Source organism: Tachyglossus aculeatus, chromosome 18, assembly GCF_015852505.1.
Source record: "Tachyglossus aculeatus isolate mTacAcu1 chromosome 18, mTacAcu1.pri, whole genome shotgun sequence".
In the NCBI taxonomy this organism is placed as follows: Eukaryota; Metazoa; Chordata; class Mammalia; order Monotremata; family Tachyglossidae; genus Tachyglossus; species Tachyglossus aculeatus.
In genome coordinates this window covers 20,278,379-20,350,467 of record NC_052083.1, presented here as the reverse complement: position 1 = coordinate 20,350,467, position 72,089 = coordinate 20,278,379, and the positions used below count along the sequence as shown (strand labels likewise).

At 47.5% G+C, this 72,089-nt stretch overlaps 2 pseudogenes; both read right to left on the bottom strand.

The window, feature by feature from the left end:
* Positions 1-35,280: 35,280 nt before the first annotated feature.
* LOC119940023 lies at positions 35,281-45,194 on the bottom strand (annotated as a pseudogene).
* Positions 45,195-47,822: 2,628 nt separating this feature from the next.
* Positions 47,823-69,569, bottom strand: LOC119940022 (annotated as a pseudogene).
* Between the last annotated feature and the right edge of the window lie 2,520 nt (positions 69,570-72,089).

The window sequence follows — 72,089 nt, the reverse complement described above, 5'->3', positions numbered from 1 at the left end:
GGAGACTGAGAATGAACGGCCGGAGAGCTAAGGAGAGAACCAGGAGAGGACGGAGTCTGGATAGCGTGTTTAGGAGAAGGGGGTGGTCCACAGTGTCGAAGGCAGTTGAGAGGTCGAGGAGGATTAGGATAGAGTAGGAGTTGTTGTATTTGACAAGCAGGAGGTCATTGGTGACCTTTGAGAGGGCAGTTTCGGTGGAGTGTAGGGAACGGAAGCCAAATTGGAGGGGGTCAAGGAGAGAGTTTACATTGAGGAATTCAAGGCAGCGGGTGTAGACGACTCGTTGTAGGAGTTTGGAAATGAAGGGTAGGAGGGAGATAGGGCGACAACTAGAAGGGGAGGAGGGGTCAAGAGAGGGTTCTCTTGTCCTCCATCAGGTTCGTCGTGGCCGTCCTCCACCACCCGGGCCTGACCCTTTTCCTCCACCTGGTCCTAAACCTACTCCTCCGCCTGGTCCTAGACCTACTCCTCCACCCGGCCAGGGCCTCCTCCTCCTCTCAGTCCTGATCCTCCTCCTCCTATCAGTCCTGGCCTTCCTCCTCCACCTGGACTTGGCCCTCCTCCTCTGCCTGATCCAGAAACTCCTCCTCCCCCTGGTCCTTTCCCTACTGCTCCGCCCAGCACTGACACTCCTCCTCTATCAGGTTCATGGCCATCCTCCTCCACCCAGACCTGAACCCTTTCCTCTGCCCGGTCCTGTCCCTACTCCTTTGCCCGTGCCTGGCCCTACTCCTCTTCTGGGGCTAGAACCTCTACCTCCGCCCTGTCCTGGCCCTAATCCTAGCCTTCCCCCTCTGGCAGAACCTGGTCCTACTCCTCTGCTCAGTCCTGGTACTCCTCCACTCGGTTCTGGCCCTCCTCCTCTGCCTGGACCTTGCCCTCCTCTTCCACCCTTTCCAGGCCATACTCCTCTGCTTGGACACGGCTTTAATCCTCTGCCGGATCCTGGCCCTTCACTTCTGGCTGGTCTGGGCCTTTCTCCTCCACCAGGCTCTGGAACTCCTTTTCTGCCCAGACCTCAGCCTCCTCCTTCATTAGGTTCCTGGCCGTTCTCCTCCCCCTGGTCCTGGCCCTACTTCTCTGCCTGCTCCTGGCCTTTCCCCTGTGACCGGTCCTAGCCCTCACCTTCTGCCCTGTCCTGGCCAATCTCTTCCACCCGGTCCTGGGCATCTTCCTCCTTCTGGTCCTGGCTGTACTCCTCCACCCGGTCCAGGCCCTCTTCCTCGACTCGGTTCTGGCCCTATTCTTCTGCCCAGTCCTGGGCCTCCTCCTCCTCCTTGTCCTGGCCGTCCTCCTCTCCCGGATCATGGCTCTCCTTCTCAGCCCAGTCCTGGCCCTCCTCTTCCGCCCATTCCTCGGCCTACACCTCCGCCCTGTCTTGGCCCTCCTCCTCCACCGGATTCTTTCCCTACTCTTCTGCTCAGTACTGACCTTAGTACTCCGCCTCGGCCTGGCCTCATTCCTCCCAGTGGGCCGGATTCCACTTCTCTGACCGATCCTGGCCCTTCTCCACTGCCAGGTCTTGGCCCTCCTCCTCCGTCTGGTCCTGGCCCTAATCTTCCTCCCAGTCCTGGCCTTCCTCCTCCACCTAGTCCTGGCCCCCTTCCACCGCCCAATCCTGGCCCTCCTTCTCTGCCGGTCCTGGCCCTGCTTCTCCTCCTTGTCCTGGCCACACGTCTCTAACTGTCCCTGCCCTTATCCTCTGCCCAGTCTTGCCTCCCCTCCTCTGCCTGGTCCTGGCCCTATTCTTCCGCCTGGTCCTGGCTTTCTTCCTCTGCCCGGTCCTGACGCTAACCCTCGGCCCTGTCCTGGCCCACCTCATTTGCCCGAACCTTGCCCTCCTCCTCCGTCTGCTCATGGCCTTTGTCCTCCTGAGTCCTGGCCATCCTACTTCTCCTAGTCCAGGCCCTTCTCCTCCTCCGGGTCATGACCCTACTCCTCCACCCAAGCCTGGTCCTATTACTCCGCCTGATGCCGGTACTTCTCCTCAATTATATATATGAATGATACATTTATATTGATGCTAATAATGGTATTTGTTAAGTACGTGTTACAACACTCCATGAAGTGTCGCAAAGAGAACACAGAGACCCCAAACTCCCTCTGAATAAGGCTCTTTTAAACGCATTCCCTCCTGGGAGGGTTTACCACACAACCAAGGGTCAAGGGACTGAGTGGCTCCACATACTGTGTTCTGTCATTTTAACCAAACTGTGTTATAACACATTCTTGCACTTGAATGAGACTGCTCCGAGCTGTTAAATACAGATGGCCTTGTCTCTCCCGAAGGTGCTCCCACAAGGGCGAAGCCCCATTAGTACCCTCCCTATAGGAAGAGTTCCTATGTAGGCGAGTCCAGACACCAACAAAAGCCAATCAGGCCTTGTAGGGAGGTGAGGTTAAGTGGCTTGGTGGCTGATGGAACAAAGATTTCTGGAAGTTGTAGAGCAATACTTGTTCGAGACAGCATTCACCTCTCCCTACCGAACTACCGCTGCCATAATAATAATAATGATAACATTTATTAAGCACTTATTATATGCAAAACACTGTTCTAAGCACTGGGGAGGTTACAAGGAGATCAGGGTGTCCCACGGGGACTCACAGTCTTCATCCCCATTTTACAGATGAGGTAACTGAGGCACAGAGAAGTTAAGTGACTTGTCCAAAGTCACACAGCTGACAGGGGGAAGAGCCTGGATTTGAACCCATGAACTCTGACTCCAAAGCCCGTGCTCTTTGCACTGAGAGCCCCCCCCCCCCCGAATTTAGGACAGTGCTTTGCACATAGTAAGCACTTAATAAATGCCATCATTAATATTATTACAAATATACACAAGTGGTGTGGGGCGGGGAATAGGGCAGAACAGAAGGAGGGAGTGGGGGCGATGGGGAGAGGAGGAGGAGCAGAGGAAAAGGGGGCTCAGTCTTGGTAGGCCTCCTGGAGGAGGTGAGCTAAGAGTAGGGCTTTGAAGTGAGGAAGAGAGCTAGGTTGGCGGATATAAGGAGGGAGGGTATTCCAGGCCAGAGGTAGGACGTGGGCCGCGGGTCGACGGAGGGACAGGTGAGAACGAGGCACAGTGGGGAGGTTAGCAGCAGAAGAGTGGAGTGTGTAGACTGAGCTGTAGAAGGAGAGAAGGGAAGTGAGGTAGGAGGGGGTAAGGTGATGGAGAGCTTTGAAGCCAATAGTGAGGAGCTTTTGCTTCATGCGAAGGTTGATAGGCAATCACTGGGGATTTTGAGGAGGGTAGTGACATGCCGGGAGCGTTTCTGCAGAAAGATAATCCGGGCAGCAGAGTGAAGTATAGACTAAAGCGGGGAGAGACAGGAGGATGGGAGATCAGAAAGGACGTTTATGCAGTAATACAGTAGGGATAGGATGAGAGATTGTACCAACAAGGTAGCGGTTTGGATGGAGAGGGAAGGGCGGATCTTGGCGATGTTGTGATGCAGGTTTTGCTGTTGGATTGGATGTGTGGGGTGAATGAGAGAGCGGAATTAAGTATGACACCAAGGTTGCGGGCTTGTGAGACAGGAAGAATGATAGTGCCATCCACAGTGATGGGAAAGTCAGGGAGAGGATAGGGTTTACAAGGGAAGATAAAGAGCTCAGTCCTAGATATGTTGAGTTTTAGGTGGTGGGCAGACAGTCTAGGTGGAGATGTTCTGAAGGCAGAAGGAGATACGAGCGTGGAGGGAGGGAGAGAGAACAGGGGAGGAAATGTAGATTGGGTGTCATCTGCGTAGATTTGATAGTAGAAGCCGTGGGTGTGAATGAGTTCACCAAGGGAGTGTGTGCAGATGGATAGGTGAAGGGGACCAGGAACTGACCCTTGAGGAACACTTACAGTGTGATGCTCATTCTAGACAGCATTCATTCATTCATTCATTCAATCGTATTTATTGAGCGCTTACTGTGTGCAGAGCACTGTACTAAGCACTTGGGAAGTACAAGTTGGTAACATGTAAAGACGGTCCCTACCAAGTAATGGGCTCACAGTCTAGAAGGGGGATACAGACAACAAAACGAAACATATTAACAAAATAAAATAAATAGAATAGTAAATATGTACAAGTAAAATAAAAAGAGTATTAAATCTGTACAAACATATATACAGGTACTGTGAGGAGGGAAAGGAGGTAGGGCGGGGGAGATGGGGAGAGGGAGGAGGGGGAGAGGAAGGCCTCCTGGAGGAGGGGGGCTCTCAGTAGGACTTTGAAGGGAGGAAGAGAGCTAGTTTAGCGGATGTGCGAAGGGAGGGTATTCCAGGCCAGGGGAAGGGCGTGGGCCGGGGTTCAACGGCGGGACAGGCGAGTACGAGGCACACTGAGGAGATTACCGGAAGAGGAGCGGAAGATACGGGCTGGGCTGTAGCAGGAAAGAAGGGAGGTGAGGTAGGAGGGGGCAAGGTGATGGAGAGCCTTGAAGCCGATTGTGAGGAGATTTTGCCTGATGCGTAGGTTGACTGGTAGCCACTGGAGATTTTTGAGGAGGGGAGTAACATGTCCAGAGCATTTCTGCACAAAGATGATCCGGGCAGCAGAGTGAAGTATAGATTGAAGTGGGGAGAGACAGGAGGATGGGAGATCAGAGAGGAGGCTGCTGCAGTACTCCAGTAGGGATAGGATGAGAGACTGAACTAGCAGGGTAGCGGTTTGGATGGAGAGGAAAGGGAGGATCTTGGCGATGTTACGGAGGTGAGACCGGCAGGTTTTGGTGACGGATTGGATGTGAGGGGTGAACGAGAGAGCAGAGTCGAGGATGACACCAAGGTTGCGGGCTTGTGAGACGGGAAGGAGGATGGTGGTGATGTCAACACTGATGGGAAAGTCAGGGAAAGGGCAGGGTTTGGGAGGGAAGATAAGGAGTTATGTCTTGGAAATATGGAGATTTACATGGCGGGCAGACATCCAGATGGATATGTCTTGAAGGCAGGAGGAGACACTAGCCTGAAGGGAGAGAGAGAGAGCAAGGGCAGAGATGTAGATTTGGTTGGCATCAGCGTAGAGATGATAGTTGAAGCCGTTGGAGCGAATGAGTTCACCAAGGGAGTGAGTGTAGATCGAGAACAGAAGGGGACCACGAACTGACCCTTGAGGAACCCCTACAGTAAGGGAATGGGAGGGGCAGTAGGAGCCCGCAAAAGAGACTGAGAATGAACAGCCGGAGAGATAAGAGGAGAACGAGGAGAGGACAGAGTCTGTGAAGCCAAGGTTGGATAGCGTGTTGATCATCATCATCATCATCAATCGTATTTATTGAGCGCTTACTATGAGCAGAGCACTGTACTAAGCGCTTGGGAAGTACAAATTGGCAACATATAGAGACAGTCCCTACCCAACAGTGAGCTCACAGTCTAAAAGGGGGAGACAGAGAACAAAACCAAACATACTAACAAAATAAAATAAATAGAATAGATATGTACAAATAAATTAAATAAATAAATAAATAGAGTTAAAAAAATGTACAAACATATATACATATATACAGGTGCTGTGGGGAAGGGAGGGAGGTAAGATGGGGGGATGGAGAGGGGGACGAGGGGGAGAGGAAGGAAGGGGCTCAGTCTGGGAAGTCCTCCTGGAGGAGGTGAGCTCTCAGCAGGGCCTTGAAGGGAGGAAGAGAGCTAGCTTGTTGATGAGAAGAGGGTGGTCCACAGTGTCGAAGGCAGCTGAGAGGTCGAGGAGGATTAGGATAGAGTAGGAGTCGTTGGATTTGGCATGCAGGAGGTCATTGGCGACCTTTGAAAGGGCGGTTTCCGAGGAATGTAGGGGACTGAAGCCAGATTTGCGGGGGGAGGTCGAGGAGAGTTGTCGTTGAGGAATTCGAGGCAGTGCGTGTAGACAACTCGTCCAAGGAGTTTGGAAAGGAATGGTAGGAGGGAGTTCGGGCGATAACTAGAAGGGGAGGTGGAGTCAAGAGAGGGTATTTTAGGATTGGGGAGACGTCGGCATGTTTGAAGGCAAAGGGGAAGGAACCAGTGGAGAATGAGAGTCGACCTCCATCCATTGAATTACCACTTCCGTCATGCCCTGCCGGGCAGCTTCGGCCATGTCAGTCCCTGTCACAAGGAGAGAGTGGCATGGAGGCTGGGGGCACAAATAATTCTGGACGTTGTAGTGTGATGTTCGTTCCAGACAGCATTGACTACGACCTACTGAACTACCATAGCCGCTTTCCCCCGCGGGGGAGCCGTGGACATTTTGCAGAAGGGGTGAAAGCAGATGTTCAGGGAGTTTTCCCCTTTAAATTGATAGTAATTATGATATTAGTTAAGTACCTCTTACCACTCCCCATGTGGTTTCGCCTATAGAACACGGAGACCCAAACATAGACTGAGCCCGCTTTTTCCTCTCTTCCTCCCCATCCCCCCGCCCTACCTCCTTCCCGTCCCCACAGCACTTGTTTATATATTTGTACAGAATTATTACTCTATTTTTCTTGTACATATTTACTATTCCATTTATTTTGTTAATGATGTGCATTTAGCTTTAATTCTACTTGTTCTGACGAGTTGACACCTGTCCACATGTTCTGTTTTGTTATCTGTCTACCCCTTCTAGGCTGTGAGCCCATTGTTGGGTAGGGACCATCTCTATATGTTGCCAACAGTTACTCCCCAAGCGCTTAGTACAGTGCTCTGCACACAGTAAGCCCTCCATAAATATGAATGAATGAATGAATAAATCACTCAGAAACAGACTCATTTAATCATATTCCCTCCCAGGACAGTTTACCACTCAACTAAGGGTCAAGGCACTTAGAGGCTCCACATACTGAGTTCCGAAATCTGAACTGAGCTGTGTTATAACACAACCTTGCATTTAAATGAGCCCGCTCTGAGCTGTCAAATGCAGATGTCCTTGTCTCTCCCCAAGGTGCTCCTACAAGAGCAAACCCTCATTAGTCCCCGCCCTATCCGTAGGGTTCCCATGTAGTCGAGTACCTTCACCGACACAAGCTAAGCAGGCCCTGTTGCGAGGTGAGATTTAGTGGCTTGGCTGCTAGTGGGACCAAGACTTCTTGGAATTGTGTGATGCTCGTTCTAGACAGCATTCACTTCCGCCTGCCGAAATACCACTCCCGTTTTTTTCCTGTGGAAGGGCCCATCGACATCTCAGTTCCAGTCTCTAGGAGAGGGAGAGTGGCGTGGAAGCTCGGGGCACAAAGATTTCTGAGGTTGAATGTCAAGCTCAATAGGGACGAGAGAAAGAATGACATGGCGGCTTGGGGCAGAAGCACTTCTGAGAATTGTAGTGTGATGCTCATTCGACAGGAAACATAAGAAGACATGCTCATTCGACATGAGAAGCAGCGTGGCTCAGTGTAAAGAGCACGAGCTTTGGAGTCAGAGGTCAGGGGTTCAAATCCCGGCTCCACCAATTGTCAGCTGTGTGACTTTGGGCAAGTCACTTAACTTCTCTGAGCCTCGGTTCCCTCGTCTGTAAAATGGGGATGAATCAATCAATCAATCAATCGTATTTATTGAGCGCTTACTGTGTACAGAGTACTGTACTAAGCGCTTGGGAAGTACAAGTTGACAACATATAGACAGTCCCTACCCAACAGTGGGCTCACAGTCTGTAAGGGGGAGACAGAGAACAAAACCAGACATACTAACAAAATAAAATAAATAGAACAGATATGTACAAGTAAAATAAATAAATAAATAGAGTAATAAATATGTACAAACATATATACATATATACAGGTGCTGTGGGAAAGGGAAGGAGGTATGATGAGGGGGATGGAGAGGGGGATGAAGGAGAAGGATGAAGAGAGAGGATGAAGACTGTGAGCCCCCCGTGGGACGACCTGGTCACCTTGTAACCTCCCCAGCGCTTAGAACAGTGTTTTGCACATACTAAGTGCTTAATAAATTCCATTATTATTATTCGAGAAAGCATTCATCTCCATCTACTGAATTACTTCTCCCATCATACCCTTGGCCGTGGAGACCAGCCATGGAGGGCGGGGGTGTCACGAGGAGAGGGAGTGGTGTGGCGCCTCTGGCCACAAAAACTTCTGGGAGTTGTAGCGTGATGCTCGTTCTAGACAGCGTCCACCTCAGTCTACTGAACTACAACTCCTGGTATGCCCCGAGAGGCAGCCTCGGCCATGTCAGACCCTTTCGCGGGGAGAGGGAAAGTGGCGTGGCAGTTCGGGTAGTTCGGATTACTAGTAGTTAATAGGAATAATACGAATAAGAATAATTATGGTACTTGTTAAGCGCTTACTATGTGCCAAGCACTGTTCTAAGCGTTGGGGTAGATAAAAGGTAATCAGGTTGTCCCACGTGGAGCTCACACTCTTAATCCCTATTTTACATATGAGACAACTGAGGCACAGAGAAGTGAAGTGGCTCGCCCAAGGTCACACAGCAGACAGGTTGCAGAGCTGGGATAATAATAATAGTAATAATAGTAATAATAATAATAATAATAATAATAATAATAATGATAATGATATTTGTTAAGCGCTTTCTATGTGTAAAGCACTGTTCTAAGCGCTGGGGGGGTTACAGATTGTCCCACCTTGGGCTCAGGTTGTCCCACCGGGGGCTCACATTCATTCATTCATTCAGTCGTATTTATTGAGCGCTTAGGATGTGAACCCACATCCTTTGACTCCCAAGCCCATGCTCTGTCCACTAAGCCACGCTGCTCATTCACAGCGTTCACTTCTGTCTAGTGAACTACCACTCTTGTCATGCCCCGTGGGGCAACTCGGCTATGTCAAGCCCAGTCGGGAAGAGAGGAAGAGGGCATGGTCACTCGGGGCACAAAGACTTCTGGGAGTTGTAGTGTGATGCTCGTTCTAGACAGCGTTCACCTCCATCTACCGAACTACACTCTCGTTTTCCCTCTCGGGGGAGTCGCAGCATTTTCTGTGGAGCACTGAAAGTGCGGGAAGCAGATGTTGAAGGTGTATTCCCATTTCCATTGATAATAACTGTGGTATTTGTTAAGTACGTGTTACCACACCCTTTGAGGTTTCGCATAGAGAACACGAAGACCTCAAACTCGCTCAGAGGGGAGGTTAAGTGGATGCGCGGGTGATGGGACAAAGACTTCTGGTAGTTGTAGTGTGCTGCTCGTTCTAGACAACCCCAACCTCTGTCTACTTAACTACCACTCCCTTCATGCCCCGCGGGAGATCCTCGGCCATGTCAGACCCTGTCACGAGGAGAGGAAGAGTGATATGGTGTCTCGGGGCACAAAGACTTCTGGGAGTTATAGTATTATGCTCCTTCTAGACAGCGTCCACCTCCGTCTACTGAACTACCACTCAGCTCATGCCCGGCGGGGCAGTCTCGGCCATATCTGACTGAAACTGACTGAGGGCCCACTTTTCCACTCCTCCTCCTCACCTCCCCATCACCCCCTCCCTCCTTCTGCTCTACCCCTTCCCCTCCCAATAGCACTTGTGTATATTAGTGCAGATTTATTACTCTATTCATTTTATTAATGATGTGTATATAGCTATATCTCTATTTATTCTTATGGTATTGACACCTGTCTACTTGTTTTGTTTTGTTTGTTTTGTTTTCTGTCTCCCCCTTCTATACTGCCAGCCCGTTGTTGGGTAGGGACCGTCTCTATGAGTTGCCGATTTGTACTTCCCAAGCGCTTAGTACGGTGTTCTGCACACAGTAAGCGTTCAATTAATATGAATGACTGACTGAATGAATGAATGAAAGAATGAACGAATGAATGAATATAAGGCGGATGAGCGGTTGAAGATGAAAGTTATGGAGGGGAAGAGGGAAGGATGAGAGTTTTTAAAGATAAGAGGGAAAGAGTTCTGAAGCATACATGGATGGGGTGACACTTGAGAGGAGGGAGGAGATCTCATCTGAAGTTACTGCTGGGAAGGATGGGAAAGGAGAGGAGAGAGCTGAGAGCGGGGAGGTGCTGGAGAAGCGGGAGGGGTGACTATGGGGAGCTCAGATATGACGGTATTAATTTTCCTAATGATGTAGGTGGCCAGATCGTTGGGGGTGAGAGATGGAGAAAGGGGAGAAGGGGCCTGAGGCCTTAACTGAAACCCCAAAACAAGTAGACAGGTGTCAATACCATCAGAAGAAATAAAATTATAGCTATATACATATCACTAGTAAGAATATAATAATAAATGTGTACAAATATACAAAAGTGCTGTGGGGGAGGGGAAGGGGGTAGGGCAGAGGGGAGGGACAATGGAAAGGGGAGGAAGAGGAGGAGAGGAAAAATGGGGGATTCAGTCTGGGCAAGCCTGCTGGAGGAGGTGAGCTCTCAGTAGGGCTTTGAAGGGGGGAAGAGAGCTAGTTTGGCAGATGTGTGGAGGGAGGGTATTACAGGCCACACGTAGGACGTGGGTCAGGGACCGTTGGTGGGGCAATCGAGAACGAGGCATAGTGAGGAGGTTAGCGGCAGAGGAGCGGAGTGTGAGGGATGGGCTGTAGAAGGAGAGGAGGGCGGTTAGGTAGGAGGGGCGAGGTGATGGAGAACTTTGAAGCTGAAAGTGAGGAGGGTTTACTCGATTCGAAGGTTGATAGGCAACCACTGGGGATTTTTGAGGAGGAGAGTGACATACCCAAAGAGTTCTGCAAAAGATAACCCGGGCAGCAGAGTGAAGTGTAGACTGAAGCGGGGAGAGACAGGAGGATGGGAGATCAGAAAGGAGTAATCCTTTCTGCAGAAATCCAGTCGGGATAGGATGAGAGATTGAAGCAGCAAGTAAGTGGTTTGGATGGCGAGGATAGAGCGGATCTTGGCGATGTTGTGGAGGTTATACCGGCAGGTTTTGGTGATGGGTTGGATGTGTGGGGTGAATGAGAGCGCAGAGTCAAGGATGACACCAAGGTTGTGGGCTGGTGAGACGGGAAGGATGATAGTGCCATCCACAGTGACTGGAATGTCAATCAATCAATCAGTCAATCAATCATATTTATTGAGCGCTTACTATGTGCAGAGCACTGTACTAAGCTCTTGGGAAGTACAAATTGGCAACATATAGAGACAGTCCCTACCCAACATTGGGCTCACAGTCTAAAAGGGGGAGACAGAGAAAAAAAAAACCAAACATACTAACAAAATAAAATAAATAGAATAGATATGTACAAGTAAAATAAATAAATAAATAAATAGAGTAATAAATATGTACAAACATATGTACATATATACAGGTGCTGTGGGGAAGGGAAGGAGGCAAGTTGGGGGGACGGAGAGGGGGACGAGGGGGAGGGGAAGGAGGGCCTCAGTTTGGGAAGGCCTCCTCTCGGAGGTGAGCTCTCAGTAGGGCCTTGAAGGGAGCAAGAGAGCTAGCTTGGCGGATGGGCAGAGGAAGGGCATTCCAGGCCTGGGGGATGACGTGGGCCGGGAGTCGATGGCGGGACAGGCGAGAACGAGGCACGGTGAGGAGATTAGAGGCAGAGGAGTGGAGGGTGCGGGGTGGGCTGTAGAAGGAGAGAAGGGAGGTGAGGTAGGAGGGGGCGAGGTGATGGACAGCCTTGAAGCCCAGGGTGAGGAGTTTCTGCCTGATGCGCAGATTGATTGGTAGCCACTGGAGATTATTGAGGAGGGGAGTAATATGCCCAGAGCGTTTCTGGACAAAGATAATCCGGGCAGCAGCATGAAGTATGGATTGAAGTGGAGAGAGACATGAGGATGGGAGATCAGAGAGAAGGCTGATGCAGGAGTCCAGACGGGATAGGATGAGAGCTTAAACGAGCAGGGTAGCGGTATGGATGGAGAGGAAAGGGCGGATCTTGGCAATGTTGTGGAGCTGAGACCGGCAGGTTTTGGTGATGGCTTGGATGTGAGGGCTGAATGAGAGAGCGGAGTCGAGGATGACATCAAGGTTGCGGGCTTGTGAGACGGGAAGGATGGTAGTTCCATCAACAGAGATGGGAAAGTCAGGGAGAGGGCAAGGTTTGGGAGGGAAGACAAGGAGTTCAGTCTTGAACATGTTGAGCTTTAGGTGGCGGGCAGACATCCAGATGGAGATGTCCTGAAGGCAGGAGGAGATGCGAGCCTGGAGGGAGGGGGAGAGAGCAGGGGCAGAGATGTAGATCTGGGTGTCATCAGCGTAGAGATGATAATGGAAGCCGTGGGAGTGAATGAGTTCACCAAGGGAGTGAGTGTAGATCGAGAACAGAAGGGGACCAAGTACTGAACCTTGGGGAACCCCCACAGTAAGAGGATGGGAGGGGGAGGAGGAGCCTGCAAAAGAGACTGAGAAAGAGCGATCGGAGAGATAAGAGGAGAACCAGGAGAGGACAGAGTCTGTGAAGCCAAGTTCAGATAGCGTGTTGAGGAGAAGGGGGTGGTCCACAGTGTCGAAGGCAGTTGAGAGGTCGAGGAGGATTAGGACAGAGTATGAGCCGTTGGATTTGGCAAGCAGGAGGTCATTGGTGACCTTTGAGAGGGCAGTTTCCGTGGAATGTAGGGGACGGAAGCCAGACTGGAGGGGGTCAGAGACAGGACAGGGTTTGTAAGGGAAGGTAAGGAGCTCAGTCTTGGAAAGATCCTTTCAGAAGCAGGGGGACCAGCGGTCTGATGGCGGGCCTTTCAGGATTGGAGAACCCGGACCCTCGTGGCGGCATCTGGAGGAGAAAGATCCTTCCGGGAGTGGAGGGATTCGCGGTCAGATGGCGAGCCTCTAAGTATAGCGGACCTCTCAGCAAGAGGGCAGGGATGCCTTCCAGGAGCTGGGGGACGGAGAGGCGTGACAGTTTCTATTTGATTTGTTAATATACCTCTTTTACCAATTTAGCCAAATTTATTGCAGTAGAATTTAAGAAACATTGATTGAATCACCACCCCTACAGTCATTCCTAGGCTGGGGGAACGATGGCAAATTATCTCCCAAATTACCTCCTTTGTAGTTTCTAGAGGGAGGTGCTTTAGACTGAGGAGGGCAACCATTCACTTGAGGCAAGCAACCCTTTGCTAGAGGGCTGTGCCTTCTCTTAAGGAATTCCCTTTTGATTTTCCATACGGATAGCTCAGACTCTGAAGGCAAATTAGTTATGTTTCCTACCCTCATGACCTAACTGCAAATTTCTTTCAGGTTACTGGGTGATTTCATGAGTAACTGAGAGAAGGAAGAAGAATAAAAACCCCAGGCCAATAAGATGACTCTCAAACTGCGGAGCTACCCAAACTCAGCTAGGAATTCTCTGCAATGAGCAGTACACGTGTTCCCAACACTGGTTAACTCATTCAAACATAACTCATGCGAAACACACTTTCACACCGACACAGGAATTTAGACAATTCCACCTATCCAACAAGATGTTAATTTCCTCCCACCTTCAGAACAAATGCCTAAATCTTTCTTCGTTCCTGTTCCAGTGAGGTGAGGTAGGAAGGGGGCGAGGTGATAGAGAGCTCTGAAGCCTAGAGTGAGGAGTTTCTGCTTCACGCGAAGGTTGATAGGCAACCACTGGAGACTCTTGAGGAGCGGCGTGACATGCTCAGAGCGTTTCTGTAGAAGGATAATACGGGCAGCAGAGTGAAGAATAGACTGAAGAGGAAAGAGACAGGAGGATACGAGATCAGAAAGGAGGCTGATGCAGTAATCCAGTCGGTATAGGGTGAAAGATTGAACCAACAAAATAGCGGATTGGATGGAGATGAAAGGGTGGATTTTGGCGATGTTGCGAAGGTGAGACCGGCAGGTTTTGTTAACGGATTGCATGTGAGCGGTGCATGAGAGAGTGGTGTCAAGGATGACACCAAGGTTGCGGGCTTGTGAGACGGGAAGGATAGTAGTGCCGTCCACTGTGACGGGAAAGTCAGGGAGAAGATAGGGTTTGGAAGGGAAGATAAGGAGCTCAGTCTTGGACATGTTGAGCTTTAGGTGGCGGGTGGATATCCGGGTGGAAATGTCCCTAGGGCAGGAGGAGATACGAGCCTGGAGGGAGGGAGACAGAACAGGGGAGGAGATGTAGATTAGGGTGTCGTCTGCGTAGATATGATAGTTGAAGCCATTGGAGGGGGTGGCACTTGAGAGGAGGGAAGAGATATCATCTGAAGATACTGCTAGGAAGGATGGGAAATTAGAGGAGAGGGTTGAGAGGTGAGGGAGAGGTGACTATGGGGAGCTCAGATCTGATAGTGTTAATTTTCCTAATGAAGTAGGTGACCAGATCTTTGGGGTCGAGGGATGGAGGAGGGGGAGGAATAGGCTCCCTGAGGAGGGAGTTAAATGTCCGGAACAGCTGACAGGGGTGATGGGCATGGGCGTAATTAAGAGAAGAAAAATAGCTTTGCCTGGCAGGAGAGGGCAGAGGTAAGACAGGAAAGGATAAATTTAAGGTGAACAAAGTTGGCTTGGTGTTTAGACTTTAGCCAGAAGCGTTCAGCAGCTCGAGCATAGGAGCGAAGGAGGCGGACAGTGGCAGTGATCCAAGGCTGTGGGTTAGTGGTACGAGAGCGGCAAACGGAAAGGGGAGTGAGTTAAATTGGGTATAGAGGGTGCAGCTGAGAGTAGTAATCTGGTCATCAAGAGTGGGTAGAAACGATAGGGAGGCGAGGTGGGGTGTGATGCTCTGAGAGAGTTGGATGGGATTGAGGTAGTACGGGTAGTAATATAGATTTACAGGGGAAAGAGTGTGAGAGAGGAGGCAGGCGAGAAGGTTATGGTCAGAGAGAGGGATTTCAGAGTTGGTGAGGATGGAGATAGTGCAGCGGTAAGAGATGATGAGGTTGAAGGTGTGACCAAGTTGGTGAATGGCTGATGTGTGATGGAGCAGGAGGTTGAAGTAGTCAAGGAGATATCAGTGGGGAAGAAGTCTTTGGAGAGTAAATACTTGAAGATGGCTGTTGCGGAGGGAAGTAGGCAGGCGCAAGTGTTTTATTATTATTATTATTATTATTATTATTATCATATGTATTTAGCACTTACTATGTGCCAGACACTTTTGATGAGGTGCGAAGGAATGGGGTCACATGTGCAGGTGAAGGGGGTGAATTTTGAGAGAAGCCAGGGGATCTCTTCTAAAGATACTGCTGGAAAAGATGGACGAGATGAAGAAGGGGCAGAATATCGGAGGGACTGAGGAGCAGGGGAGATTTTACGTAGATCCCGCCTGATAGTGTCAATTTTCTTAATAAAGTAGGTGCCAGGTTCTTTGAAGGCAAGGGATAAGGGAGACGGGGGGACGGGGGTTTGAGGAAGGAGTTAAATGTTTGGAACAAATGGTGAGGGTGATGGGCACGGGTGTCAATAAATCCAAATTGACATTCCACTGCAGCCAGCCTTGACCACTCTATTCCAGCCCATTCGTCCCAGTCCAGGAACCTGAGCCTAGCCCAGTCCAGCCAAACCAGGGCAGCCCAGTCTTGTCATAACAGTACATTCCACCAGCCGAGTCCATTTCAGCCAGACAAGCCCACTCCCACCTGCCCAGCCAGGTTCAGCCAGCCCAGCCCACTCAAGGTAGCCCTGCGTAGTCCAGCCAGCCCAGTCCAGAAAGAGTGGGTGTAGACAGAATTCTGAAGCAATTTAGAGAGGAATGGTAGGAGGGAGGTGGGGTGATAACTGGAGGGAATCCAGGGTTCCAAGGAGAGTTTTTGTTAGGAAAGGGGATGTTTGAAAGGGCATGTTTGAAAGCCATGGGGTAGAATAATTATAATTGTGATATTTGTTAAGCACTTAATATTTGCTACTAACGTGCATTGGGTTGGACAGGGTCCCTGTTCCACAAGAGGTTTACAGTCTTAATCCCCATTTTAAAGATGAGATAACTGAATCCCAGAGAAGTGAGGTGACTTGCCCAAGGTCACACAGCAGACAAATGGCAGAGCCTGTATTAGAACCTAGGTCCTTCGGACACCCAGACCCGTGCTGGAATCTATTATGTCTTGGAAAGTGAGTGGTTGAAGATGGTGGTCATGGAAGGAAGGAGGGTGAGGGCAAGTGTTTTATTAACATATGAAGAGATGGGATAGAGACAGGTGCAGGGGTTAGAGTTTGAGAGGAGGTGAGCGATCTCTTCCTGAAGTGCTGCTGGAAATATTTGAGACTCATGGAGGAAAATGGGAAAATTGTAGGGACATCATGCTAGTTGGTTTCACTTTCTGTCAATATAATATGTGTCTAAATTGTTAGTGGAAAGAGGTGTTGGCGTGGGGGGGACAGGGGGATTGAAGAGGGAGTTAAACTTCTGGAGCTACCAATGGGGTCAGTGGGTATGGGAGTCAATTAAGAAGGAGAATTATTACTGGCAGGCAGAAGAGAGGGCTGAATTAAAGCAAGCTAGGATGAAGTTTAGGTCGGTGAGGTCAACCTCGTATCTGGATTTCTGAAACGCTCTTCAACTCGAGCCCAGGGGCAGAGGAATAAAACTATGGAGGTAAATCTAGGGTTGTGGGATAGAGGTACGAGATTGGTAGAGGGACGGAGGAATGAGAGAGTTGAATGGAGAAAATATCGATTTTTGTGTCAAGAGAAGGGGCATGGAGACCAAAAGGGGGCATGATAGGAGATGATGGCTTTAGAATATTGAAAGTTGTCAAAAGATCTGGAAGAAGTATAGCCTAGGTCTGGGAGCCAGAGGACCTGAGTTCTAATCTTGGCTCCACCTTCTGCCTGCTCTGTAATCTTGGGCAACTTCTCTGTGCCTCATTTTCATCAATTGCAAAATGGGAATGCAATACCTGTTCTGCTTCCAACTTATACTATGAGCCTCATATCTAGCTAATCTGATCAACTTCTATCGAACCCAGGACTTGGAATAGTTCTTGACACAGAGAAAGCGCTTAGAAAATACAATGAAAAAGATCAGATGTCTCTGTAGGGGAACAAGACAGATTTATTGTGGGTGGGTTTATGGGAGAGGAGGAAAGGAAGTTGTCATCCGATAGAGGAATGTCAGAGTTAATTAGAGAAAAGACTGTAGAGTAACTAGAGATAATGAGATCAAATGTGTGCCTAAAATGATGAGGTGAGATGGAGGAGGAGGCCACTGGGTTTGAGCAGTGCAAAAAAGTTAGAAAAGCAGAGGGGCTTCAGGACTTCAGTTACCTCAACTGTAAAGTGGTGATTAATTCTGTGAGTCCCACATAGGACATACGTAGTGCCCTACCTGATTATCTTGAATTTATTCATTTTCTTCAAATGCCATCGAATTGATTCTGACCGATAGCGACTCCATCCACACACCCGCTTCAGAACATCCCATCTGCAGTCATAAAGTCGTTCCTGTATATGAATCCATAGAGTTTTCTTCGTATAGATATGGAAGTGGAAGTGGCCTTCTTCCACGCACTAAAACCTCGAGCCCCTGCTGTTGTCTTTGATCAAAGCTTTGACCACTTGATCATAATAATAATAATATTTGTTAATCACTTACTGTGTGCCAAGTACCGTTCTAAGCGCTGGAATAAGTACAAGGTAATCAGGTTGCCCCACGTGGAGCTCACAGTCTTAATGCCCATTTTACAGATGAGGTAATTGAGGCCTAGAGAAGTTAAATGACTTGCCCAAGGTCACACAGCAGACAAGTAGTGGAGCCGGGATTAGAACTCACGTCCTCTGATTCCCAGGTCCGTGCTCTTTCCACTAAGCCACACTGATTCTCTTCTCTTTCTCATGCTGCTGCTGCTCAGCACAGGTGAATTGACTTTGATGTTTCGGCTTATGGAAAAATTTTTCCATAATGGGTAGCCCTATATGTCATAGCTTTAATCTGCATCAGCACTGCACCTACCCCCAGTGCTTAATGCAGTGCTTGAACAAATAGTATTAATAAATAATAATAATAATTGGGTAGTTGAAGTGTCATCAGGAACATCCACAGAGATATTAAAGTTCACAAGGATCAATGTAGGGATAGAAAAAGAGAACGAATGTGAGAAAGGTATCAAAATGGTTCAGAAAGTTTGGGGAGCGACCTGGGAGCTGATAGATGATCATAGCTAGTAATTGGAGCAGGTGGTAGAAAACATTTTATAAATGGTGGTTAGACTACCCAACCCTGGTGGTTAGAGAAACCTTTCTCCTTCTGCATAAAGGGAGATGCGAGACAAGAATTTGGGAGGGGTTTGCCATCTGTGCTTATCTATGTTTAATTTGGTTTCCTTCTGACAACTCCACCATCTTCCCTGACAAGCCCCTTCCATTCAATATTTTGTACGGCTGCCTAGATTTTTTTTTAAAGTCCAGTGTTTGTCTCCCTCTCCGGCAGAACCTCCAAAGATTGGCCATTCATTTCTGCACCAAGCAGAAACTTCTCACCATTTTTATTGATACTGAGACATAGAGAGACAAGGTAGGAATTTGTGAAGAGGGGATTTGTAGACCATGCAGTGTTTCAAAAAGATGATCTGTGATGTGGAATATGGTATAGACGGGGTAGGGGAGAAGCTGCAAGCTTAGAGAGCAGTTGGAAGGCTAATGCAATAGCCCATCCCTGCCAAGGCCAGAGCTTCTCCTCAGGAGGTGGCAGTTTGGATGGAGAGGAAGGGGGGGAACTGGGAGACACTGCCAAGGAAAAAGTGGCAGGAATTTGGAGCAGACTGTATGTAAGAGCTGAACTATAGTGAAGACTTAAGAATGAGTACAAAGTTTCAGGCTTCTGGGACAGGGAAAATGGTAGTGTTATTGATTGAGATGGGAAAGTTAGTGGGAGTAGTGGGCTTAGGGGAAAAGTTGAGCAGTTCTGTTTTAAAGGTGTAGAGTGTGAGAGATGCTGGCAGGATTGCCAAGGGGAAATGTCTTGGAAGAAAGAGGAGATTCAGGATTGCAGTCCATTGAGAGGTCTATGCCACAAAGATAGATTTGAGAGTCATCTTCATACAGGAGGTAATTGAAGCTATGGGAACAGATGAGCTTCCTAAGAGTCTGGGGTAAAATAGAAAAGTGGAAGCCTTGGAACAAAGACTTGGGGTCACACATGGTAATTAATCAATCATATCAATCAATGGAATTTATTCACCATTGGTATTTATTGAGCACTTACTATGTGCAGAGCACTGTACTAAGTGCTTGGGAGACTACAATATAGCCGAGTTAGTTGACACGTTCCCCACTCACAGTTGACTGGCAATCTGAAGAAGACAGATGAAAAAATAAATTACAGAAAGGCGATGTGGCAGAAAGTAAGTATATGACCTAGGTGCTATGGGACAGAGATGGGATGACTATGGGGTTTCATATTCAAGTGCATAGCAAATGCAGAAGTGAGGGTGAATGGGAAAATGAGAGCTTAATTGATGAAGACCTCCTGGAGAAGATATTTTAAGAAGGTTTTGAAGGTAGATGATGTGGAGTTGAATGGAGTTGGAGCATTCTGAGGAGTGGGGAGACAAGATCTGAACTCACAGATTAGGAGCTGTTAAACACTTATTATGTAACAGGCCCTGTACTAAAAGCTGGAGTAGGTACACGATAATTGGATTGGATTTACTTCCTGTCCCATCCAAGTCTCATAGTCTTAATCCTCATTTTACAGATGGGATAACTGAGGTACAGAGGAGTTAAGTGATTCCCCAGGGTCACACAGCAGACAAGTCGCAGAGATGGAATTAGAACTCAGGTCCTCTGCCTACCAGTCCCGTGCTTTTTCTACCAGGCCATATAACTTCCTACTTCTCTGTACTGCAACTCTTACAACTAGTGTAATAGTTGCCCTCTCCTTGGACCAAGTGTTCCCTCACCTGGCCCCCACCTGGACAGTTCGTCTTCCCAAATTCCCCTCTCACCATCCTGATGTCATGATTTTTGGTCTCTCTGCCTCCCAAACTCATACTTTGTGCCCTCAACCCCCACAAAAGATGTTTCACCGAATCCCCTATTGGACCTTTCTGTCTTTGCTTGGGTTGGGCAGTAACCGTTACCATAACACAGCCTCGAATTGGCATTCCTTTTTAAGAGCAGCCGTGAGGCTTCTACTGGGGAGGAGGAAACATTTTTGTCCTAAGGTTGACTGGTCCTGTCTAGAGGCTATGATCTGTGAATGATTTCTCCTAGAAGGAAAAATAAGGTAGGGTATGGATTTTGGGGTTTAAATAAATATGACTCTGGGGGGAGGGAATTAGTGAGTCCTTAAAAATGGATAGAAATAGAGTTTAATTTTCACATATGTTGACTGTAAGCTCCTTGTGAGCAGTTAGTGTACCTACTCATTCTTGTATTATTCTCTCCCAAGCATTTAGTATAGTTGTCTGCTCACAGAAAATGTGCAATAAATGCAATTGATTTATTGAAAAGGATATACAGGAGGGATGCAGACTAAAGGAAATCTGACTGGATTATGGCCCTCAATCCCTTGTGCCCCTCACTAATCTTCCTAAACTCAGCTGAAGGATTTAATTTACTACACCGTTATATGAGATGCCATTTTCTTTGGTTATTCGTGACATGAGCCTCTTTTATTAAAATTGTTCCTTGCTGGCAGGATATGAAACTTTATTTCAACTTTATTAGAGACAGGCAGGTGGAGAGAATGCTTCTGAAATGTTGAAATTAGTATCTGGCTGGGGTTTGGAACCAGGGTCTTCCTGCTGACAGGATGTGATGTTTTATTAAAACATTATTAGAGAAGGAGAGAATGTGTATCCTTCCCCATCCCAGTCCCCAGCTCCATTGTCCCTGCTTTAGGAGGAATTTAGAGTCAGTGCTACCACATCTCAGCAGATGGTGTGGGGGGTCCTGGAGTTTAGTAAAGTTCCCCTGTTCCCAGGTAGTACTGAGACCACAGTGGGATACAGAAACTGAGAGATTGAGAGAATGTATCTGAAAAAACAAAATCAATATCCTTTCCCATGCCTAGCTCCACTGTGTCTGTTATAGGAAGGGTTTTGGAGCCCGAGCCAACACTTTCCCATGCCTGCAGGCACTCCTGCTCCTCAGGGTACAGAGTCAGAGAGTGGTATGAGGAGGCAGAGGCGGTGGGAGGAGTAGAGGCTGGGTTCCCCAAATGTCCTGTAATAGGAGTAGCTGCTCTCCTTGACCAGCCTGGAGAGGCACAGGGGTCAGCTAATTCATTCATTCAATCGTATTTATTGAGCGCTTACAGTGTGCAGAGCACTGTACTAAGCGCTTGGGAAGTACAAGTTGGCAACATATAGAGCCGGTCCCTACCCAACAATGGGCTCACCGTCTAGAAGCGGGAGACAGACGACAAAACAAAACATGTGGACAGGTGTCAAGTCATCAGAATAAACAGAAGTAAAGCTAGATGCACATCATTAACAAAATAAATAGAATAGTAAATGTGTCTGTGTGTCTCAGTTTTATCAATTGTAAAATGGGATGAAACCCCTGTTCTCCCTCTTACTTAGATTGCGAGCCCCACATGGGACAGGGACTATGTCCAAACCGATTATCTCATGTTACCCCAGCACTTAGTACAGGATTAGCACGTATTAAGTGCTTAGTGAATTCTATAATAATATTATTGTTAATAATTATTATTCTAGTCCATGTCTCATGGGGTCTCAGTTTCCTCCTCTGTAAAATGAAGATGTTGCTCACTTTCTCTACCTTTTAGATTATGTGTCTGTGGGCCCCAAGTAGGACAGCGTCTGGGTCTGATCTGATTATTGTGTATCTACCTCAACACCTGACACACAATAAATGCTCAGTGTCATAATCACTGATAATTATTATTGAGACAATGTGAGGAAACAACCTATAAGTTTAGAGGTCCAAAACCGATATTTCAGAACTTCTCTCTTCAGCCATCAATCCAGGCTTTATTTTCCCAGAAACCCAGCTAAACCAACAGAAGTTTGCTAAGAAACACATTCAGCAACCCGGAACTGGGAAATTCAAACCTCACTCATCAGACTGTGAAGAAAAACAAGTGACAATGATGGAACAGACAGGTCTGTGCAAGAAGCAGTTATCAGATTTATAACTACTTAGGCATCACAAAAAGCTAATCTCGGATCCACTGCTTGTCTGCTGTGTGACTCTGGTCAAGTCATTTCTCTTCTCTGGGCCTCAGCCAACTCATCTATAAAATGGGGATTAAGATCATGAGCCCCATATGGGACATGGAGGGTGTCCAACCTGATTATCTGGTATCTACTCCAGAGTTCAGTACAGTGCCTGGCACATACTAAGTGCTGAAATACCATTATAAATTTTAAAATAAATCACCCAACAGTGAACAAAGAAGAAGGAAGCAGAGAGTCAGGCTCTGCCATTCCATTAATAGCAATACCTATTTGGGTACTATATGAAAATCCATCCTTGAACAACTGGTGTCTGTGACACGAAGACACGTTAATGGATCTAAAAGCAGTTCGGTGGGGCCCCTCTTCCCCATCTCCCTAATGGAAAAGCAACAGACACCTGTTGCCCAAAGAGGCCTGTAGCTCCCGGGGCCTGGGATTTCTATACCAGGTGCTAAATAAACAAATTTGCACTATGGTTCTCCCACAGTCTTTCATGTCTGAGTGTGTAGGGGAGGATGTATGTGAAAACAGGAGACAAGCTGACCTTATCATTCTGGCTTCTGAAACCACACCCATAGAGTCAAAGTGAACCCAGATGCCCAAGGGGGAAAAAGCTTTTATCTGCTGACAGCCAGAAGACACTCAGTGTAGTGGCAGTCTCCATCTGTTGCCGATTTATACTTCCCAAGCGCCTAGTACAGTGCTCTGCACACAGTAAGTGCTTAATAAACACGATTGAATGAAAAATGAATGAATGAATTTTAAAACGAGACAGCGATCCTATCCCAAGCACCGGATCAAAGGTGTTGGCCAAGTGCAGGCCCAGGATTCAGTGTCACCGCTGAGAAGCAGCATGGCCTAATAATAATAATAATAACAATAATAATAATAATGGCATTTGTTAAGCACTTAGTGTGTGCAAAGCACTGTTTTTAACCCTGGGTGGGGGGAATACAATGGGATCAAGTTGTCCCACGCGGGGCTCACAGTCTAAATCCCCATTTTACAGATGAGGTAACTGAGGCTCAGAGAAGTCAAGTGACTTGCCCAAGGTCACACAGCAGACATGCGGTGGAGCCGGAATTCGAACCCATGACCTCTGACCCCAAAGCCCGTGCTGTTTCCACTGAGCCACGCTAGTGGATAGAGCCTGGGTCTGGGAGTCGGAAGGACCTGGGTTCTATTCCCGGCTCTGCCACTGTGTGGCCCTGGGCAAGTCACTCCACTTCACTAGGCCTCAGTTCCCTCATCCGCAAAATGGCTTTTAAGACTGTCAGCCGCATGAGGGACAAGGACTAGGTCCACCCTGACAACCCCGTACCTACGCCAATGCTTAGAACAGTGCCTGGCACATAGTAAACACTTAACAAATACCATGTGAAAGACAGGGAGTGGCCACCGCCATTCACTTCCTGGGGCCTCCCAAAACCTAGAATGGGCATTTCTGAGCATTTGTGACAAAGTCAGACAGCTTTCTGAGCCGGTAAGATCAGCAGATTTCCCAACCTTTCCATCTAAGGCTTTCTGCCTCTCTCTTTAACACTTTATCCAGGATTCCAAGAGCAGTTACCTAGCGGTAACAGAGGCAGTGTGTGACATACCTACAATCCTGGGGCCAATTTACAGGCTCCAGGACTGACCTAGCTACAGAGAAAAGCCAAAACCAAGCTTATGACAGCCCTGATTAAATTTGGCCAATCGCTGCGTCTTGCTATTTGACTAATTTACAGAGAGAGGGGGACCGTTTAGACCATTCATGTCCCAACCTATATTTTCTGCTTCCTGTTCTTGAAAGGAGTGTCTAATTTCGTTGGGAGATGCAGTACAAGCAAGGAGCAACTGCTGGAGTTGCCACTTGAGCTACAGTTTACAATCAATCCTCTAGCTTCAAAACACAATAAACCAAGTAACAAAACTCCCGCCTCCCAGGGGATAGGGAAAAAAATACAAGTCAGCTTCACTCACAAATTAAGCCTGAATCTCTTTAGGAAAGTGAAACCTCCCGATCCTTGTTGCTCTATTTTTTAAAATTGGCTATGATGGGTAGTAATTTTGTTTCCCCTCTCTTAATTATGAACATTTTGGTATCTCTGTAAACCAGCGAATCTGTTGCTCAAAGGACACCCTATTCTGATTTAACGAGCTCACCTGTTAAGACAGTTTGACTTCTCTCCTGCCTCCATGTCATGGCCTCTGCCCCCTGCCCCGTTCCAGAAGAGAGACATCAGATGCAGGCTCACCCACACGTGCTTCAGTTTGGGAGGAAACCATGCTTGCTCCTATGATCATTCTGTCTTCCTTCCTACCCAGCTTCACAGGAAGTCCCCGCTCCCTATTCTCAGGTTCCTCTTCCTGTTTGCCAGATCGGGAGATCAAGTACTTCATTATGAGAGAGAGAGAGAGACTGTCCCAAAGATATTTGAGAATGATGTCTGCTATATAATTTTGAAGGATTTAACCTAAGTGATATGTCATAGTGAAAAAATATGCTGCCCTGTCACGGAAACATTGAAACCTTACCTTTGATTAGTTAAAAGATTAGCTTTTATTAACTTTTATTAGATAAAGCAACATTTGGTTGATGAAGACTTCTTTGGTATTCTTATTCTTTTTCAGAGCCAGTGAAAACCCTTTGGCAACCATAAGGTACTCTTGATTAAATTAGAATTCTTGATGCCACTATTATTCCAAAAGTTAACAATCTTAACTTTGAGTTGAGTACTCTCAAATGGATCAAGAAGAATGACAACACTAATTCGAAATGTAAACAACAAGTGACCTGTAGAACCTCAACATTTTGTACAGAGGAGAAGGCAAATATTTCTGAAATCAGTCAATCAATCAATCAATAGTATTTATTGAGCACTTAGTACTGCGTGTAGGGCATTGTACTAGTTCATTGGGAGAGTACAATATAACAATATAGCAGACACACTCCCTGCCCAAAATGAAGTTACAGTGTAATGGGGGAGACGGACTTTAATACAAATAAATAAATTCTGGGTATGAACATAATTGCTATGGGTCTGGGATGGATATGAATAAAGGGAGCAAATCTGGGTGGCACAGAAGGGAGAAGGAGAAGAGTAAAGGAGGGCTTGTCAGGGAAGCCTCTTGGCGGAGATGTGCTTTCAATAAGACTTTGAAGGGCAGGGGGAGATTAACTGTTAATCAGATATGACATTCCAGGCCCAAGGCAGGACGTAGGTGTGAGGTCAGCAGAAAGAAAGATGGTATTGAGGTACAGGGAGCAGGCTGTCATCAGAGGAACAAAGTGTGCAGGCTTGGTTGCAGTAAGAGAGTACAGTGTCTGGCACATAGGAAGCGCTTAACAAATACTAATTTTAAAAAAAGAGAGCAGCGAGGTCAGGTGGAAGGGGGCAAGATGAGCAAGTGCTTTAAAGCCGATAGTAAGGAGTTTCTGCTTGTTGCAGAGGTGGTTAGGCAACCACCGGAGGTTCTTGAGTTGTGCAGAAATGCAGCCGGAATGTTTTTCTAGGAGAAGTATCTGGCAGTAGAGTGAAGTATGGACTGGAGCGAGGAAGGACAGAGGGCAGGGAAGTCAGCAAGGTGACTGATTCAGTAATCAAGGTGGGATAAGATAAGTGCTTGGTTTAACGTTGGTAGCAGTTTCGATGGAGAGGAATGGATGGATTTTCTCAATGTGTAGAGGTAAAACTGACAGGATTTAGTGATAGACTGAATATGGTGGTTGAAGGAGAGAAAGGAGTCAAGAATAATGCCAAAGTTATGGGCTTGTGAGAAAGGGAAGACAGTGATGCTGTCTACAGTGAAGGGAAAGTAAGGAGAAGGACTCGGTTTGGGTGAGAAGATGAGGAGTTTTCTTTCTGACGTGTATGTTTGAGGTGATGGCTGGACATCCGAGTAGAGATGTCTTGAAGGCAGAAGGAAATTCAAGACTACAGAGAGGGAAAGAGATCAGGGTAGGTATGTAGATTTGGAAATCATCCGCATACAAGCGGTTTTTGAAGTGATGGGCACAAATGTGTTCTCCAAGGGAGTGGGTGTAGATGGGGAATAGAAGAGAACTTAGAACTGAACTTTGAGGGACCCTCAAAGTTACGGGGTGGGGGGCAGAGAAGAAGCCCACAGAAGAGATTGAAAATGAGTGACCAGAGAGATAGGAGGAGAACCAGGAGAGGGCAATGTCAGTTAAGCTTAGGTTGGATAAGGTTTCCAGGAGAGGGGGGTAGTAGATAATGTCGATGGCAGCTGAGCAGTTGAAGAGGATTAGGATAGAGTAGAGGCCATTAGGCCTGGAAAGAAAGGGCAGTTTCTCTGGAGTAAAGGGAGTGGAAGCCAGGTTGGAGGGTATCAAGGAGAGAATTGGAGGAGAGGAACCTGAGACAGCAGGTGTAGAAAACTCACTGAAGGAGTTTGGAGAAGAATGTTATGATTTTAGATGGGGTAATAACTAGAGGGAGCTGTGGGATCAAGGGAAGTTTTTTCTTAGGATAGGTGAAACATGAGTTTGTTTGAAAGCAATGGGTTAGACGATTTTGGAGAGCAAATGGTTGAAGATGGCTGTTAAGAAGTGAAGAAGGGAAGGGGCAAGGGTTTTGATAAGGTGCGAAGGAATGGGGTTGGGTGCACAGGTGGAAGGGGGAGCTTTTGAGAGGAGGCAGGAGATCTCCTCTTAAGATACAATTGGGAAGGATGGGATAGTTGAAGAGGGGGATAAAGGTGGAGAGAATGGGGAGGGGCAGGGGGGATTTTAGGGAACACACCTGATGGTGTCATTTTTCTTAATAAATTAGGTTGCCAGGTGATTAGGGGTAAGATATTGGTGGGGGGTGGGGGTGGTAGGGGTGACAAGGGATTTGAAGAGGGAATTAAAAGTTTGGAACAACTCCTGCGGGCAATGAGCCTGGATGTCAAAACGGATAGAGAAATAATTCTGCCAGGTAAAGGAGAAGGTAGAGTTAAAGTTAATAGATAAACTTGAAGTGGATGAAGAGGGCCAGATATCTAGAATTCCACCAGCACTGCTCAGCAGCTCGTGCCCAAGAACAAAGGAAAGGGACTGTGGAGGTGATCCAGGGATGTTGGTTAGTAGTACGAGATCAACAAAAGGTTCGGAGAGCTAGTGAGTCGTGTTCAGTAGACAGGGAGGCGTTGAGAGTGTCAAGTAGCTAATCAAGGGAAGGTAGTTTGGGTACGTAGGCTAAATGAAGCATTATGAGTTGAGAAAATTGAATGGGGTCAAGGATCAAAAGAAATCATTATAATGACAATGATGATAATAATTATGGTATTTGTTAAGTTCTTACTATGTGCCGAGCACTGTTTTTAGTTCTGGGGTAGATACAAAGTAATCAGGTTGTCCCGCGTGGGGCTCATAGTCTTAATCCCCATTTTACAGATGAGATAACTGAGGCACAGAGAAACGAAGTGATTTCCCCAAAGTCACACAGCTGATGTGGCATATCTGGGATTTGAACCCACGACCCACATGTCCAAGACTGAACTCCTTATCTTCCCTCCCAAACTCTGCCCTCTCCCTGACTTTCCCATTACTGTTGACGGCACTATCAATCAATCAATCAATCGTATTTATTGATCTCTTACTGTGTGCAAAGCACTGTACTAAGCGCTTGGGAAGTACAAGTTGGCAACATATAGAGACAGTCCCTACCCAACAGTGGGCTCACAGTCTAGAAGGGGGGATCACACCATCCTTCCAGTCTCACAAGCCCGCAACCTAGATGTAATGCTCGACTCCACTCTCTCGTTCACCCCTCACATCCAATCCGTCACCAAAACCTGCCGGTCTCACCTCCTCAACATCGCCTAGATCCGCCATTTCCTCTCCATCCAAACCGCTACCCTGCTAATTCAATCTCTCATCCTACCCCGACTGGATTACTGCATCAGCCTCCTCTCCGATCTCCCATCCTCCTGTCTCTCCCCACTTCAATCCATACTTCACGCCGCTGCCCGGATCGTCTTGATGCAGAAAAGCTTTGGGCACATGTTACTACCCTCCTCAAAAATCTCCAGTGGCTACCAACCAACCTACGCGTCAGGCAAAAACTCCTTACCCTCGGCTTTAAGTTTCTCCATCACCTCGCCCCCTCCTAACTCACCTCCCTTCTCTCCTTCTACAGCACAGCCCGCACCTTCCGCTCCTCTGCCGCTAATCTCCTCAGTGTGCCTCGTTTTCGCCTGTCCCACCGTAGACCCCCGGCCCACATCATCCCCCTGGCCTGGAATGCCCTCCCTCCGCACTTCCGAAAAGCTAGCTCTCTTCCTCCCTTCAAAGCCCTACTGAGAGCTCACCTCCTCCAGGATGCCTTCCCAGACTGAGCCCCCTCCTCCCCCTCCCAGGCCCCCCCGCCTTACCTCCTTCCCCTCCCCACAGCACCTGTATATATGTATATATGTTTGTACGTATTTATTACTCTATTTATTTATGTATTGTACTTGTACATATTGATTCTATTTATTTCATTTTGTTAATATGTTTTGTTTTGTTGTCTGTGTCTCCCTTCTAGACAGTGAGCCTGCTGTTGGGTAGGGACCGTCTCTATATGTTGCCAACTTGTACTTCCCAAGCGCTTAGTACAGTGCTCTGCACACAGTAAGCGCTCAATAAATACGATTTAATGAATGAATGAATGATTGACATCTGACTCCCAATACCATGGTCTTTCCACTAACCCACACTGCTTCTCGTGTCATTTGTGTCATTTGTCATTATGTTATTATGTCATTTGAAATTGAACAAACATCCAGATATCACATTTCTAAGTATATCCCAGTTCTAAAGATGACATAAATATGTTAAAGGTAACTTTGGAAGAATTGGTCAATCCATTTGGACAGTGAAAGATCATTATAAAAAAATTAATTCAGTGTTAACCATTTAATACAGTACTCTGCAGCAGTAAGCTCTTAATAAATGGCATTTATTGATGAATAGAAATAGGTTTAAGTTAGGTAATTTAAGATGGTCAGGGATTGTGTTTACTCTCCTAGGTGCTTAGTACAGTGGTCTGCCCCGAGTAAGTGCTCAAGAAATGCCATTGATTGATTGACCTGATAAATCCTAAAGAAAGTATGGTAATGAGGCCAAGAGCAGATGGGCTGGATAGGAATAGAAGACCAAATTGGAATCTGTACAGTTTGCTGAGATCTGGGGAGGCCACCATAGGAACCATGATCCTTGAACGACACTAAATTAGAGCTTAAAAACATCAGACAATGAGCAACATCACCCGGCATCATACCCAGGTCCTTCCTGCCCAGTGTTCTGCCTCCAACAGTGACTTTACAAGGATTCTTGAAAGTACAGGGTGATGGCCACAGTTTTTGTCAACCATTCTCATTATGAATCTTCAAACACCTCAGCTATTCGATTAAGTTTTTCAACTGCAGAAGTAGTTCCAGGTAGCCTAGGGCAGACTATGATGGAAAATTAATTCATGATTTTCTATGTGCCCAACTCCTTGGTAGTGGAGGCCTTCCCAGACTGAGCCCCCTCCTTCCTCTCCCCCTCTTCGCCCTCTCCATCCCTCCCGCCTTACCTCCTTCCCTTCTCCACAGCACCTGTATATATGTATATATGCTTGTACGTATTTATTACTCTATTTATTTATTTATTTTACTTGTACATATTTATTCTATTTATTTTGTTAATATGTTTTGTTTTGTTCTCTGCTTCCCCCTTCTAGACTATGAGGTCACTGTTGGGTAGGGACCGTCTCGATATGTTGCCAACTTGTACTTCCCAAGCACTTAGTACAGTGCTCTGCACACAGTAAGCGCTCACTAAATACAATTGAATGAAAGAATGAATGAATAAATGAATGAATGGAGGATGCAGCCTTTCCCGTGGGCTTGGTCCCAGAGACACGACTCCATTAGCTAGGACCCCACACCTTTGTGAGTATTAGATAGCTGTGGCTAATCAGACCTTCTCCTTGGACACCGAAAAGGGTTGGAGATGAAGCCAAGATGGAACTTCATGCCTTGCTCCCGGTAGCCAGGATCTGTTCGCCAGATGTATTCTTCCAAACTGTGGATTTTCTGTCAGTTGCAGTGACCTGAGAAGCCTGGACAGGGGTTCCCATTGCTTCTAATCCATGTGGGCAGACTCCGTGTTGTTATCATGCATTCTCATTCTGGGGCCAGCTCTAGGTTCTGGACCCTCTCAGGATGACCCTGGGAACCTGGTGGGCCCTGAGGCTAGGATTCTGTTTAGATCCTACCTTAGATTTGGAAGCATGAATGTTTTTTTTAATGGGCCTTCCCAGTTCATCCCCCTACCTAGTTGTCAGAGTCATGCAGAGGAGGAACCCAGGTGGAAGATGAGTAACGAGGAGTATTTCCCATACTGACTCGCATATGGACCCGTCCTTCCTAGGGCCACCAGCTAATCGGTCCCCAGAGATCCTGGAGTTCTAAAATGCCTGAGCAGACTTTTCTTTGATAATTTGACTGTTTTTTCAGCAGCCATGACCAGCATCAGCTAACCAGGAGGTGAGAAACAGTCCGGAGTTGAAGGAAGAGGCAGTTCCACATTAGGGGAAGGCCTTGGGCAAAAGATTAGTAGTGGGAGAAATAAGGAGAAGGCCCAGTGAATAGGTTAACTGGAGAGGAATGAAGAATGCAAGCTGGGCTGGGCTGGAGAGGGAGACGAGAGTGGGTAAGTAGGAGAGAGAAAGGTGAGTGCCTTGATGCCAATGAGCAGGAATTTCTGTTCGATGGGGAAAGGAATGCACAATCATTTGGGATTTTTGAGGAATGGGGAGATGTGTGCGGAAATGTTTTAGAAAATGATCCAGGGATCAGAGTAAAGAATGGACTGGATAGGGGAGAAGCTAGAGGCAGGGAGATCAGCAAAAATGCTGATGCAATATTCAAGCCAGGATAATACAAGTGCCTGGATCAGTGTAGTGGGTGTTTGGATACAGATGAAACGATGAGATAGAAAAATGTTGTAGAGGAAATCCCAACAGTGTTTTGCAGTAGACTCAATATGAGAATTGAAAGAGGGGGAAATCAATGATAATGCCAAGAACAAGGACTTACCAGACAGTGAAGTTCAGTTTCCATCATACTGAGCTTGTGGTGGTGGGTGGCATCCATGTATGGCTGTCCTAGTAAATAATATGAAGTTACAGAACAGGAGAGAGGACAGGGCTAATGAGATCGATTTGGAGGTCATCTACCTAGAGGTGGAAATCATAGCTGTGGGGTCAGGTGAGCTCCCCAAGTAGGTGACTAAAACTTGAGAAGAGAAGGAGACCTAGAACAGAGACTTGAAGGACATCCACAGGTCGGGGGTGAAGGAAAAGATAACAGACAACAAAAGAGATAGGAGGATTTGTCAGAGAAGTATTGCTGAGCAAGTCCACCTTGGACCTGTCATCTTCACATTGTGACATCCCAGGTCCCTCATTGTGTCCTTCTGCTGGACCCCTTTGCTGCCTCCCAAGATTCTGTACAAGCTCCCGTCCACATCACCAAGGAGTCTTCATCCTGGAGCATGCTGAGCTTCAGGAACCTGAAAATCTACTCCCCTAGACGTAATACCCTGCAGATACTTGTTTTTGATTGTGTGCATTCATCCATGTCTTTATGCTGCAGAGTCTTTTGTTTCATCTCTCTTTATGTGTCTCTCACCAGGCCTCTCTCCCCCTTATAATATTAGATTGTGAGCACCCTGAGTGTCAGGGACCAATTCTTCCTCTTGTCTGTGTATTCTTTTCTAGCATGTAATATGGTGCTCTGCGCACAATAAGCATTTAATAAAAGCTAAGACAGAACCACGTCAGAAAAAGCAAAATGAAAGATGTTCCCAGAATCTAAGGCAGCTGAGAGATCAAAGATTAGGATGGATTAGAGATGGTTAATGTTGGTAAGAAGCAGGTAATTGGAGATCTTAGAGAGAGTAATAATGACAACTGTGTTTTTTTTTTTGTCAGCACTTACTATGACTCCAAGTATTGTGCTAAGCATTGGGATAGATTCAGTACAATTAGACTGGAGTTCTAGTTAGGAGAAATAACAGAAGCCAGGGTTATAAATAGGAAAGTTGGGAGAGAGGCACAGAGTGAGGAGATGGGCTTGGGAGGAATGGAAACTTGGAGCTAAAGTGAAATCAGAAAAGATAATGAATCCATAAAGGGTGTTGACCAGGCAAAGGGCCAGTTCTGATGGTTACCCTGGTTGATCTTATTGTTAAATTATATATCTTTGAATTATATATTATAAAGTACTTACTTATATTATTCTCTGTCTCCCCCTCTGGACTGTAAGCTCATTTTGGACAGGGAACATTTCTGCCAATTCTATTATATTCTCCCAAGGACTTAGTAGAGTGCTCTGCATATAGTAAGTCTCAATAAATACAATTAATTGATTGGTTAAAGGGGAAATAACAAAACTAAGGAAGAAGGCCGGCCTCATTCCTGGATTTCCCTCTCCTCTGATTATCCCCATTCCTGCTAATACATAGTGGATTGATACCTTATAGTGAAGGAGATCCATTAGGAAGACCATTGTATCTGAGGAGGTACGCTTAGTGGCTATGTTCAGTCTGAGTCTCAGCATAGATGCAAGACTGGGGCCTAAAGGCCTGCCCTGGACAAGAGATGGATCAAATACCCAGAGGGATGCTAGCAAAAATCCCCCTATTCAGGGGTCACAAGTAAAACACTAATAGCACTTACCTCCATCATGCTTGGTGAACATTCCTCTAATATTTTACCTGATAAAAAAAAAGCTGTGGGCCCCTGAAGCCAGTGGCTTCTTCCCAGTCCAGGAACTCTAGTCAATAAGCATGGAGCCTTCAGTGTATGGCTATGGAACAGAGTTTCCCGCAGCAGAATGGACGCTGGTAGGGTAACATATGTCTCTCTCTGTCTGCATTAGTCTATGCCAGTCTGTATAAGTCTATGTCTGCCTGTACTCTTCTGTGGATGCATCAACTCCCTAGGAAAGATTAACACTATTAATGTACCAATATCCACATGGTCTGCGCTATTCTTGGAGGGGCCTGTGGAATTTGTACTGAACTCACTGCCCTTGAGTTGAGTGAAAGGAGGGGACACTTAGAACATATGTAGATTGATTTTCCTTCTTACAATCCTCCTTGTGTTATTAGGCTTTCCTTTAAAGTGGGTAGGCCAGGAAAATGGGCAGGCCCCTTTCTGACTTTCCGTCTGTGTGTAAGACTATCCAGAATGACAATTATGGATGGCTATCATTAAGAGATCAAAAGTTACAGATTATACAAGTAAGGCCGATCTGATGATAAAGAGCAGAAAAAATGAGACCTTGAGGCTGGGTGAGTTGATGGAGACACTCCCACTATAGGACTCCCAGGAGAAGGGGAAAGGAAGCCAGTAACCTTGACATTATCCTTGACTAATCCCTCTCATTTCAACCATACATTCAGTCCATCATTAAATCCTGTCAATCCCACTGTCACAACACTAAAATCTACCCTTTACTTTCTAGCCAAACTGCTACCACGTTCATACAGCCACTCATCCTATCCCTCCTGGACTATGGCATCAGCCTCCTTGCTGAGCTCCCAGCCTCCTGACTCTCCCCACAACAGTCCATACTTATCTCTGATTCCTAGTGCATTTTTCTACAGAAACGTTCAAGACATGTCACCCCACTCAGATACCCCAGTGATTGCCCATCCACCCTTGCATCAAACAAAAAACTCCTCACAGTTGGCTCTAAAGCACTCAATCACCTTGCCACCTCTTACCTCACCTTGTTACTCTCTTACTAAAACCCAGCTGAAACACTCTGCTCCTCCAATGCTAACCTTCTCACTATGCCTCAGTCTTGGCTATCTAGCCACCAACCCCTCGCCTGTGTCCTGCCTCTGGCCTGGAAAGCCCTCCCTTCTCAAATCTGAGAGTCAATTACTATCCCCAACTTCAAAGTCTTACTGAAGACACACTTCATCTAAGAGTCTTTCCCTGACTCACTTCCATCTGCATTGCCTTGACTTGTTCCCTTTCTCCCTCCCAGACCCACAGCACTAAGGTACATATCTGTAATTCCTTTATTTATATTAATGTCTGCCTCTCCCATTCTAGACTCTAAACTCGTTGTGGACAGGGAATGTATCCGTTTACTGTTGCATTGTACTCCCCCAAGCATTTAGTACAGTGTTCTGCTCACAGTACGTACTCAATAAATATGATTAAATGAATGAAAGAAGGGACAATAGGCTGAGGATGGTTCAGATGTGGAGCAGTAGAGAGGATGAATCAGGGATGCTGGTGACATCCAATAGGTACAGGACAGGAGGAAAAACGAATAAGAAGTGACTGCATATGAAAGGGAGATGCAGTCAGTGTGGAATTACTGCAAGGAGCCCAGTAAGATCAAAAGGTCTCTTCCTGTATTCATTCATTCATTCATTCATTCATTCGTATTCACTGAGCACTTACTGTGTGAAGAGCATTGCTTGGGAGTGTACAATATAACAGTAAACATTCAGTGAAGGTATCTTATCATCATTAGGATGTTTGGTCTGACATTGATAATCAATAGGGAAGGGAATGAAAAATATATATATAAGGATCTAGAAAGGCTTGTCAAAGTGGTTCCAAACCCTATCAACCTGATCAAACTGAGACACTTCATTGCTTGGTTCAGTAGTGGTGGCAAAATCTTGAAAAAGCCTTCGAATCTCGTAGAACCTGAAAACTAAATAATGCATAAAAGTGATTAGTTTCAGAGTGCAAAGACTATTACTATCGTACACCTCCAAAAATATAAGAACATATAAGAATAATGAATGCTCCCAAGGCCTAAACTATGCCATCTCATGATGGATCCTTCAGAGGGAGTTGAAAGAAGCATGCATCACTACAGTTAGACCAGCTGCTGGAGGGACCGTTAACTCACCGACTCCAAATCCAAGTTGTCCATACAACCAAAGCACAGGAGAGCACTCTGGGTAGGAACACCACAGTGGCTTTATTGGAACAAGCAACACAGATCCAAGTGTTGTTATGAGGGAGTGCACTTCTCCAAAGTATTATGAGTAGGCATTGCCTCTATTTGTTGCCGAATTGTACTTTCCAAGCACTTAGTACAGTGCTCTGCACACAGTAAGAGTTCAATAAATACGATTGAGTGAATGAATGAACCATCCAAACAGGACGTTGTACGAAGACACATCATTAAAACTGATTAGAAAAAAAACTGTCAGTACAAGAAATTCAAGTCACTTTCCAGAATTATAAGAAAATGGAGGCATTAAACGATATGAAGTACAGTGAGGAAGAGGAGGCAAAGGAGCTTACTTTGCCCTGGCCTCAGGAACAATTGTCATGTAGATTTGTTAATGGAATTGGGTTTCCTCAGTAACTGGTCCTGGGTATTCCTTTATGGCCTCAGCAAGATCACATGGACCTTGGGTCCAAAGATACAGCCCAGGAGCCCAGCGCTGGAGGCCAAGATGGAGAAGATCTCCACGGTCACCATGGCCTTCCCCTTGGTGCTCAGGTAGGTGGGCAGGAAGGAGATCCAGACGCTGCAGAACACCAGCATGCTGAACTTGATGAATCTGGCCTCGTTGAAGGTGTGTGGCAGATTCCGGGCCAGAAAGGCCACGGTGAACCTTACCAGGGACAGGAAGCCCATGTAGCCCAGGACGCAGTAGAAGGAGGTGATGGAGCCCTCGTTGCACTCAAGAACGATGTGGTCAACCTCAGCTTGTGTGTTGAAGTCAGGGAAAGGGGGAGAGGTCCCCAACAGACCCCTCAGATCGTCACTTGGATCAGAGAGCAGATGAGGACGACAAAGTTAGATATTCGTTGACCTATTCATCCCCGGAACCTGCTCACCGACTTGATGGCCCGGAAGGCCAGGACCACTGTGATGGTTTTGGCCAGCACCGAAGCCACGGCCACGGAGAATATGATGCCGAAGGCAGTTTGTCGGAGGAGGCAGGACGCTGTACTGGGACGTCCGATGAAGATGAGGGAGCAGAGGAAGGAGAGCATGAGGGAGATGAGGAGGACGTAGCTGAGGCCGCGGTTGTTGGCCCTGACGATGGGCGTGTCCCGGTACTTGATAAAGATCCCCAAGTTCAGGACTGTAATCAGGGAGAAAGAAAGAGCTGTAGAAACCAGGACAATCCCCAGCGGCTCGTCGAAAGAGAGGAACATCTTGACTCTGGGGAGACAGTCATCTCTCTGCTCATTGGAATAGTCATCATCAAGGCAATTCCAACAGTGAGCCGCGTCTGAAAGGGAAAGTCCTACATAACAATTTGCCCCCACAATAGAGTTAGGAGACATGATTCCTGCCTTCAAAGAACTGTAGTCTAAGTGGGGAGACAAACATGAAATTAAGTACAGAAAAGAGGAAGACAGGAATGGAAAGATGGCTATGTGGATGAGTAAGGTGCTTAAATAATAGGGTCAGTAAGTGCATAGTTACTAAGTTTAAGTATGAATGCAAATTTATTAGGGTGGGTGTGATTACATTTTAAAATGCTAGATGGGACAACAGGCGAAGGAAACATAATCTGGAAAGACTTCCTGTTGGTGGTGGGAAGAGATTCAAGAAGGGTTTTGCATAAGAAAGGAGTTGAGATTGGACAGATTTGAAGGAGAAAAGTGTTCCAGAGGGGAACAAGGGCATGAGGAAGGAGTCAAATGTGAGATCAATCCATCAATCATATTGAGCAATTTCTGTTTGCCGAGCACTGTACCAAGTGCATGGGAAAGTACAATACAGTAAGTAGAGTTGGCAGATTCTCTCCCTGCCTTCTAGGAGCTTACAGCCTACAAGAGAGATGGGAATGAGGCCAACCTGATTAACTTGTATTTACACTCCCAGAATTTAGAACAGCGCTTGACACATAGTAAGCACTGAACAAATGCCATAAAGAAAGAAAGAGGAAATAAGCCGTTTAGTTTGAGAGAAACAACGTGTGGAAGATGGAGTATAGTGTGAAAAAACAATGTTTAATTAAGATGGAGAGAACGGATAAGATTCCTTAAAACCGATGGTCAAGAGCGTGCTGTACAGCACCAGGCAGTTTTTCAGGTTCAGAAACAAACTCAAGCAGAAACAGTATAGTAAATTGATTACCACTATAACATCGGAAATGTAAAATGGGAAGGAACCAGAACTGATCCCCTAGGGAAATATAAAAGCCAGTTTGAACAGGAAAAGGCTAGTGGAAAAACCACAGAACAAGAATTTAGGAAAACTCTGTCTTAATCCCAGCTCCACCATGTGCCTGCTGCGAGACCTCCTCTGTGCCTCAGTTTCCTCCTCTGTAAAATTGGGATTGAAAACCAGTTCTCCCTCCCAATTAGACTGGGATCCCCATGTGACACAAAACAGTGTTTAATGGATTACTTCAGTTTTTACCAATTTATTTGGCAAATGGCAGGAATAATGCCAGTATTGGTGTTATTGCCATTATTATCATTATTATTACAAGACAGAAAAGGTAAGGTGTGCTGCTGCCACTGATATAAACTAGACTGGATAGGGAGAAGACTGGAAGCCAGGAGTCCAGAAGAGAGGGTATTACAGCTCGTTGTGGGCAGGAAACATGTCTGTTAATACTTTTGTATTATACTCCCCCAGGACCACAGTACAGTGCTCTGCACCTTATAACTCTCAGTAAATACCAATAATTGAATAATCAACTGTATTTATTGAGAACTTACTAGGTGCAGAGCACTGTACCAAGTGCTTGGGAGAGTCTAATGCAACAGAATTAGAAGACACGTTCCCTGACCATAACAGGTTTACAGTCTAGAGGATGACAATGATTGGCAAGTGAGTCGTTAGATTCTGATTCCACGATACTGGCTATAAGGTGGAGGTGAAGGGGCATTTCTTTGGGATATTACTGAGGAAGAATTGGCAGATGATTCAGAGGGCTTGGATTTGGGAACAGAATGAAAGATTACTCCAAGGCTGTGATATCACCCCATTCCCAGCCCCACCGCACTTACAGTCATATCCTTGGATTCTAAAATTTCCCCCATCTGTAATTTATTTACATGTCCATCTCCCCCTGTAGACTGTCAGCTCCTTGTGAGGAAGGCCCGGGGCTGCGTTGACAAATTCTATTGTATATTACTCCCCCAAGTGGCTAGTACAGTGCTGTGCAAACAGTCAACTCTCAACCAATACCACTGATTGATTGATTAATTGATCATTTGGCAGAGGCCGTTAGGTTGTCAACAGTGATGGGAAAGTTAGGGATGGGGAGAGTTTGGAGGGAAATTAGATATATGACATGCCCATTATGGTCTTGATGTTAGGGGCAGTCTGATACATCTGTGCTGCTTTCAGTTGCAGCACTCTATGAGAAGTGGCATGGCCTAGTGGATAGAGAGCCAGAAGACGTGGGTTTTAATTCTGTCTCTGCCACTTGCCTTCTGTGTAAACTGGGGCAAGTGATCGGATTTATCTGTGCACCAGTTTCCTCAATTGTAATATGGGATTAAGACTGTGAGCCCCATGTGGGACATGAACTGTGTTTATTTAACCTGATTAGATTTTTTCTAACCCAAGGTGTAGAAGAAATTAGAATAGTAATAATAATAATAATAATTTACAGTGCTTGGCATATAGGAAGTGCTTAACAAATGCTAATTTAAAAATATGGAAGCTTCATCGTTGCTCTCTAGAATTCAGTCTAGAGAGCCAGAGGGTGCGAGTCAAGTTGGCGTGCCCAAACAGACACCGTGGTGACTGAATAGAAATTCCAGAGTCATTGATAAAGGCAGTCAGCAGTGCCCAGGCCACTGGATGCCTGGCTCCCTGCAGACGCCTACCTGTCTGGTTGGAGATCTCACCCTTGGGGCATGGGGTACAATCATAGCAGCAGACAGCCTTCCTCTCCCGGGCTGTTTTCTAGAATCCAGGGAGGCAGCTCTCACTGCACTTGGACTGAGGGGTCTGAGCATTGAGATAGGAAAGGACAACATAAGAAGTCCCTCTGAAACGCTCCCCTCCTCCCAGCTGGCCTATGTCTGCTGACAATGCTGACATCCCCAAACCCAGACTCTTGGAGTCAGTCTCAGCTCCTCATTGCCATTTTTCTCTCATACTCAATTTACCGGCAGAACCAATAGGTTTTTCCTAAACAAAATCTCACATCAGGGCCCTTTCTCTCCAACAAAACAGCCCCTTCCTTGGTTCAAAAACTCATCCTATCACGATTGAAGGGAAATGTCCATTCACAACACATATCCCCTCTTTTCAAAACGTCTAACGATTAAACATTTTCCACCGCATTTCAAAAAACGGTATCGGTTTAACACTTAGTACGTGCGAGACTCTGTACAAAGCACTGGGGCAGATTCAACCTAATCAGTTTGGACACAGTCCACGTCCCACATGGGGTTCAAAGTCTTGATCCCCATTTTTCAGATGTTGTAACTGAGACTCAGAGAAGTTAAGTGACTTGTCCAAGGTCACACAGCAGACAAGTAGTTGAGGCAGGATTAGAACCAAGTCCTCTAGCCCTTGGTCTACTATATCATTTCTCCACACATGAACCGCGTGGCCAAGGAGAAATGTCATTACTGAATCATACTCAACCAGACAGCAGCAGCACCAGGACTCACGGGTAGACCACATTGTCCTCCTGGACACAGATCTTCATGGTTAAAGAGGAATGATCATTAACTTCTAATATTCTCCTTCTACGTCCTTAACTTCCCCTTCATTATGGGCCACTGGTCTATGAATGTATTCAAAGCACGCTTGAATTGACTGAAATGTTTTTCTGCTAGAGCTTTGGTATGAGAAATTCCATAAGCTAAATCCCCAGTGGACTGAGAGGCGATACAGGAAGGGTGTTGGAGAGACCAGGTGCCAATCAGAAGAAATAGTGTGTGAGAGGGGAAGGAGAGGTTTTTAGCCAGAGGCAGCTTAGTGGACAGCTGAAGGATTTAGCTGGACTGATAATGCCTTCACACTCAAAACTGTTGCTTTCCTCACCTGGTAGAATCCCGAGTTCCATACAATGGCCTCCTCATTAATGATCAAATCATTCCCCATGGATGCCTGAGGTTTAAACTCTCCGACCTTCACTCGCAGGCACCTCAGAAAATTGTATGCCTGTAAATTCAGTATATCATCAATCATCATCATCATCAATCGTATTTATTGAGTGCTTACTACGTGCAGAGCACTGTACTAAGCGCTTGGGAAGTACAAATTGGCAACATATAGAGACAGTCCCTACCCAACAGTGGGTTCACAGTCTAAAATACATATATACATATATACAGGTATCTACCTATCCTATCCTATCTAACAGCTACAGCGCCTGGCATGTAGTAAACACCCCTCAAAATAATCAGATGATGATGATGGCATTTGTTAAACTGTACACTGTACTAAGCGCTTGGGAGATGTTCACTGACTATATCATAGTATATCATAATTCGGGACTGATTCAGTGCTTCCATAAGTATCTTGGTGGTCCCCAATGCTCGCGTTGAACAGTAATTGTCTCAGGAAGGAGTGGAGCTGCCAGAGAGAGAGAGTGTATAATGAGAGGTGAAAGAAAACATGGAAAGAGTAGTTGCAAACTGCCCAGAGGGGGTTTTGCCACAGAGAACTGTGGGGGACCCTTACCTGCCACGGAGGGGGCACCATTGTTTCCTCTGGCCCGGAAGTTTGCATTCATGAAGCACGCGTGCCACCCTATATACAGCGCTGTGAAAATTGTGTTTCAGCCCTGTCAGCTCCATGTCAATGCTAAGCAAGTTTAGGGTGTCAAAGCTCTCATTTCCATAGCAGGTAGTCACCTGTGCGTGTTCAGTATGTTGGGAAACTTTCAAGACACAGCCTAGTCGAGCTTGCCAGAAATCCTTGAGAAACACATCATTGGGGTACTTTGAAGTGTTTAGCTGCTCGGAGGAAATCTTGGTATCCAGACACACCATCCGTATGGACAGAAAATGACAAATAACCTATGAAGGAATTATCAAATGTGTAGTAATCATTACTTATGGTGTCATCAAAATGAGCCGTGTTGACCCAAACCTTCCCGGTAACACCAAACCGACAACCCATTTAAACATGATGAGGGAGTCGATGTCACCATAGACAACGGCCACATTAGTCGACAAATCATTCATCTTTTGATTCAATATTTGTATCTGTCTTGTGCCATAGTAGTCAGTTTCAGGGATCCTTTCTGTTAAGGCCACACAGACTCCGTGTCTGCTCATCTCCTGTGTCAAGTCCCGTGTGAATATTTCACCTTGAATGTTATTGGAGACTATCAGGCTGACCCAGGTCCAGCCAAAATGCAGCAACAACTGAACTATTCCCCGCTGCTGAGCGGTGTCTCTGGGGGCCACCTGGTAGAGAGAGGGGAACTGCACCGGATCTCTCAGGGAGGCATCATAGGGGCCGTAGGTGATCTGGATGGGAGACAACGAAGCTCAGTAATCGTTCAAACATTTGGATTTTTAATCACAAAGCATAATATCGACATGTTAGGAACTGGATTGCAGAAAGACCCCTTTGTTATGCAGCATATTGATATGCATTGCTACACCCAGTTAGCATTTTTAATTTGTTTAAAGAAAATTCTGTTTTAAGCAAAAGAGCATAAACCAAGGATAATGTCCCATAGGAAATAATGTAGAAAAGGTCTAGGCCTCCCCAAGGTTGCCCCATACCTATCAAGAAAAATACACATAGCGTTGAAAAGCAGTGCAAATGACAAGAAATATAATTAATGCGTTTTCTAATGAACACTATTTATTAACATGTGATCACTCAAATTCATGATATTGATCAGCTATACGTTAACACATGAGTCTTATATTAACCCCCTCCATACACACACTTACACACACACACACACACACACACACACACACTTAATTGTTCTATTACTAGTACTACAAATGACTAGTATTAAAATGTCATAGGGTCATCATGAAAAGCTCTCTAAAAGAAGAGCAGTACAAGAGGGGATCCCTGTATTTGATCATTGAAACTCTGTCACTGAAGTTACAGGGCATACGGCAAAATGGCATTGGGGTGAGTCAGATCAAGGAAGAAAAATGGCACACCATTCTGATTTCTCTCCTTATTCACCAAGATTTCCAGTACATTATTTCCTCAAAAATCTCCAGTGGCTACCAATCAATCTGCGCATCGGCAGAAACTCCTCACCCTGGGCTTCAAGGCTGTCCATCACCTCGCCCCCTCCTACCTCACCTCCCTTCTCTCCTTCTACAGCCCACCCCGCACCCTCCGCTACTCTGCCGCTATTCTCCTCACCGTGCCTCCTTCTCACCTGTCCCGCCATCGACTCCCGGCCCACGTCATCCCTCAGGCCTGGAATGCCCTTCCTCTGCCCATCCGCCAAGCTAGCTCTCTTGCTCCCTTCAAGGCCCTACTGAGAGCTCACCTCCGCGAGGAGGCCTTCCCAGACTGAGCCCCCTCCTTCCTCTCCCCCTTGTCCCCCTCTCCGTCCCCCCAACCTGCCTCCTTCCCTTCCCCACAGCACCTGTATATATGTACATATGTTTGTACATATTTATTACTCTATTTATTTATTCATTTATTTTACTTGTACATATCTATTCTATTTATTTTATTTTGTTAGTATGTTTGGTTGTGTTCTCTGTCTCCCCCTTTTAGACTGTGAGCCCACTGTTCGGTAGGGACTGTCTCTATATGTTGCCAATTTGACTTCCCAAGCGCTTAGTACAGTGCTCTTCACAAAGTAAGCGCTCAATAAATACGATTGATGATGATGATAATCATTGCAGCTTTGACATTCCTTAACCAGAGAGCTCAGCTTTCCCGGTACAAATCAGCCTGCCAAAATCCCAGCCCTTCCCCGCTTCCCATTTCTCAACAGTACGCACTGCAGATCCCAGCTTTGGCTTTATTCATGATGTTCCCACCCTGATTAATTTCTGATCTCGTGCCAGTCACTGGTCCCAATGGGATAGATGATTGAGTCAGGCCGGGGCCTGGAAGTTACAAAGCTAGTCCATCTCCCTCTCAGGAACATGCTCGTCCTCAGGTCACTGCAGGCCCAGTTACCCCTGGAGGGTCATTGCACCTTGGAACCCTCGGTTCTCCATATTCTGCTGAAGAAATTCCCTCCGTGGCCACCAAAATAGAGGGACCAGTCCCTTTTCCCCACACGATGATGCGTAGCAAAAAGAACAGACCCCACTTTCTATCTCCTTCTGCACAACAGAAGAGCACAAGGCTCAGTGGTTACCACTGCTCTGTTCCCCAACCCCCGGAGGAAAGATTGAAGGACCAGGACTACAGCAAAGAAAAGGGTTTTCCAGTTTCTTCCTCTTTGGGCTGTCCCTGTCTAAAAAGCACACAAATATTTCACACCAGATTCATCACCCAGCAAATTCTTGAACCAAAGGAATACAGGAAAGGCAGGAAATCTCGAACTTATTGGAGAAACAAACTGAGATTTCCAAATCCCTCTCTGCAGATCAGGCAGAGGATGGTCCTGACAACACAACTATGGGAATCTGGAGAAATTCTCCCGGAGAAGTAGCTGTTTCCAGACCTGGGTGACGGGGGGGAGATTGAGGGGACATCTAGTGCATTTGGACAGTGATTAGGACTGAGCAGAGATTTCCTACCTGGGGGAACTTGTGGAATCCAATGACGTTGGCCATGGCAACGGACAAGGTAGACCTGATGCCCCCGATTATGGCCACCAATTTACGACGCCCCTCGCAGCTGTAATTGGGAACTGTCCGGCCCGCATCGGAGAGCAGGACCAGAGACTGCTCCACGGCCAGCTTCTCCCGGAATAAATTATCGGAGATGTGGAATCCCAAGGAGACGTTGGGCAGGAGGCTGGGGTCTTTGTTGATCTGCTCTACGGCAAACACCAGGGCCAGAACGTGCTGGTTATGTTTGGAAATGTGGCTATAAGGAAGAGGGGAGAGAATTCTCACAGCTCTGTTCCAGGTGTTGTTGGAGTGGGGTTCGAAGGCTTGGAGGGTAGGGACTGAGACCTGGGGACTGGGAACATCAGGGATAAGGGTTTTTAGGACCTGAGAAGTAAGAGACTGAGGAGGGTGTGGGCTGCAGTTTGTGCACATTGAGTCTGTCTTTGCGGGGAGGGTGAGCAAAGCAATCTCTGCCTATCTACCCAAGGGGCCCGGGGGAATTCTGAAAGAGCCATAATGAACCGCTGCCTCCTCTCTGGCACTAAAAATCAACCAGGCTCGTGGAAGACAAAGAGAAGTGCAGCAGGTAGAGAGACAAGGGAGCGGGGAGAAGGCTCAGTAAAGGTGACAGGGAAAACAGCAACCGTGACAGGGGCAAAGCGTGCCCAAGTCCCTCCGTCTCTCAGAGAATGGAAATAAATCCCTGTTCATCCCCATCCAATCAAAACATCACACGGATATTTTACCAGCAAAACTGACACTTACACGTATGTCTTATCAAGCCAAAAAGGATATCTGTTAAATTCTGGTAGATATCCCTCAAACACATTCAGAGCTAAGAGAGCTCCAATCACCAGATCCCCATCTGTGTAGTAGCCCCGTGAGTAGTCTCTGCGCAAAGAGCATTGGCTTCTCGACACAGAGACGGCTGGCATCAGGAACCGTGAGCAAAGAAGCAAGACCAGCCGCAGCAGCAACAGGACCGCGACTCCCGGTCCCAGAGCTGTAGCCCTGAGCCTGCCCTGAGCTGAGGACGATGCTGAGCCCCAGATCACCTGGCTGCTCCGATCCCATTCAAAAAGGATGCCCCCTGCCAGCTGAAAAGTCCTCTTACAGGAGCTGGCACAGACTCAGAAACAGACTCGCCCAGGCAAACAGTCTGAGTCCTAGTCAGCCCCAGCGAGGAGAGGTTCGGGTAGCTTTTATAGGATCTGGGGTGATACTGTGTGAGGAGCCTTTTTCACAGGCTCCAATTTCCCCTGATAGGAACGGAGTATAATGGTCCCCCCTTTCTCCTCCCTCCCCTCCTTTCTGCTCAAGCAGAGACCAGCACATTCCCCGTGCTCTGATTCACTCTCGGGATTGTCTCTGTCGAGAAGACCTGCACCTGGGTTCATGCTTTTTTTCCAGCTGCCTAAGGACAAAATAAATCTTCCTCCTTCCCCTCACCCCTCCTTTTTCACTCTGGGGACCCCCAGAGGATCAGAAGTGGAGCCGGTCTGATCTCATACAGAGTCACGTCCCTGGTTCCAGTAAATGGAATTTACTCCTACTCTCACTCTCGTCCCCAAATGGCTTGGTCCAACCGGCATCCAACAAAGCGAGGAAGAGCAGCAAGATCCCTTCCACCATGCTGTGGAATAAATGTGCAGACACCACCAACAGTCTGGATGGAGGTGGGATGCTAAAATAATAGCCTAAAGTGAAAGTAAGTCTTTTCTCTGGAAGTGAAGAATTTTGGAAATTTACAGTCAAAGATTTATGCCAAAAGATAACAATGGAGTGTACTAAAGCAGTCATTGACGAAATCTGGAAAACTCCAGAGGGGATTTAAATTCCGGGTGCACTCCTCAAAAACTACATCTGAAGGAATTTTAACTTGCTTTCCTGAGAATGTGATGCATCCTCTAGCTAGTCTCTCTGCGAATCCCTGCCTCTTTAACTGGGAGTCTTTTATGGAAATTTTAAAAAGCTACTTCATTGGCCTCACTTTATGTGCAAGTGATAATTTCTGCCTTTATCTACCGTCCTCCAAACTTGCATTTGGTTTTCTACAGGAATTTTTTGACTACTAAATCTATCCCAGGGCGGGGTTCAAGAGAGAGCTGGGTAGAACCAGAAGGTTCCCCTGAATGAATCTAGCAGTGGGTACTGTGGGAATTGTCACTTGCAAACCAGGTGAGGCCAGTGAAACAGCTCTTTTCAAGACGTTTTCGAATCACATATGCATGGAGAGTGCCCGACACAGTTTCAGGATCCAAAGTGGATCTCAGTAGTGCTAACATATGAACCATGACTCTCAGTAGGTTCTGGAGACCATACTCATGAAAACCTGGATTCCATCCCTCCACAGGGGATCAAAGAGGGCCTAAATTTAGTCACCAAACCTGAACAGTAAGCTCTCAATTAATTCCAGTTATTGAGACACCCAACCAGAACGGAAAGTGCTCAGTTAATAACACTGATTGATCCACTCTGGGCCGAGAGCATAAAGGGGCTGGCTACTTTCCGTCGTCCTGAAATACCATAGTTTTCCCTTCTTTCCTTGCATATGAGAAAGTCATCGAGACCATTAGGCACCGCAGACGGCAATCAAAGGTTCGGGGATTTTTGGGAAAACATTTTCAAGTGAAATCGAAGAATGACCTCATTCAAAATCTGTGGCAGGCAAAATGCCTACTGTTTCCACCTTTCTCTTCCCGCACCCATACCATCTCACAGAGAAGCAGCATGGCTCAGTGGAAAGAGCACGGCCTTTGGAGTCAGAGTTCATGGGTTCAAATCCCGGCTCTGCCAATTGTCAGCTGTGTGACTTTGGGCAAGTAACTTAACTTTTCTGTGCCTCAGTTACCTCATCTGTAAAATAGGGATTAAGACTGTGAGCCCCTCGTGGGACAGGATGATCACCTTGTAACCTCCCCAGCGCTTAGAACAGTGCTTTGCACGTAGTAAGTGCTTAATGAATGTCATCATCATTATTATTGTTGTTATTAGAAGAATCAGCTCAGGCCTCTGATACAAACCTCTAGAAATATCTCAGACAAGAGTGGTTATTATGCCTCAAGCCCAAGGTACGGAACACCTGATGCCTGGATAATTGCTTCCTCCTTGAAATTTGATATGAGATTTCCAGCAATGTTTGCATCATTTGAGAAAATTTCAATTGAAATCCCAATAGTTACAAACCAGGAGTGTTCAAACTATGATTTGAATGCATCACTAACCACACCTCATATAATGTAACAAAGTGTTAGATCATTGTTTTAGAATTCACCCATGCTTATCTCAGCCACATTCCCATGCATATGAATACGATCTCACTATTACCAAAAATAGCAATATCAATAAAGTGGGGGGGGGGCGGGGGAATGGGAAGAGAATGGATATGAACAGATTAGTCAAAACACTGCAGTACAGGTAGTTTGAAGGAAGACGACACGAACATGAAGAAATGAAGGCGAAGAAATGAAATGAAGATCAGCTAGTGTAGTAATAGTATTTATTAAACATTTGCTTGGGGTAAGAACGATTCTTCGTACCGAATTGGGATTTTAAAAAACCAAGCATAAATACGAATGAACAGATTAAGACACACACTGGAGGTCCCAAAAGTCTCACTGTTTAGGTTCGGGAGGACAGACTTTTGAAATGAGAAATAAATCAGAAGCATTGATCAGCAGACAGTGGCAAACCCAGGAAAGGAAACCGTTCCATGGCAGAGGATGAGTTGGGCTGTTCTATGAAGAAAGGATGAGTTCTGATGGAATCACTTGTGTATGGCTGCAATATCCCTGTGCACGTGGTAAAGACCATCAATTTCTCCATATCAGAAAGAAATCATAGGATGTCATGGACCCTCAGGGGGATTTGAAAGATGTATGGATCTAGAGTGAACATCAACTCACCTTCTCCAAATCTATGGTGGCACTATAACCGAAGAATCTCAGTGACTGAGTTGTGAAAGCCGTAATGGAAGCAGAAACCTGGCTTCCTGTACCAACATGAATAACAATTGTACCCTTTTTTATAGGAATAAATTAAATTAAAGAATGAATAAAGCAGATAATAGTCAGGAGTAATTTTTTTTAATGATGGCACAGAAAGTTATAGATTTCTGTTCCAAAGTAAATATACATGTATATTAAGAATGCCCTGTATCTTAGCAGAATGAGAACAACATAGAGGCCCTCCAAAACCTAAATTTCCATAGGGGAAGGAGAGGAACATGAGTTTACTTTGCACTAGTCTATGGGACAAATATCAAGGGGATTGGATGCAGACATTGGGTTTTCTCAGTAACTGCTCCCGGGTGTTCCTGTCCAGCCTCAGCAGGATCATATAGACCTTGGGCCCAAAGATACAGCCCAGGAACCCGGCGCAGGAGGCCAAGATGGAGAAGATCTCCACGGCCACCAGGGCCTTGCCCTTGGTGCTCAGGTAGGTGGGCAGGAAGGAGATCCAGACGCTGCAGAACACCAGCATGCTGAACGTGGTGACTTTTGCCTCGTTGAAGGTGTCCAGCAGATTACGGGCCAGAAAGGCCACCGTGAAACTGACCAGGGCCAGGAATCCCATGTAGCCCAGGACGCAGTAGAAGGCGGTGATAGAGCCCGCGTTGCACTCAAGAATGATGTGGCCAAACATAGCCTACGTGTTGGAGTCAGGGAAAGGGGGAGAGGTCCCCAACCAGACCCCGAAGATGGTCACTTGGATCAGGGAGCAGACGAGGATGACAAAGTTAGATATTCGGGGACCCATCTATTCCCGGAACCTGCCCCCCGGTTTGGTGACCCGTAAGGCCAGGACTACTGTGATGGTTTTGTCCAGCACCGAAGCCACGGCCACGGAGAACATGATGCCTAAGGTAGTTTGTCGGACGAGGCAGGACGCTGTACTGGGGCGGGCGATGAAGAGGGAGACGAGGAAGATGTAGCTGAGGCCGCGGTTGTTGGCTTTGACGATGGGCGTGTCTCATTGCCGGATCAAAATCCCCAAGATCAGGGCTGTGATCAGGGAGAAGGAAAGAGTTGAACAAACCAGCACCATCCCCAGAGGCTCGTTATAGGAGAGGAAAGTCATGACTCTGGAGAGGCAGCGATCTCTCTGCTCACTGGGATATTCATCATCAGGGCACTTCATACAGTGAGTTGCGTCTGTAAGGGATATACATATCAATTTGCCCCCACTATAGCCTTGAGACATGCTTTCTGCCTTGAAGGAACTGTAGTCTAGCTGGGGAGACATGAAATGAAGTGGAGAAAGGAGGAAGATAAGATTGGAAAGATGGATATGTGGATGAGTAATGATAATAATGACAATAATAATAACAACAACAATAATAGTAATAATAATAGTAATAGTGGTATTTGTTAAGCACTTACTATGGGCTAGTAAACAGCATGGCCTAGTAAATAAAGCATGGGCCTTGGAATCAGAAGGACGAGAGTTAACGTTCCAGCTCTGCCACTTCTCTGCTGTGAGACTTTTAGCTAGTCAATTAACTTCTCTGTGCCTCCATTGTTTACTAGGCTAAATGGGGATTGAGAGCACATGCCCCCTGGGCAGCATGGACTGTGTCCGATCTGATTAGTTTGTATCTCTCTCATCACATAGCACAGTGAGTAGCACGTAGTAAGCGCTTAACCAACGCCATAAAAAGCAGAATTATTGCTACTTCCTACGTAGAATTCAGTATAGATGGTAAGACAGTGGGAGTGAATGCTGTGTGCTCAACAGCCATCATGGTGATTCGATAGACATTCCAGAATCATTGATATGGTCAGTCAGGCGTGCACTAGCCACTGGGTGCCTGGTTCCCTCAGGCCCTTACCTGTCTGGTTGGAGATCTCGCCCTCGGGGCACAGGATACAATCGTAGCAGCAGATGGCCTTCCTCTCCAGAGCAGTTTTCCTTAATCCAGGGAGGCAGCTTTTGCTGTACACGGATTGAGGAGGGGTCTGAGCATCAGTAAGGGAAGGACAATGTAAGAGGCCTCTTTAAAACGTCCCTTCCTTCCAACTCGCCCAGTTCCACTGACAACACTGACATCCTCAAACCCTGAATCTTGGAACCATCACTAGCTCCTCAGTGGAATTCCTCTCCCACATCCAATCTACTGCTAGAACCTATTAATTTTCCCTCAAAAACATTACTCAGATCAGGTACTTTCTCTTGAGCCAAACAGTCCCTTCAGAAATGACAATAAAAATACTAATACTAGTTATATCAATATTATAATTATTGTATTTGTTCATTCATTCATTCAATCTTATTTATTGAGCACTTACTGTGTGCAGAGTTAAGCACTCTGTAAAGCACTCACTATCTCCCAAGCAATGTAATAAGCTCTTGGGCAGATCCAAAATACTCCAGTTGGATTCATTTCCTGTCCCACCTGGAGTTTATTGTCTAAATAGGAGGGAGTAGGATTTAATCACCATATTACAGATGAGAAAATTGAGGCAGGGAGAAGTGAAGTCACTTGCCCAGGGTCACACAACAAGCAAGTGGTAGAGCTGGAGATAGAACGCAGATCATCTGACTCCCAGGACCAAGAAATTTTCTCTACGCTCTGTTGGTTCTCAATTAAATGTTCAATTGAAATGCCTTAGCCTTTGCCACATAGAAATGCCTCAAGAAGACTCCCACCTCAGGATACCTATAGAGAAATGTGAATCAAGAAATGCAGGCCATCTGTGGGGACATGAAAATTTACTCAGAGCACCTGAATAGCAAAAGGTCTATAGGTTTCTCTTTTGTTGGTTTGTTTGGGGTTGCTTTTTTGGGTTGGTTTTTGGTTTTTTTGTTTTTGGCTTCATTTGTCAAGGATTTTCTGGTTAGAAATGGTAGGAGCACAAATATTGCTAGGGGAGTCCATAGGGACGACCCTGGAAAATATTTTCCCAAAGACAGCAAGAACGTAAGACCTTGACCAAACGATGTAGTTATTCCCCACTTGAACTATGAGGCCAGGGGAAATATTATTACTGAATCAGATTCAACAAGGGTCTCTGTCCAAGAGAGCAGCTCCAGGACTCGTGGAAGGACCATATTCTGGTTATCCTCGTGGACAAGAACCCCAAGACTAAAAATGAATGATCATCAACGTCTAATATGCCCTTTCTAGATCCTTACCTTCCCCTCCATGATAGGCGATCGGACTTTCTGTTGTTAGAATTCCTTAGGCACCACACCCAGGGAATTGAGAAGTGATTGGGAGAGAGTTTGGGAGATTGTCAATAAGGTTGCCACATACCAGTCAGAGGAAATAGGTGTGGGAGGGGGTGAGGAGGGGCTTACTCCGAAGCTGTGGCCCTCTCCCTTTTTGGGCAGGTGGGGAGGTAGGGGATGATCAAAGTTTTAGTTGACTTGATAAAGCCTCGAAATCCAAAACTGTCTCTTTCCTCACCTGGTGGAATCCTAAACCCCACATAATGCCCTCTTTGTTAATGATCAGGTTATTTCCTTCAGATGCCTGAGGCTTAAACTCTCCAATCTTCACTCGTCTCAACTTCTCCCACTGGGGTTCCTGTAAATTGAGTCTATCGTATCTTAGGATGCTGCGTCAGGAACGGGTGGAGCTGCCATGGAGAGAGTGTAGTGAGAGATAACAATAATAAGAATTCAACTATCATCTCTACGCCGATGACACCCAGATCTACATCTCCGCCCCTACTCTCTCCCCCTCTCTCCAGGCTCGCATCTCCTCCTGCCTTCAGGACATCTCCATCTGGATGTCTGCCCGCCACCTAAAACTCAACATGTCCAAGACTGAACTCCTTGTCTTCCCTACCAAACCCTGCCATCTCCCTGACTTTCCCATCTCTGTTGATGGCACTACCATCCTTCTCGTCTCTCAAGCCCTCAACCTTGGTGTCATCCTCGACTCCGCTCTCTCATTCACCCCTCACATCCAAGCCGTCACCAAAACCTGCCGGTCTCAGCTCCGCAACATTGCCAAGATCCGCCCTTTCCTCTCCATCCAAACCTCTACCCTGCTCGTTCAAGCTCTCATCCTATCCCGTCTGGACTACTGCATCAGCCTCCTCTCTGTTCTCCCATCCTCGTGTCTCTCCCCACTTCAATCCTTACTTCATGCTGCTGCCCGGATTGACTTTGTCCAGAAACGCTCTGGGCATGTTACTCCCCTCATCAAAAATCTCCATTGGCTACCAATCAATCTGCGCATCAGGCAGAAACTCCTCACCCTCGGCTTCAAGGCTCTCCATCACCTCACCCCCTCCTACATCACCTCCCTTCACTCCTTCTACAGCCCACCCCGCACCCTCTGCTCCTCCGCCGCTAATCTCCTCACCGTGCCTCGTTCTCGCCTGTCCCGCCATCGACCCCCGGCCCACGTCATCCCCCGGGCCTGGAATGCCCTCCCTCTGCCCTTCCGCCAAGCTAGCTCTCTTTCTCCCTTCAAGGCCCTACTGAGAGCTCACCTCCTCCAGGAGGCCTTTCCAGACTGAGCCTCTTCCTTCCTCTTCCCCTTGTCTCCCTCTCCATCTCCCCCATCTTTCCTCCTTCCCTTCCCCACAGCACCTGTATATATGTATGTATGTTTATACATATTTATTACTCTATTTATTTATTTATTTATTTATTTATTTATCTTGTACATATCTACTCTATTTATTTTATTTTGTTAGTATGTTTGGTTTTGTTCTCTGTCTCCCCCTTCTAGGCTGTGAGCCCGCTGTTGGGTAGGGACTGTCTCTATGTGTTGCCGACTTGTACTTCCCAAGCGCTTAGTACAGTGCTCTGCACACAGTAAGCGCTTAATAAATACGATTGTTTGATTGATTGATTGATTGATAATGGCATTTGTTAAGCGCTTACTATGTGCAAAGCGAAAGGACAAAGAAACTCGCATGAGAGAGAGAAGTTGCAAACTGCTCGGAGAGAGCTCTGCCGCAGGGGAATGTCGGGTACTCTTATCTGCCATGGATGGGGCACCACTGTGTCTTCTTTCCCGGACATTTCCCTTTATGACCTGGACGAAAGCACTTTGTGAAGCCCACGGGCCACATTATACATAGCACTGTACAAAATGAGCTTTAGCCCAGTCAGTTCTATCTCAGTGTTCTGTAAGCCTAGGATGGCAGAGCTCTCATTTCCCATGAAGGCTTTTTTTACTTGTTGGGTCTATATGCTGTGATGCTTGAAAGTCACAGCCTATTCGGGCTTGCCAGATATCCTTGAGAAAAACATCATTGGGGTACTTAGAAGGGTTAACTGCTAGGAGGAAATCCTTAAAATGAGGCATATCATCTTAGTGGATGGAAAATGACAAAGAACCCCTGAAAGAATTGTCCCTTAGGTGATAATCATTACAGGTCATCAAAGTGACCCGTGTTGACGCAAACCTTCCCGGTAACCCCGAACCAACAGACAACCCATTTAAACTTGATAAGGGCATCTATGTCACCATAGACAATGACCACATTGGCTGACAAATCATTCATCGTTTGATACAATACTTGTACTTCCTTTGTGCCATAGTAGTCAGTCTCAGGAATCCATTCTTTTGAGGCCACACAGACTCCGTGTCTGCCCATCTCCTGTTTCAGGTTTCTGGCGAAGGTTTCACCTTCAGTGTTATTGGAAACAATGAGAATGACCCAAGTCTAGTCAAAATGCAGCAACAACCGAACTATTCCCCGCTGCTGAGCGGTGTCCCGGGGGCCATCTGATATAGAGAAGGGAACTGCATCGAATTTCTCAGGGAGGCATCGAAGGGGCAGCAAGTGATCTGGTTGAGAAACAACGAAGTTCAGTTATCGCTTAAGCATTTGGATTTGGAGGCACAAAGTAGAACATCGACATGGTAAGAACTGGATTTCAGGCCAACAACTTTGTTATGCAGCTAATCAATATGCATTGCTATGCACAGTTGACATTATTAATCTCTCTGTAAAAAGTTCTGTATTAGCAGAAGAGCATCACCCATAACCCAATATCATTTTTGATGGGAAATTATGTAAAGCAAGTTGATGCCGCCCCAAGATTCCCCCCAAATTCATAAAAATAATACACGTGTATTCCCTTCAAGCAATTAAAATCTATATACATATAATTAATATATTTGCTAGTAAACTCTGTCTATCAACATTATACGATGTCTTAAATTGGTCATGTGGATTACCTACATGTTAACACATTCACCCACATATAAATACTCACAAGCGCACACAGGCACGCACACATTTTCCTTCTTGTTAACCCCGCCAAATTAAAATCTTTGCATTTATTCAATCAGTTCATGCAGCTCAGGGCAGATAATTTATTTCGCCAGACTTATGTTTGCATGAAGAATTTTCTCTACACTTGAAATAGTGGTTTTGGTGACATTTATCGAAGTCGAATGGACGTCTAATAATAAAAGTAGAAATTGTGGTATTTGTTAGGTGCTTATTGTTTGCCAGACATCGTACTAAGCACTGGGGTGGATACAAGCAAATCGGATTGGAAGCAGACCCTGTCCGAAATGGGGCTCGCAGTCCTACTTCTCAGTTTGCAGTTGAGTTATCTTATGCACAAAGAAGTGAAGCGACTGCACAAGGCCATCCAGCAGACAAGTGGTGAAGTCAGGATTCGAACCCACGACCTTCTGACTCCCAGTGCTCTATTCACTGCGCCACGATGCTTCAGGCTGTATACTCGTCTCTAAACTGTAAACACGTTATGGCAGGTAATGTATCTACCAGCACTTTTGTACTGTGTTCTCAAAAGGGCTTAATTTAATAATAATAATAATAACAATAGCGTTTATTAAGCGGTTACTATGTGCAAAGCACTGTTCTAAGCGCTGGGGAGGTTACAAGGTGATCAGGGTGTCATACGGGGGGCTCACAATCTTAATCTCCATTTTACAGATGAGGTAACTGAGGCACAGAGAAGTTAAGTGACTTGCACAAAGTGACACAGCTGACAATTGGCAGAGCCGGGATTTGAACCCATGAACTCTGATTCCAACGCCCGTGCTCTTTCCACTAAGCCACGCTGCTTTAGCATTTCTCCCACAGTAAGAGCTAAAAAAATACCACTAATTGATTGAATGATTAGATGTTGGGTAATCTCAAGACAAACCCCAGCAGTTAGAAAGTGGAAATTTATAAGTCCAACACATATACACTGTTCAAAGTATATGTGGCAAACCCAGAAAATTATTTCAAAGTGAAATCACTGTGGAAATTACTGGTATAATATCATACTGGTATCATCATGTCATCATCGAAAAAATCTCCAAAAGGATGTCCTACCGACATCCTCAATTTAACATGGCTAAAATAGTTCCCACCTAAACCCTGTCACTCCCATGACTCGCCCATAGCTGTAGGCAGCACCTGTCTCACAAAACCTCGTGTCCTTGACGTTCTCCTTCAGCCATCTGTCTCGTCGAAGCCACAGATCCTATCTATCATTAAATCCCCTCGGTTCTACCTTCACAACATTTCCAAAATCCGCCCATCCCTCTCCATCTATAATGCTACTATGCTGATCCCAACACTTAACCAATCCTGCCTTGAATACTGCATCTGCCTCCTTGCTGATGTCCCTGCATCCTGCGACTCACCTACCACGGCGGATACTTCACTCTCTGCCCGGATCTCTTTTCTCCAAAAACGTTCAGTCCATGTTTTCCCCACCCTCAAGAACCTCCAGTGGCTGTGCATCCACCTCTGAATCAAACAAAATCTCCTTAGCAGAAGGAAAAGCACTCAATCGCCTTGACCCTCCTATTTCACCTCACTGATTTCCTACTGGAACATGGCATGCTCACTTTTTTCTGAAACGCAAACATGCTCACTGTACCTCGATCTCCTCTATCACAACATCCACCATTCGCCCACGTCCTGTTTCTAGCCTGGAACCTTCTCCCCCTCCCTTTCCGACAGCCCAACACTCTCCCCACCGTCAAAGCCCCATGGAGGTTCCCAGTGAAGGTCAGTACATTCTGGTCCTGACCCCTTCACTGGATCCAGAGGGAGCGATGGCAGAGCCAGGCCAGGGCGGAGCGGTCTCCACAGGGGACCATTTCACCTTGAAACCCTCGGGTCTACCAGCACCCTGAAATCCCCCTCGTGACAACCCCGAGAGAAGGGTCGTTCTCTCTTCCCACACCCAGACCCGCAGCACGAGGACCAGACCTCACTTTCCATCTTCCTCAACACACCAACACAAGGCTCAGCGAAGCCCAGTCCTCTCTTCCCCAACCCTAGGAGTTGGGGGTGGTTAAGGTGTTGAGTGGGAAGCGGGGGGAGAGATTCGTTCATTCATTCAGTCGTATTTATGGAGCCCTTACTTTGTGCAGAACACGGTACTAAGAGCTTGGGAGAGTACAATGTAACGATAAACCGACACTGGGATGAGGGAGAGACAGACATCAATACAAATAAATAAATTACAGATATGTCCGCCCGCCACCTAAAGCTCAACATGTCGAAGACTGAGCACCTTGTCTTCCCTCCCAAACTTGTCCTCTCCCTGACTTTCCCATCTCTGTTGACGGCACTACCATCCTTCCCGTCTCACAAGCCCTCAACCTTGGTGTCATCCTCGACTCCGCTCTCTCATTCACCCCTCACATCCAAGCCGTCACCAAAACCTGCCGGTCTCAGCTCCGCAACATTGCCAAGATCCGCCCTTTCCTCTCCATCCAAACTGCTACCCTGCTCATTCAAGCTCTCATCCTATCCCATCTGGACTACTGCACCAGCCTTCTCTCTGATCTCCCATCCTCGTGTCTCTCTCCACTTCAATCCATACTTCATGCTGCTGCCCGGATTATCTTTGTCCAGAAACGCTCTGGGCATATTACTCCGCTCCTCAAAATTCTCCAGTGGCTACCAATCAATCTGCGCATCAGGCAGAAACTCCTCACCCTGGGCTTCAAGGCTCTCCATCACCTCGCCCCCTCCTACCTCACCTCCCTTCTCTCCTTCTACTGCCCAGCCCGCAACCTCCACTCCTCCACCGCTAATCTCCTCACTGTACCTCGTTCTCGCCTGTCCCGCCGTCGACCCCCGGCCCACGTCATCCCCCGGGCCTGGAATGCCCTCCCTCTGCCCCTCCGCCAAGCTAGCTCTCTTCCTCCCTTCAAGGCCCTGCTGAGAGCTCACCTCCTCCAGGAGGCCTTCCCAGACTGAGCCCCTTCCTTCCTCTCCCCCTCGTCCCCCTCTCCATCCCCCCCTCATCTTACCTCCTTCCCTTCCCCACAGCACCTGTATATATGTATATATGGTTGTACATATTTATTACTCTATTTATTTATTTATTTATTTATCTATTTTACTTGTACATTTCTATCCTATTTATTTTATTTTGTTGGTATGTTTGGTTCTGTTCTCTGTCTCCCCCTTTTAGACTGTGAGCCCACTGTTGGGTAGGGACTGTCTCTATGTGTTGCCAATTTGTACTTCCCAAGCGCTTAGTACAGTGCTCTGCACATAGTAAGCGCTCAATAAATACGATTGATTGATTGATTGATTGATAAGTACTGTGGAACTGGGAGAAGGACAAAAACACCTCACGCTCGTCTTCAAGGCTCTCCATCACCTCGCCCCCTCCTACTGCACCTCCCTTCTCTCCTTCTACAGCCCAGCCCGCACCCTCCGCTCCTCTGCTGCTAATCCCCTCACCGTACCTCGTTCTCGCCTGTCCCGCCATCCCCCACGTCATCCCCCTGGCCTGGAATGCCCTCCCTCCGCACATCCACCAAGCTAGCTCTCTTCCTTCCTTCAAAGCCCTACTGATAGCTCACCTTCTCCAGGAGGCCTTCCCGGACTGAGCCCCCTCCTTCCTCTCCCCCTCCTTCCCCTCCCCATCCCCCCGCCTTACCTCCTTTCCCTCCCCACAACATCTGTATATATGCATATATGTTTGTACGTATTTATTTACTTTATTAGTACATATTTATTCTATTTATTTTATTTTGGTAATATGTTTTGCTTTGTTGTCTGTCTCCCCCTTCTAGACTGTGAGCCCACTGTTGGGTAGAGACCGTTGCCAACTTGTACTTTCCAAAGGCTTAGTACAGTGCTTTGCACACAGTAAGCGCTCAATGAATACGATTGAATGAAGAAATGAATGAGAGAGCAAAGGGAGCAAGTCAGGGCGACACGAAAGGGAGTGGCAGAAGAGGAAAGCCGGGGCTTAATCTGTGAAGGCTTCTAGGAGGAGAGGGCTTCAGGAACCCGGACATTAGTGCGGTCAAGGAATTCCCAGCCTCTCCTTTCTCGGGCCGTCTCTGCCAAAGAACAACCCACACATTCCAACCGGAATATGCATCCAGCGACGTGTGGAGAACTATGAACCAGAGGAAAGGCAGGAAATATCGAACTGATATGAGAAATGAACTTATATCCCTGCAGATTCCCGAGATGCTTTCGACAGTTAGGTCATAAAATGCATCCGACAACACAGTTCAGTAACTTACAGAATTTTTCTAAAAAGAAAATAGCTATTTCCAGATCTCGGTTTGTGGGGAACCTCCCGCCGTGCTGTCATTTACCTTGCTGACCTCACCATGAATGATCAATTCCCCAGCTCCCAACTGCCATTCCTATTCCTCACTTTCTCCTTCCCCTCTCCCACGCAGCTCCTTCCCTCCCTTTCCCCCCAACCACCCCTCACCCTCATCCCCTACCCAGGATCTCTCTGTTCCAGCGCCAAACCTCAATTCCCCTCCCAGCCCCCTCTCCGCCCCCACCCCATTCCAGTTCTCCTTTCTTATCGCTACCCCTCTTCCTACTCTCCCCGCCCAGGCACCCGCCAACTCATCCCAATCCAAACCCTCCCTATCCCTCGCATCCTTCCCCCTCCCTCCCCTCCCTCCACAGCTGCTGCCAAGTGTGGCCTTTGGAACCCACGCTCCATTATAGGTAAGCCCCCTTTCATCCTGGACCTATTCTTTTCCAGCTCTCTACTCCTCCTCGCCCTAACTGAAACATGGCTATCTCGGACAACACGGTCTCTTCTGCTGCTCTCTCCAGTGGAGGCCTCATCTTCTCCCACTCCCCCACCGGAAAAGGAGAAGGTGTCGGTTTCCTTCTTGCCCCCCAATGTCGGTTTCGCACTATCCCTCCTCCCCGCAATATCCCTCCTCCCCGTTCCCTTTCCTTCCCTTCCTTTGAAGCCCACATTATTCGCCTCTACCACACCCTCCATATTCTTGTAGCCGTCATCTACCGCCCCCTCCCCATGGCCCCACCTCCAACTTCTTAAACGATTTTGATCCCTTCCTCACCTTCCTTCTCTCCTTTTCCATGCCAACTCTGATCCTCGGGACCTCAACATCCCCTTGGATATCCTTGGTGACTCATCTGCCGCCCGCCTTCTGTCTCTCATTGATGCTGCCAACCTCCTGCTCCACCCCACCTCGCCCACTCACCAACTTGGTCACACCCGCGACCTCATCATCTCCTACCGCTGCACAATCTCCACACACACCAATTTAGAAATCTCTCTCTCTGATCATAACCTTCTCACCTGCCTCCTCACTCACAATCCTCTCCCCTGTAAATCTATATTACTACCTCACAGAGACCTACGCTCTCTTGACTCCATCCACCTTTCAGAGCGCCTCACACCCCACCTCGCCTCCCTTTCCTTTCTACCCAATCACGATGATCAGATTACTGCTTTCAACTTTACCCTCTCTACTCAGCTCGACTCCCTCGCTCCCCTTTCCCTTCGCCGCTCTCGTACCACTAACCCACAGCCCCGGATCACTGCCACTGTCCGCCTCCTTCGCTCTTACGCTCGAGCTGCTGAACGCTGCTGGAGAAAGTCTAAACACCATGCCAACCTCGTTCACTTCATGTTCATCCTTGCCTGCCTAAACTCTGCCCTCTCCTCTGCCAGACAAAACGATTTCTCCTCCCTTATTGACACCCATGCCCATCATCCTCGTCAACTCCTCCGTACATTTAACTGCCTTCTCAGGCCCCCTGTTCCTCCCCCTCCTCCTTCCGTCACCCCCAACGATCTGGCCTCCTACTTCATTAGTATAATTAACTCCATCAGGTCTGAGCTCCCCAAAGTCACTCCTACCTCTTCTCCAACTCCCCGGCTCTCAACCCTCTCTGCTACCCTCCCATCTTTCCCAGCAGTATCCTCAGATGAGATCTCCTCCCTCCTCCCATGTGTTACTCCGACCACCTGTGCTTAAGAACTCATTCCCTCTCATCTTATGAATTCTCTCGCTCCGTCCTTTCTCCCCTCCTTAACGTCCATCTTCAACCGCTCACTCTTCACTGGTTCCTTCCCCTCTGTCTTCAAGCATGCCCACGTCTCTCCCATCCTAAAAAACCCTTCTCTTGACCCCACCTCGCCTTCTAGTTATCGCCCTATCTCCCTCCTACGATTCCTTTCCAAACTCCTTGAACAAGTCGTCTACATACACTGCCTCGAATTCTTCAACGCCAACTCTGTCCTCGACCCCGTCCAATCTGGCTTCTGTCCCCTACATTGCATGGAAACTGCCCTCTAAAAGGTCACCAATGACCACTTTCTTGCCAGATACAACGGCTCCTACTCTATCCTAATCCTCCTCGACCTCTCAGCTGCTCTCAACATTGTGCACCACCCCCTTATCCTCAAAACGCTATCCAACCTTGGCCTCACAGACTCTGTACTCTCCCGGTTCTACTCTAATCTCTCCGGCTGTTCATTCTCAGTGTCTTTTGAGCGTTTCTCTTCCCCCTACCATCTCCTTACTGTAGGGGTTCCTCAAGGGTCAGTTCTTGGTCCCCTTCTATTCTCTATCTGCACTCACTCCCTTGGTGAACTCATTTGCTCCCACGGCTTCATCTATCATTTCTACACTGATGATACCCAAATCTACATCTCTGCCCCTGCTCTCTCTCCCTCCCTTCAGGCTCGTGTCTCCTCCTGCCTTCAAGACATATCCATCTGGATGCCTGCTCACCATCTAAAACTCAATATGTCCAATACTGAACTCCTTATTTTCCCTCCCAAAGCCTGCCCTCTCCCTGACTTTCCCATCACCGTTGACGGCACTACCATCCTTCCCGTCTCACAAACCCGCAACCTTGGTGTCATCCTCGACTCTGCTCTCTCGTGCACCCCTCACATCCAATCCGTCACCAAAACCTGCCGGCCTCACCTCTGCAACATCACGAAGATTCGCCCTTTCCTCTCCATCCAAACCGCTACCCTGCTGGTTCAATCTCTCATCCTATCCCGACTGGAGTACTGCATCAGCCTCCTCTCTGATCACCCATCCTCCTGTCTCTCCCCACTTCAAACTATACTTCACGCTGCTGCCCGGAACATCTTTGTGCAGAAACGCTCTGGGCATGTTACTCTCCTCCTCCAAAATCTCCACTGGCTAAAAGTCAACCTACGCATTAGGCAAAAACTCATCTCTCTCGGGTTCAAGGCTCTCCATCTCCTCGCCCCTTCCTACTTCACCTCCCTTCTTTCCTTCTACAGCCCAGCTCACACCCTCCTCTCCTCTGCTGCTAACCTCCTCACTGTGCCTCGTTCTCGCCTGTCCCGCCATCGAACCCCATCCCACGTCATCCCCCTGGACTGGCATGCCCTCCCTCCACAAACCCGCCAAGCTAGCTCTCCTCCTAACTTCAAAGCCCTACTGCGAGCTCACCTCCTTCAGGAGGCCTTCCCAGACTGAGTCCCCTCCTTCCTCTCCCTCTCCCCAAACCCCCGCCCTACCTTCTCCCCTCCCCACAGCACCTGTGTATATGTTTGTACAGATTTATTACTCTATTTTACTAGTACATATTTACTATTCTATGCATTTTATGTTGTTAATATATTTTGCTTTGTTGTCTGTCTCCCCCTTCTAGACTGTGAGCCCGTTGTTGGGTAGGGGCCGTCTCCATATGTTGCCAACTTTTTCTTCCCAAGCGCTTAGTACAGTGCTCTGCACACAGTAAGCTCTCAATAAATACGACTGAATGAATGAATGAATGAAGGGAGCACTGAGTATAATACAGTGATAGCGATTAGGACTAGGTTGAGGTGCCCTACCTGGGGGACCTTGTGGAATCCTATTACGTTGGCCATGGTAACGGACAAAGTAGACTTGATTCCCCCGATGACGGTCAACAATTTACGCCGCCCCTCGCAGCTCTAATTGGGAACTGTCTGGCCCGCAACCTAGAGCAGGACCAGAGGCTGCTCCATGGCCAGCCTCTCCCGGAATAAATTACCGGAGATGTGGAATCCCAGGGAGACGTTGGGCAGGAGGCTGGGGTCTTTGTTGATCTGCTCCATGGCAAACACCAGGGCCAGGACGTGCTGGCTATGTTTGGAAACATGGCTAAAAGTAAAGGGGGAGATCATTCTCACACCTCTGTTCCAGGTGTTGTTGGAGTGGAATTCGAGGGCTTGGAGATAGGGCTGAGACCTGGAGACTGGGAATATCAGGGATGAGCGTTATTAGGACCTGGGAAGTAAGAGGCTGAGGGGATGTGTTTGTGCCCATTGAGCAGAAGCAGCCTGTCGTTGCTGGGAGGGAGAGCAAAGCAATCTATGTTTAACAACGTAAGGGGCCCGGGGGAATTTAGAAAGCACTATAATGAACTGCTGCCTCCTCTCTGGCATTACAAATCGATCTTATCTCTGGAAGGCATCGATAAGAGCAGCAGGTAGAGAGAGAAGATAGTGGAGAGATCGCTCGTCAAAGGTGACAGGGAAAACAGCAATCGTGACAGGGGCAAAGCGTGCCCAAGTCCCTCCGTCTCTCAGAGAATGGAAATACATCCCTGTTTATCCCTATCCAATCAAAACATCACACGGATATTTTACCAGCACAAATGACACTTACACATATGTCTTATCAAGCCAAAAAGGATATCTGTTAAATTCTGGTAGATATCCCTCAAACACATTCAGAGCTAAGGGCCCAGATCCCCATGTGTGTAGTAGCCCCGTGAGTAGTCTCTGCGCAAAGAGCATTGGCTCCTCGACACAGAAACCGCTGGCATCAGAAGCCGTGAGCAAAGAAGCAAGACCAGCCGCAGCAACATCAGGACCGCGACTCCCGGTCCCAGAGCTGTAGCCCTGAGCCTGCCCTGAGCTGAGGACGATGCTGAACCCCAGATCACCTGGCTGCTCCGATCCCATTCAAAAAGGATGCCCCCTGCCAGCTGAAACGTCCCCTTAAAGGAGTTGGCACAGACTCAGAAACAGACTCGCCCAGGCAAACAGTCTGAGTCCTAGTCAGCCCCAGCGAGGAGAGGTTCAGGTAGCTTTTATAGGATCTGGGGTGATACTGTGTGAGGAGCCTTTTTCACAGGCTCCAATTTCCCCTGATAGGAACGGAGCATAACGGTCCCCCATTTCTCCTCCCTCCCCTCCCTTCTGCTCAAGCGGAGACCAGCACATTCCCCGTACTCTGATTCACTTTCGGAATTGTCTCTGTCAAGAAGACCTGCACCTAGGCCCATGCTTTTTTTTAACAGCTGCCTATGGACAAAACAAATCTTCCTCCTTCCCCTCACCCCTCCTTTTTCATCCAGAGGATCAGGAGTGGGGCAGGTCTGGTCTCACATAGAGTCATGTCCCTGGTTCCAGTAAATTTAATTTTCTCCCACTCTCACTCTCGTTCCTAAATAGCCTGGTCCAACCAGCACTCAGCAAAGAGAGGAAGAGAAGCAGGATCCCTTCCACCATGCTTTGGAATGAATGTGCAGACACCACCAACAGTCTGAATGAAGGTGGGATGCTTAGCTAACAGCTAAAGTGAAAGGGAGGCTTTCTCTCCTGAAGTGAAGGACTTGGGGAATTTACGGTCAAAGATTTGTGCCAAAAAGAAAAACACGATGGAGTGTACTGAAAAAGCCATTAACGAAAACTGGAAATCTCCATAGGGATTTTAAATTGCCGGCTACAGCCCTGAAAAACCACTTCTGATGGAATTTTATCTTGTTTTCCTGAGATTAGATTTAAACTCTAATTACTCTTTCTGGGATCCTCTCCCTTTTTCATTGAGAATCTTTTGCGGGGATTTCAAAAAGCTGCTTCATCAGCCTCACCTTATTTTTAGGTATGATTTTCAGACTCCACAGATTCCTTCATTTTGGTTGCCCAAACCATTCGAGTTCTCTGTTCTGCCTTCTCTATCTAGTCCTGACCTGTCTTTTTTGAGTCCAATTATGTCTTTTATCAGCTTTTTTACTGCTTACCTCAGTCCCTAGGATCTAACTTTTCTCAGCAGTCTTCTACCCATGTTCTGACCTTATTTCCCGTCCTCAAACTTCCATTTTGGTTTCTGTTGCATTTTTGGACTACTAAATCTAGCCCGAGTTGGGGTTCAGGAAGAGCTGGGTAGAACCAGAAATTTCCCGAAAATGAAGCTAATAGTGAGTACTGTGGAAAGTATCACTTGCCAACGAGGTGAGGCTAGTGAAGCAGCTGTTTTAAATCCTTGAGTTTTTCAAATCGCTTATGTATAGAGAGTGCCTGACACATTTTTAGACTTTCTATAAGAGACCTTCTTTTATCCCTAAGGAGGCATGCAAACCAGGTTTTTGTAAGTATTTCTCCAGAACCTACTGTGAGTCACGATCGATATGTTAGCACTACTGAGACCTACCCTCTTTAGATCCTGTTCCCTTCAACATTGCTGTAGACACAGGACAAAGAGTAACTGTCCCAATAACGTCACAACAAGGTGCCGGGTAGATAGAGACAGCAAACCTGGACAGTGAGCGTTTAGTTAATACAACCAATTGATCAGCTCTAGGCCGAGGGCAAAAGGGGGCTAGGCACTGACCGTCGTCCTGAAATAACACGGGTTTGCCGTCATTCCTGGTGCATGGGAACGGAGCTGGGGCAATTAGGCACGGCTAACCACACTCAAAGGTTCAGGGAGTTTTCTAAGGGAAATTTCTGCTTCAGAGAAAACATCTGCAAGTGAAATAGAGGAATGAACCGATTCAAAAACTGCAGAAGGCAAAAAGACCGCTCTTCCCTCCTTCGCCTCACCTGTTCATACCATCTCACAGGGTAGAAAGAATTATGGCCCCGATACAAACCCTTGGAAAAATGTTAAACATACATGGTTTTTGTGTCTCATGCCCTAGCCAACGAAAGCCTAGTCTGGATAATTGCTTCCTCCTTAAAAGTTGAGATGAGATTCCAGCAATGTTTGCATCACTTGAGAAAATGTCCATTGAAATCCCAATAGGTCACGAGTCAGAAGAGTGTAAAACATTATTTGAATATTCTATGAACTGAAGTTTCATATAATGTAACAAAGCGTTAGATCATATTTAGAATTCACTCATGCCCATCTCAGCCACATTCCCATGCAAATGAATAAGATCTCAGTATCACTAGCAATGGAAATATCAATAAGTGGGTGGGGTAGAGGTGGGGGAATAGCTGAAGGGAATGGTTATCAATAGATTAGTCGTGATATTCCGGTATGGGAAATTTGAAAGAAGACCACATGAGCCTGAAGGAAATAAATTATGATTTGATAGTGCAGTAATGATATTTATTATTTGCCTTGGGATGAAAATGATTCTTTGCCAAGAGTTGGTATGAGAGCAAAACAAGCATAAATACAAACGAACAGATATATACCCACACATGAGCTCTCTAAAGTCTCACTGTTTAGGTTGGGGAAGACATGCTTTAGAAATGAGAAATAAATTACAATACATTGAGCAACAGACAGTGCCAATCTCAGGAGAGGAAATGGTTCAGTGTCAGGGGCTGAGTTGCGTTGCTCTATGAAGGAAGGATGAGTTCTGATGGAATCAGTTGCACTTGGCTGCAAATTCCTGATGTTGGTTGTAAAGACCGTCAATTTCTCCAAACTGGAAAGAAATCATGGACTGCCATGGGCCCTCGGTGGGATTTGAAAGACGTCTAAGGGTGTGGGGTCCCGGATTCAGGCAATAGTATTTACTCAGTGTTTACTGCATGCAGAGCACTGTACTAAGCGCTTGGGAGAATACAACACAATAGTAAACAGTCACATTCCCTGCCCATAACGAATTTACAGTCTAGGGGCAGGGAGAGACAGACATCAATAAATATACATAAAATTCCATATATGTACATAAGTACTGTGGTGCTGGCATAGGGGAAGAGCCAAAGGAGCAGGTCAGCGTGACGCAAAAGGGAGTGGGAGATGGGGAAAAGTGAGAATTAGTCTGGGAAAGCCTCTTGGAGGAGATGTGCCTTCAATAAGGCTTTGAAGTTGGGGAGAGAGTGATCATCAACTCACCTGCTCGAAACTTGTGGTATTACTCTAAACAAAGAATTGAAAAGCAGCTCTCTGTGACAAAGGCATTAGGGACATGTTGGAAACAGAAAACTAGCTTCCAGGAGCAGTGTGAATAATGACGGTATCCTTTTCCAAATCACAATTACAGAGTTATCAAAGATTCAGTAGAGCGGAGACACCAACAGGAGTGATTTTTTAAAAAAACTGACGTCACAGAAATTAATATCTGTGATGAGTATATATACATTACGTATACATATTCCACACACACACACACTATATATATATACTGATGCTACTACCCTACCAGCCAAAAGTGAGGAACATTTGAAGGGTGTATCATTAAAAGTTATGGAGTGGAGCAAAAAGATGGGCCTGCATTTGAATGTCAAGAAAACAAACATCATGACAACTGAAGGTTTAAACATATTTTTAAGAGACGGAGAAAATATTGAAATCGTTGACAAGTTTTCTCTCCTGGGATATATACTCAATAATAAAGGAACTACTAGTCAAGGAATATGCCAAAGATTAATGTTAGGAAGACTTGCTATGACAAGCCTTGAAAGAAATCATGTGCTGAAGTAACAATTGCTACAAAAATACAAATGAGCAATTCTAGGGTGTTTCCAGTGACATTGTATGGGTATGAAAGCCGGAACGTGAAAAGAAAGATAGCAAAACAATCGATTCTTTGGAAATGTGAAGTTGGAAAAAGCTTTTGCAAGTACCATGGGCTGCCCAAAAAACAAACAAAGAGTTTTGGAGCAAATTAAACCAATGTGGTCTTTGGAAGGCCAAATGACTGGACTTAGATGAGCAGATTTCAGACGCATCATCAGGGGGACAATTTTTCTCTGGAGAAGACAATAATGAGGTAAAGTCCAAGGAAAATGTAGAAGAGGCAGATCACCAGCTAGATGGTTAGAAACCACAGCAATGATAACGAAAGACCCGTTAGAAAGGTTACGATTTAAGGCAGTAGATAGGATGTTTGGGAAAATACATCCATAGAGTCGCTATGAAACGACTCAATGACTCATCAGAGTTAGAACAAAACATGAATTTACCTTGTACTAGTCAATGGTAGAAATATCAAGGGGTTTTAATGTTGACATTGAGTTTACTCAGTGACGGTTTCCGGGTGTTTCTGTCCGGCTTCAGCAGGATCACATAAACCTTGGGCCCAAAGATACAACCCAGGAGACCAGCGCAGGAGGTCAAGATGGAGACCATCTCCATGGCCACCATGGCCTTGCCCTTGGTGCTCAGGTAGGTGGGCAGGAAGGAGATCCAGACGCTGCAGAACACCAGCATGCTGAACGTGATGAACTTGGCCTCGTTGAAGGTGTCTGGCAGATTCCAGGAAAGAAAGGCCACGATGATGCTGACCAGTGCCAGGAAGACCATGTAGCCCAGGACGCAGTAGAAGGAGGTGATGGAGCCCTCGTTGCACTCAAGAACGATGTGGTCAACCTCAGCTTGTGTGTTGAAGTCAGGGAAAGGGGGAGAGGTCCCCAACAGACCCCTCAGATCGTCACTTGGATCAGAGAGCAGATGAGGACGACAAATTTAGATATTCGTTGACCTATCCATCCCCGGAACCTGCTCACCGGCTTGGTGGCCCGGAAGGCCAGGACCACTGTGATGGTTTTGGCCAGCACCGAAGCCACGGCCACGGAGAATATGATGCCGAAGGTAGTTTGTCGGAGGAGGCAGGACGCTGTACTGGGACGTCCGATGAAGATGAGGGAGCAGAGGAAGGAGAGCATGAGGGAGATGAGGAGGACGTAGCTGAGGCCGCGGTTGTTGGCTCTGACGATGGACGTGTCTCCTTCACACAAGTGAAGGTGGGAGAGTTCCACTGAGAGGTTTTTGTGGGCAATGGCTTGACCATTAGTGAAGAGGTCATCATTTGGGAAAACAGCTTCAGCTAGATAGGAAAGGGACAGTTCTGGGAGTGAGGGCATTATCAGACCGTGGCCATCGCTCCAAATGCTAATACTTTTCTCTCTCTCTCTAGTGTGTGTGTGTTTGGGTGTGTGTGTGTATATCTGTCTTCCCTTGATGCTCAGGTTCCATGCTCCGTTTGCAGCGAAACCTGCACCCCTGGACTTAGGAAAGCATCTGGGGTTGGGATGACCATCTGCTGCTACGATTGAGTCCCTTGTCGAGAGGGGTAGATCTGCAACCAGACGGGTAACAATAATAATAATAATAATAATAATAATAATAATAATAATAATAATAATAGTATTTATTCTGTAAACCCTACGGTGGATACAAACAAATCGGGTTGGACAGAGTTCCTGTCCCACTTGGGGCTCACGGTCTTAACGTCCACTTTACAGATGAGGTAACTGAGGCACAGGTAAGTTAACTTGCTTGCCCAAGATCGCACAGCAAACAAGTGGTGGAGCTGAATTAGAACCCAAGACCTCTGACTCCCAAGCCAGTGCTCTTTCCACTAAGCTACGCTGCTCCTCTAAATTTACCCTGCCTTTCCCACCGCAGGCCTAGGATCACCCCTGGGGGAAGAGTCTGCCCAGAAGGAAAAGACCCCGGTCCCCCTGGGTCCCTCTCCCCCTGCCCGGGCACCGGAAGCCTGGAACTGCACCGGGGGAGACATAGACACCCTCATTTCCCTCCTTCCCCACATCCGTGCCCCGGGAGTTTGGGACTGCACAAGAAAGGAACGGCTATTCCCTCCACCATCTCTCCTCTTCGCCCACCGGGATCCAGACGCCCTGCCAAAGAAGCAGGACAGCGACTCACCGAGGTGAGAACACCGTTTTAACAATACCCCCCATTAACAAATAACGACCTGATAACGCCCACCCGTTCACTCCGGACAGTTGCTCTAATGATTTGCTAATCGCAGTTTAAGGATTTGTGGTTCCCCCTAGCTGGGAGCTGCTGAGTCGCCACGTATTAGAGGAACCTACCTGGCACATAGTAAGCGCTTAACAAATATCATGATTACTATTATTACCCACTGGGCTCTACAGATCCACTGCTCTACTTCATTGATTCAGTCGTATTTATTGAGCGCTTACCCTGTGCAGGATACTGTACTAAGCGCTTGGAGAGTACACTGAAGCAGCGTGGCTCAGTTGGAAGGGCTTGGGAGTCAGAGGTCGTGGGTTCTAATCCCGGCTCCGCCACTTGTCAACTGTGTGACCTTGGGCGAGTTATTTCACTCCTCTGTGCCTCAGTTACCTCATCTGTAAAATGGGCATCGAAGGAGGGTCTCGAATAGGTAGGGGAGAGGGGCCAGGATCAGGCGGAGTGGGAGAGCCAGGACCATGCAGAGGCTGAGAGCCAGGACCTGGTTTAGTAGGGCCAGGTCCTGGCCCAGGAAGATCACCAGGACCAATCACTGGAGAAGGGACAGGACTAGGCAGAGGAGGAGGACCAGGACCGATTCCTGGAGGAGGGATAAAGGAAAGGCGGTAGAGGAGTTCCAGGACCTGGCCAAACAAGAGGAGCAGGACCAGTCGGAGGAAGAGCATCAGGACCAGGTGGACGATACTGTCGAAGACCTGGCCGAACAGGAGGGCTAGGACCAAGCAGAGGAGTAGGGCAAGGACCAAGCAGGGAAAGAGGGTCAGGACCAGGCAGAGTAGGAGACGAAGGACCAGGCAGATGACGAGGACCAGGAACAGGCAGAGTAGGGGAGCGAGGATCAAGCCCAGGAAGAACGTCAGGACTATTGCCTTGAGGAAGGACAGGACAAGGTGGAGGAGGCCGAGGACAAGAATGGAGCGGTGGGCCATGACCAGGTGGGGGAGGAGAGCCAGGACCAGGCACAGAAGGACAGTCAGTACTAGACAGAGGAGTAGGGCCTGGAAAAGGCTGTGTCAGAACGCCAGGACATGGAGGTCGAGGAAGGCCTGGATCAGGCAGAGGAAGAGGGCTAGGAACAGTCCCTTGAAGAGGGAGAGGACAAGGTGGAGCAAGAGGGCCAGAACCAGGTGGGGAAGGATGGCTGGGACTAGACATAGGCTGAGTGCCAGGACCTGGCTTAGGAGGAGGGTCAGGGGAATGTGGAGGAAGAGGGCCAGGGCCAGAAAGGGGAGGAAGGCCAGGACAAGGCAGATTAGGAGGTCCAGGACTAGGTTGAGCAGGAGGTCCAGGAACAAGTGGAGGAGTAGGGCCAGGACCAGGCGGGAAACGAGGGCCGGTTCCAGGCAGGGAAGGAGGGCCAGCACCAAGACAGAGGTTGAGCACTAGGACCTGGCTGAAGAGGAGGGCCAGGCCCAGGCCCAGGAAGAGACCCAGGACCAGTCCCTGGAGGAAGGGCAGGAGAAGGCAGAGGTGGATTTCCATCATCTGGCCAAGCAGGAGAGCCAGGACAAGGTGGTGGAGTAGGGCCAGGACCAGGTAAGGGAGGTGGGCCAGGACAAAGCCCAAGAAGTCTGCTATAATCAATCTCTGTAGGAGGGCCAGGGCCAATTGGAGGAGGAAGGCCAGGAACAGCCAGGGATGGTGGGCCAGCACCAGTCCGGGGAGGAGACCAAGGACCAGGCAGAGGAGGAAGCCCAGGGCCAGACGGAGGGGGAAGGTCAGGATCAAGCCCAGGAAAAACGTCAGGACCACTGCCTTGAGCAGGGACAGGACAATGTGGAGGAGGAGGGCGAGGAATAGAATTGAGTGGAGAGCCAGGGCCAAGTTGGGGAGGAGGTCCAGGATCAGACAGAGGCCTACGACCAGGACAAGGAGGAGTCAGAGCGCTAGGACAAGTTCGACAAAGAGGGCCAGGACCTGGCTGAGGAGGAGGGCCAGGACCAGTCCCTGGGGGTGGGAGAGGACTAGACATAAAATGAGGGCCTGAACCAGTCCCTGGAGGATGGTAACGGACAAGGAGGAGGAAGAGGTCCAGGACCTGGCCGAACGGGTAGACCAGGACGAGTCGGAAGAAGAGCTCCAAGGATCAGGTGGAGGAGAAGGTCGAGGACCTTGCTGAGCAGTAGGGCCAGGACCAAGCGGAGGAGGAGGGCAAGGACCAAGTAGGGAAAGAGAGCCAAGAGCAGTCCCTGGAGGAGGGTCAGGACCAGGTGGAGGAAGAGGGCCAAGGAGCAGGAGGGGTAGGAGGGTCAGGAAAAGGAATTGGAGGCAGTCCATGATCGGGCCGAGCAGGATGGCTAGAACCAGGTTGGGAAGGAAGGCCAGGAAAAGGTGGAGTCAGTGCACCAAGATCTGGTGGAGTAGGAGGGCCAGGATCAGGCAAAGAAAGAAGGCCAGGATCAGTCCCTTAAGGAGGGACATGACCAGGCGGGGTAAGGAGGGCCAGGACTAGGTGGACAAGGAGGTCCAGGTCCTAGCTGAGCAAGAGGGCCAGGACCAAGCAGAGGACTATAACCAGGAACAGGCAGGGAAGGAAGACCGGGACTAGGAGAGGGAGGAGGGCCAGGACCAGGTGGTGGAGGTGGGCCAGCATCCCGAGGGGAAGGAAGGCCGGTACAAGGTGGGGAAGGAGGGCCAGGACCAGGCGAGGGAGAAGGGCTAGTACCAGGCGACCAGGCAGAGGAGGAGGCCCAGGCCCAGGCCCAGGAAATGTGTCAGGACCAGTCCCTGGAGGAGGGACAGGAAAAGACAGAGGAAGAAGGCCAGGACCAGCCCCTGGAGGAAGGATAAAACAAGGCGGAGGAGGAGGTCCAGGACCTGGCCAAGCAGGAGGGCTAGGACAAAGCAGAGGGGTAGGGCAAGGACCAAGCAGGGAAAGAGGGCCAGGACCAAGCAGCTGAGGAGGGACAGGGCATGGTAGAGGAGGTGTAGGATCAGGCAGAGGAAGAAGGCCAGGACCAGTCCCTTGAGGCAGGACAGTAGAGGCAGAGGAAGTGGGCCAGGACTTGATAGAAGAGGAGTGTCACGACCAGGCAGAGGAGTAAGGCCAGCACCAGGAGGGGAAAGAGGGCCAGTACCAGGTGCAGTAAGGGCACCAGTGTTCGGCAGAGGAACAGGACCAGGACCAGAACCAGGAAGTGTGCCAGGACCAGCCCCTGGAGGATGGCCAGGACCAGGTGGAGGAAGAGGTTCAGTAACAGTTCGGGGAGGAGGACCAAGACCAGGCAGAGGCAGAACATCAGCATCTGCTGGAGGAGCAGGGCTAGGACAAGGTCCAAGAAGACTAGTCCTTGAAGGAAGTCCAAGAGAAGGAGGAGGTGGAGCTCCAAGACCTGGCCAAACAGGAGAGCCAGGAGAAGGTGGTGGAGTAAGGCCAGGACCAGGATGGGGAGGAGGGCCAGGAAAAGGCTCCAGAATTCGGGCCAGGAACAAGCCCAGAAAGGCTGCCA